The sequence below is a fragment of the Pelecanus crispus genome, chromosome 9 (genome assembly GCF_030463565.1).
Source record: "Pelecanus crispus isolate bPelCri1 chromosome 9, bPelCri1.pri, whole genome shotgun sequence".
Taxonomy (NCBI): Eukaryota; Metazoa; Chordata; class Aves; order Pelecaniformes; family Pelecanidae; genus Pelecanus; species Pelecanus crispus.
Genome location: NC_134651.1, coordinates 40087092 through 40156934, shown reverse-complemented (window position 1 = coordinate 40156934; position 69843 = coordinate 40087092). Strand labels below are relative to the sequence as shown.

General features: G+C 47.3%; 3 protein-coding genes across 7 annotated transcripts in view; 1 reads left to right on the top strand and 2 right to left on the bottom strand.

Annotated features, from left to right (window-relative positions):
- WDR5 (WD repeat domain 5) overlaps nt 1–7017 on the bottom strand; it is a 12638-nt gene extending 5621 nt beyond the window's left edge. Inside the window, exons 1-7 of one of the 4 annotated variants that reach the window (XM_009481796.2) lie at nt 6911–7017; nt 5940–6048; nt 4504–4577; nt 3354–3443; nt 2577–2666; nt 1262–1345; nt 140–195 (exon numbers count right to left, since the gene is read on the bottom strand). In XM_009481796.2, coding sequence (XP_009480071.1) covers nt 140–195; nt 1262–1345; nt 2577–2666; nt 3354–3443; nt 4504–4577; nt 5940–6048; nt 6911–6991 — 584 coding nt within the window. In that variant the 5' untranslated portion in view covers nt 6992–7017. The remainder of the gene's footprint in view (nt 1–139; nt 196–1261; nt 1346–2576; nt 2667–3353; nt 3444–4503; nt 4578–5939; nt 6049–6910) is intronic. The other 3 variants (XM_075716431.1, XM_075716432.1, XM_075716434.1) reach the window with 3 other exon arrangements.
- A 10691-nt stretch (nt 7018–17708) lies between these two features.
- On the top strand, nt 17709–59562 carry BRD3 (bromodomain containing 3). Of its 2 annotated transcripts, none has more exons than XM_075717066.1 (12): nt 17709–17759; nt 35422–35738; nt 37882–38019; nt 39004–39151; nt 40673–40887; nt 42602–42973; nt 49383–49511; nt 49931–50122; nt 50971–51206; nt 51749–52041; nt 53970–54098; nt 58655–59562. In XM_075717066.1, the coding sequence occupies exons 2-12, from the start codon at nt 35538–35540 to the stop codon at nt 58669–58671; spliced, it is 2070 nt and encodes a 689-aa protein (XP_075573181.1). In that variant the 5' UTR covers nt 17709–17759; nt 35422–35537; the 3' UTR covers nt 58672–59562. The 2 variants fall into 2 exon arrangements, with proteins under 2 accessions (XP_075573181.1, XP_075573180.1); XM_075717065.1 differs by lacking the exon at nt 58655–59562 and adding an exon at nt 54848–55189.
- Nucleotides 59563–64097: 4535 nt separating this feature from the next.
- BRD3OS (BRD3 opposite strand) lies at nt 64098–64367 on the bottom strand. The gene has a single exon (XM_075717134.1). It carries the CDS (start codon nt 64365–64367, stop codon nt 64098–64100), a length of 270 nt encoding a protein of 89 aa, XP_075573249.1.
- Nucleotides 64368–69843: the final 5476 nt, after the last annotated feature.

Below are 69843 nucleotides of genomic sequence, written 5' to 3'. Positions count from 1 at the left end.
AAACAAGAATCATTACTATTGGTTTTGAAGTCTTTGTTCTGATTTTAACATTACAAATACAAGCTTTTTTTAAAAAAAGTCTTTTTTTTTTTAAATGCAAAAGGTTTGAACAGTGCCACAGACAAGAAAAAAAACTTACCAGAGTCCATCATAGCTACTTGACACTATCAGGGATCCATCACGATTAAAATGCACCTGTAATATTATAGAAGGGGAAAAATAACTTTACTGATGTTCACAAAGATCAAATTTTTAAGCCCCACTGAAAGCACTTATCTTCCATTACTGACACTGCAATTCATGTGGATAGAAGCAGAAAGTCAACATGACACACAAAAAATAGGCACAAGTTTAGATGGGCAACATGATTAAAACCAAGATTCTTTCCCCCGCAGTTTGTCTGGCATAATTCTAAAGAGGAATGGACGTTAACTACAGCTGTTTATTTAAACATCGGGGACTGGAATACATGTTTCTTCAGAAGCTTAGAACACACAGCTCAAATAATAGTAGTACCAAACCTGGGGATATTACCTTATAATTTTAAGGGCATCAAATTTAATCTCATAGGTAGCCACATCTATGTTTTAAGGTCAATTTATTGCCTCAAACCACACCTCAAAATACTGCTATTTTAAAGAATAATTACTACTAACATACATTTGTAAGTGTGAAATATCTTCTACATAAGGCAGAACAATCATGTTACAACAGCCATGGTTTAGCACATCTGAGGCTCAAATTTTTTTCAGTTTCCTTAATTTCAAAAATATTAAGAGTTGAACACCTTCTGGTTTTCCTTCATTTGAATGGATGCTGCTCCAAGCTCCTTTTACCTATTAAATGAATGAGATTTGAAATGGAGCATATTATGGAACTACCCTGCTCTCTACTTCAGTAACAGCTTGAAACAACACAAAAGCAACAGGCGTAGAGGCTGTTCTCTGACCCTCAAGTGACCACAAATCTGTGCCCCAGCATCAGGCTGCTAGATTCAGACGTGACTGGCACACCACTATTCACTGCTCCCCACATTAACACCCAAGACCAAAATCCATACTGATCTCACAGAAAACACTGTTCATTTCATTCTCTTTGAGCAACGACCACCAGCAAACCCACCACAGCCCATCCACTACACTGTGTAAGGGCTTCATAATAAGTTAGAGCGCAAACCCACTCCCCTACAAACAGCAGCAGGAGAGGAGCTCTGCTAAACAAAATAAGCATGTTAGTGTGTTCACTTATTGCAGGGACTTACAGCTGAAACTGGGTCAGAATGAGCAGGCAACGTCTTGAGGCACTTCCCTGTTTTCACGTCCCATATCCTCACGCTTTCGTCAAACTGAAGATTGAAGAAATGCACAAGGTGGTTTAATGATGCACCTATTCGAGGCATGCAAGGTGTTACAGCTTGACTAGATGCACGTGCCTTCCTCCAGCTGCACTGCAGCTGCATCAGAAAGCCTAGGACACAAGCACCACACAGGGCAAAAATAACAGACTGGGAACACAGCTCCCTCAACTCTTCCTCCCCATGCAGGAACCCTGCACGCTGGGGATGGGTTAAGGGTTTGACTGCGTCCCCAGGCAAGGACAGCAGTGGCACTGCACACTTCATCTGACTACAAGCTGGGTTTGTGGAGGAAGACAGAGAATGGAAGTGGTAAGGGGTTGTGACTGGGGCCCCCCATTCCCAACCCTTGGTAACGTGGCTAGCATAACTAACGCCATTTTGTAAGGCAAGCAGCCACTCTCTGTGACTGAGAGGGTCACATATTCGTTCCCTTTCCCTCATTATCAGGCTCTGAAGGTCCTGTGAACCAAGCAGACAAACCAAACAGATTTCTTCTTCCCCTCCCCACTGCCCTCAAGATTCCTGGGTGCCAGGCTGATTACTCCCTTCCTCGCCAGCCTTGAAGGTCCCAGGCACCCCGTCAAACCAGCGCTGGGGATCACCCTGTCCCAGAACACGGAAGCATAACAGCACACAGAGCACTGTCTACAAAATCAAGCAGTTACAAGTCCTAAGCAGGGAACCTGGACCAGAACTGCTGGTGGACAACGAGACCGTGACCCCCCCAGTAGCCAGGGACGAACCCCACCATCGTCTGCTTCCTCCAAGGATTTAATAAGCCACTCATATTCTTTTATTTTATATGATTTTCGAGTCTAGATTATGATTGTTATATTGATACAGCAAACCATGTATTAAGATCTGACCCGACCTGCAGAGGGTCTAGGTGATTAGAAATCACACTTTGAGTTAAGTTAGAATGTAGGCGATTAGAAATTATAAGTTAAGTTGTGTTATAAATTCCATATTATGCCACCTACAAATTGTACTACATTGATTCTCGCTGTAGAAATCCTGTGCCATTCTAATCATAAATTCTGTGCTATGCTAATCATAATATCCTGTTAAGAAAATAAAGCTTTAATCATAGCTACAATTTAGTGCCATCATCATTCTGCCAAGGACCCCTAAAAGAACCTGTCTGTCCCCTTAGTGTCAGGTGACAAGGGTGTGCAACACTTGCTTCGCACAAAGAAGGAAAAAAAAAAAAATCACTTACTGATCCAGACACAATGAGGTTTGACTGAGGGTTGAAGTTGCAGCAGAAAACGTAGTTACTGTGCCCTTTCAATGTCTTCAAGCACTTACCCTGAAATAAGATTTAGCAGAGTTAAATATACAGCATCCTCCACAGCCATAAATGCATTCAGATAAGCTGCGTTAAGGTTAAGCACTGTGCAGCACACAAAGAAACCACCTCTAACAGATTTAGATGGGCAGAGGGCCAGCTACAGCAAAACAACGGGAAAGAAAAAAAAAAAAAAAAAAAGACATTTTTCATGACTGCAGCCAAGTTGCAAACCCTTTGGGCAACTCAGGAGAACCCAGCAGTTTAACATACCTAATCAAAATTCAACCAAATTATCCGGTTTTCCTGTAATCGCAGAAAAGGTGGGGGGGGGGGGAGGCAAAGACAAGCGAAGCTATGATAAGAAGTTACAAAAAAGTTTCACCTGAGAGGCTGCTTTCAGAAATGAAACCTGTGGTTGCATTGCCACCATAAGGCTTAAGCACTCTCAGAAGATAACCAGACTCCTCGTGGTACCCATAAGCATCCCCCTCTTTCCAGGAGCAGACAATGTAACTCACTCATCTTCACAGCCCATTCATTCCTGCTCATTCTGAGCAGGAAAGAGTGAGTATTACCCAAAGAGGATCCAGTGCTTAAAACCCTACCTTCTCTCATCATAGCACATCAAGGCTGTCTCTCAGAAGAACATGAGTTAAGATGCCAATGCTGGGGAGAAGGAAGGGAAATAATAGTTTCTGCCCTTACCGAGCTTACATCCCATATTTTGAGAGTTTTATCATCGGAGGCAGAGACAAGAAGGTTGGAATCTGACGACCAAGCAACATCAGAGATTCCCTAAAACAAAGGAAAACAATTCTCTTCTCAGCTCTGTTTGTTCACTGACACAGGAAAATGGAAAACACAGACTGTATATTATATGTATAGCTGAAGCCTGAAAGAAAATTCAGCATTAAGAGTTGGGAATTCATTGATTTGACTGGGTTAAGAGCTCCTTTGACACTTGGTCATTTTAAGCTGAGCCATACATGTAGATACAGTGCTTAGGGACATGATTTAGTGGTGGACTTTGCAGTGCTAGGTTAACAGTTGGACTTGATGATCTCAAAGGTCTTTTCCAACCTAAACGATTCTATGATTCTATATACTCCAAAAATATCAATGGCTTGTTCATAGCTCTTACTGTGGCCACCAACACCCTTTCTTGAAATTCCTAAACGGTATACTATATAAACTAGTCTGAATAAGTGGCTTCTCTTCATGACAAATGGCTTGCTCTTTATCATCTGAGTCCCTAAAGGCTGGAGAAGAACAAGATTCCACTGTTTTTAATTTTAGTGAGTCTTCATTTTTGCTTATGAAACTTCAGCACGTAAGAAACTCTCAAAAACAAAACCAGAGGGTTTGGGAGCTGGTGTTTTCTTTAGAACTTTGCAGAATGAGTAAGTGTTGTGTTTATGTAGGCAAACCCACATGAAAAATTCAATCTCCTTAAAAGGCAAGCCATTCTGCTCCATATACAAAGGAAAGATGGAACAGGACACAGTGTTACAGTTTACAGGATTTTCACCCAAGAATGCACTGCCCTGTGTCTGAGGTTGGCATTTCTGAAAGGGAGGGACTCAAGAAAACAGGTAGGTAGTGTGCATGCAGGTACTCCATTATCAGCCTGCACTTCACCCATATTTCCAGCCTGACCTGGTGTTACTTCAGCAATTCCAGTCCCCGGCTGTTGCACAGGACTGTATAAACAAAGAAGCACAAAAACAGACTGAAGAACAAGCCTTCTACACAAGTCAGCCTAACCAAGAATGGAAATTTCTGGATGAGGAAAAGAAAGCAAAATTCTTTACACGTAAATTCGTATTCAAGTGCACAGGAATCTCCTCATACTTACCAGTTTATGACCAGATATTGTTTTTTCAAACTTGCCATCATATGCTCCCCAAATTTTAATGAGTTTGTCAGCAGCTGGAAAAGAATGTGCCAGTTAAGAGATTAGCAGCACTAACAGATATAGCTGTCCCTTCCAGGTGGAAAGAAATACGTTAACTACATCTCTGCAAACACTGGGTAGTTCTCCCTCCCCAGGCAGAACTAAGTGTATAAGGTAATATGTACTTGGTAAAGAACAGTTTCATACACGCCAAGCTGCAGCAGCTGAGATTACATAAACTGCCTGGAATGCACCGAGTCTCCAGCCACTTTAGTTTCTCTGATGACAACTTGGGTTTCTACTTTTGTTTTAGATTGCCAGTGGTAAAAGTAGTACTGTTCCATAGGAATGCTGAAACGCTTTTGCCCAAAAAGAATAAAAATTACACTATAAGCTGGACTGAATTAATGCCTGCAAAAACCCAAACATATTATCTATGTTAACTTGCAAAACACGCCAGAAAAAAAGGCTGGTATTTGCCAGAAGCAGAGGTTGGAAAACCTGGGCAGAGGAGCAGGGGCGGACTTTCATGAGGACACTCAAACATAAAAATGATTTATATATGCTACACTGCACTGGTCTTATTAAGGCTATTTGCAGTTAAGGCAAAGACCTAAGTCATTCCCATGTCTGGAAGATGTTCGAGTGGCCCTCAAAATCATATTCAACAACGTTCTTTTCAATTGACCTCTTCTTATATATGGATCCACTCTGGATCATCGAGGGTCACATCAACACATTTTCAAAGGAAAGCTACCAAGCAATGTTGACTACCAAAAAAAATTTAGGAAATAGCAAAGCTGAGAGGAAGAGGACCTGATCTACCACTGAAGAGAGCAAGTAGTGAAACACTGTTTTTAATAACCTTCTGCACATTTCACTGGGGTAATCAAAGGCTCTGACTTATTAAACACCACAGGCACACAGGACAGAAGCACATGGCCAGTCCGCCACACCACACTCTACAGTCCAGTCTAGTAGCGCAAAGCTACCCGCCTTACTTCCCAGAGCTAAGCTTCTGCCTGCAGATACTGTACACAAAGGTTAATTTAAAAGCTTAAGCTCGGTCTTTAGTGATACAGAAAAGCACAAGGGTTCCCTTTGCACAGGGAAAGAATCCTGTGTCTGCTCTTGCCCATTTGCTCAGTAAAGAAAGCTGAACAGGCGAGGACTCTCCAACTTGGCAATGCACAGAAGATCCAGTGTTCAAAGTAACAGAACTTAAAAAGCTTAAAGCAGATTATCTTGTAGACTGACAGCTTTGGTATTGCTCCTTTTAAGAAAAACCATGACACTACACGCCTCCTCTATCTGAAGAAGGTGACACTAAAGACAGGCGCTTCTCCAAGACCCACATTTGCATGTTTTAGGTGAGATAAAAAGCAAGCAATACTTACAGGAGCTGGCTAGCCACTCTCCATTAGGACTAAACTTTACTGATGAGACTGCCTTTGTATGTCCTGCTAATGTGAACTTTAGAGCATAGTTTGGTTTTACGGGTGCAGGCTGTAAGAAAAATATATACGAATGAGTTGAATAAATTCCAAATTTAGCATCTCAGTGACAAGCTCTGTATCAGACTGGGTCAGTACACAGCAATGGACTGCATGAATGTTCACCATAATAGAAATTCCAGCCTTTACATTTTTCCCCCCTCTCCAAATTCAAAAAACAACAAAACACCCTTGCTGTCTGGGGCCAGCAGTGCCTTGCTGTTGCAGACACACCACCAACTCATCCCTGGTATGAATTTAATCCAAGCCAGTAACAAACAGGTGAGACTAATCCAACCATAAAGTGCTTGGCAGATCAAGATAATGCTCTTGGTACTGATCTGCGTAGTGCTTTTAAGTGTTTGCAGTTTTCATCCTTATTGTGAATTAAATCACAGGCCAATTCCTCCATACCCCTAAAATACCTACCCCCCTCCCCCTTTTCACCCTTTGTGAAGGCATGGTTAGACAGCAGCATCTCCTCTGAGCATCTGCAGGCTTCAAAGAATCTGAATAACAACCGCCTCCCCACTTTGCAACTACGATCATAGATTCACCAATTCTCCAGTCACCTCTCGGCACTCCAAGGACACAACCAACCTGCCTCTCTAATGCTCAAAGCGACAAGAAGTATTTCGTTAGCAAGAACTTCCGCTAAACCCAAAAAAACCCAGCACGACAAAAGGCTGTACTCCATGCCCTTTGTCCATAAAATCCTCAGCATGTTTTCAGCTCGAGACAACATCAGAAGCAGAAATCTGGAGAAGTTCTTAATCTATATTAGAATTCAATTCTCTAATTCTGGTTTGCCTGTTGAATATGCAGGTAGTTGCCATGTGTATTTACACGGATATTGTTCGGAGCCCCACACACACCTTGCTCTGATTGGTTGAGGAGGAAGGAGTAGATTGTGTTTTGGTGGATTCTGCATCTGGCTTCTTTTCTTCTGTTGCCATGGTTCTGAAGCTGGCAAATGAGACTTATGGTGCTTGAAGGGGAGAATGAATGTGCTGCTTCAAAAGGCAGCCCTTGCCACAGAGAGGAGAGCCGCACTGAAATGAAAACCTGGAAGAAAAACAAAATATTCTCATTAGCTGTCAAAAAGATTCTCAGTGGCTAGAAGAATGAGATTAGCCTAACTGCAGGTCACCAGAAACCAGTATGAAAAAACATATTCTGTATCTGTTTAGCAACACAGCAGCATTTTAGGCCTTCAGACCTACTAATGTGCAAGAGCAGGAACCCAAGCCATGGCCTTTTATCACTTCTCGGAAAGCTTTTTTCCATTCTGCTCCATTCCAAATAGAAATAAAGCTGAATAGCTGTTAGGTGTGGCAGGGTTTTCATATCATATTGCCCAAATACACTTCTAACAAGTACTTAGTAAATACAGTGGTCCGTACAAAAGGTGGAAGGAAGGGTCCAAGGCTCTTTTTTTCAGATTTATTAAGGTACAGAATACCAGATCGTAATGAACACAAAAAATACCTGGCATTTCCACAGCTTAAGACCCTGCTAGAGTCCTTCCAGCTCGGAATGGAAGTATTTCACTCTCATATTTCCCTCCTAAATGGTCTGAGCATCACATCATACCCTTCTCCGCCTGAGGCTTTCACCTGACTGAAAGCCAGCCTTGTATTAGCCTCACCAGGCTTGCTTTTTGTAACAAAACCCGATAAAGCGCCGTGCCGGTATTCGGTAATCGGGGCTGATGCTGCAGAGGGAACAACCTCCACTGCAGCTCAGCCACGTTTCAGCTTCCTAACAGAAGAACCTCCAGCTCACGCTGTAAGGATTTGTCTTCAAAGTGCCCTCGCAATATCTCACCGTTCTTTTGGCAGGTGGCAGCAGATTTGGGAGCAATAGCGTTTGCTCTTCCAGTGACTACTGGCGTTTTAAGCATCTCCTTCTGGGAAGGGGAAGGGAAGGGGCAGAGCAAAGCGCTACCAGTTGCCCGTCTGCTGTCGTGAGCCCTCTCCACAGCGTGGATAAATCACCGGCCGCCACCGATAAGAAATTAAAAGTTTTCTAATGCAGATGAGATTCCTTTCATCTGGAACTAATCTGGGAAGTTCGGCGAGCACGCATCCTGCTGCCGGCGCTCAGCTCCGCCCGCACCGCAGCCTCCTCCCGCAGGAACCCCAGCGCCAGCTCCTCGCCGGCCCCCACCGCGCCCGCGGGGCTCGCCGGGGGACGCGGGGTTCCCTTCCAAACCCCCGCCACCGGCACGGCCCCCGCCGCCGGCCACGCCGTGCCCGGCACAGCCGCCGGCTGCGAACGCCCCCTCCCCGCCCGCCCTCGCCTCGCCACGCTCGGGGGGGGAAGGGGAAAGGGGGGGGGGGGGGAGGGAAGCTGCCCGCGGGGAGCCCAAACTTTTGGGGTCCCGCCCGCCGCAGCCCCGCCCGCATGGGGTCCCCGCGCGGCGGGAGTTGGCGGGGGGGGGGGGGGAAGGCGGGAGGGTGGCGGCGCGAGGCAGGGCCGGGCCCGGCGCGCGCGCCCCCCGCGAGGAAGGAGGCGGGAGAGGGGGGAGGTGTGGGGGGGGGGGAGTGGGCTCCGCGCGCTGCCTGAGGGGAGGCGGCGGCGCCGCGCGCGGGGAACGGCGGAGCGGGAGCGCGGCGGTGAGGAGCCGGGAGGGGAGGCGGCCCCGCCCCCGCGGCTCTCGGTGACTTACCGGGGGAAGGGGGAGGGAAGGGGGGGGACGGCGGCGGCGCCGCCTCCTCCGCGGCGAAGGAGGAGCAGCGGCCGCGGGAGGGGAGGGGGGGAACGCGGCGGCGGCAGCTCCGGGGCCGCCAGGCGGGGGAATGCGGGAGGGCGCATGCGCGGTCCGGGCCAAAGGCTGCACAATGCCGCTCTCTCCCGGGAGCGCTACGGCAAGGCCCGAGAGCCAAAAAGCAGCGCTCGCGCGCGCGGGCGGCGCCTTAAAGGGGCAGGCGCCGCCCCTTCGCCTTCGGCTTTTTCTCCCGCCCTCCCCTCCTTCGCCTTCCCGGGCTGAGTGGCAGCGGTCGGCGGGGCGGAGGCTCAGAGTTCCCCGTCGTGCCGTCCCTCCGCCGCGGGTAAGGCCCCTGAGCTGCTGCCCGGGCTCTGGGTGGCTCTGTGGGGAGCGGGCATCGAGGGCGGCGGCCCGGCCCGGCCCGGCCTGCGGTGTGGAGCGGGGCTCGTCAGGGCCCCATCCAGCCCTGCGTGGCTTCCCCGCGCAGCACGGATCCCGCTGGGCGCTGGCCGGCGGGTACACGGGCACCGAGCCCAGGGGCACGGCTCTGCCCCTCTGCATCGCCGTCCTTCGAAAGCCTTTGCGCCTGGCTGCAGCGGGGTGAGGTGTCGTGGGGTCGTGATAAGCGGGCCGAAGCATATGGAAGCATATGCCAGGACCGCAGGTAAAAGCCGTTATGAAAAGACCAAGCTAAATCACAAGCCAGTAACGTATGTAACGCATGAGGCTGATGTATGAGCCGTTTAACACCGCAATATTTGCCTGGGTGAGAGTGTATCTGAGGCGGTTCTCAGTGTACCAGCATACAAGGGCCCTGACTCAGAAAAGCGTTTAACTTTGATATATTAAGGCCAAACAGCCAACTTAAAGCATGTGTTCAAGCGCTTTTCTGGAGAGCAGTGTTTTTTTCTGAACCGCAACCCAACGCCGCACAGAACACGTTACAGTCTGCTTTCAGTTAAGAGGGAAGAAAAGGAGACACGTGTCATTTACTGGCCCTTTAACACAGGAAGATCTTTGGGCTCCAAAAATTCTAGTGGCAGTCAAGACAGGAAAAAAAAAAAAAAAAAAAAACAAGAAAAAAAAATCTGCGGTATGGTGAAGCCAAGGCTCTTCTCCTCCAGCCTGGAAACCCACAGCAGAAGTCTGGAGAATTAACCCTGCCGTCTAAACTCAGGGAGGTAAAACACAGACAGCTGTAAGAGCTGCACAGTCCCCAGAACAGTATTAGGAAAAAAGTTAAGTTCCTGTTCCATTCTTCCAGATGGTTTTGGCTTAAAGTTTTCATTCTTTTAAAAAAAAATGTGAAATAAAAAGAGAGCGCACAAATCAAATCAGCAGTGTAATGCTATGTATTTGTATAACTCTCCTGGGATAGGGATAGGGTGTTTTTGTTTCTTTCATGCTGGAGTTAAAAGTTTGTATTTTGCCTCTCTTCTCAGTGTCTGCTTTGGAAGTTTTTGCCTGATATTTTTGTATATATGTATAAAATACATATATACGTATGTATAAAGATCCTTATCTGTATTGATTAATACCTCTCTGGAACTTGAAAACTGTAGCCTCGAGTACAAATCAGTTGTAATCCTAAACAACCCCTTAGTCTTTAAGTGTCCTGGATTTTTTTTTTTAAACAAGTTTAAAGTATGATAAAACCTATTTGGCAAAGTACTTGGTCACATGCTAGGTTGGGTTTTTGACAGCATGGCGCTTGCAGAAAAAGGCAGCTCAGCGAGCAAATGCGGTCCTTTGGGGCTGCATAACGTGAGTACCTGGGTATTTGCACGGACGGCCCGTTGTCTTTGGATGAAATTTAACTTGTTGGTTATGAGTCATCTGTGAGGGTCTTTCTTGCTCCCCGGGCCATGCTGCCACAGCTGGGATCAGCAGGATGTGGTATCTGTCCAAATTCCCTCTCTGGAAAAGAGTGGGGCTTGGCAGGCTTCTCCCTCACAAAATCTTTCATTCCATTTGGTTCAAAATAGCCTGAACTTGGTGACCTGCCAAGTACACTGGAAGAGACACCTGTCTGAGTTTTTCTGGGGGGGGAGAGCAGCTTCCTGTAATGATAAAAGGGAAAGAAAAGTCTGTGAGTGGCTCAGATGATATGGAAGTGACTGCTCTCAGTGCTGCGGGGACCCCTTTGGATGGCTTTAAGGGTGTCAGGAACAGAGCTCAGGCCGTGGGTCCTGCTATGACTAATGTATACCATTTTGTCACAGGTTCCACCGAGACCAGAACTAATCTGGTCCCGCAGATTTGATCCAAAGGACGTTAACGCTTGTGGAAAAGCTCCCGCTAACTTCAGTACATGCTGGATCTGCTCTTCAGACCTGACTTCTGCAAACAAGCTCGTGCTTACGTTTGCAATGGTGAGTAATAAGGCGCTAAGCTTACAAGCTGTGTAAGCCCATGTTTATGTTTTGGCACAATTAGCCATCTCGGCTAGGACTTTTATTTGCTTGGGCCTCTCAGCAGACAGAGGAAGCGTGGAACAGACTTGCTGTGTGTTACACACTGCTCAAGAAACAGAGGGAGGAAGAACTCGTGAGAGACCTGCTGTATCTTTTACGCTTTTAAAGAGCAGCTGATCTCTGACATATAGCTGTTTCTGTGTGGTTGCTAATATGCTGCTCCATTTTTTTTCTAAATCCCAGATACATCACATTCATATGTTTCTTCTGGGATTTGAAAACAAACACTGAACCTTTTCCAGGCTGGTATTTCTACCTCCCCCACTGCAGTATGAACCTTGCTTGCATCACTGCCAGCATTTGTTCATTTAAAACTAGGAAATCTTACCCCAGCGGAGAGCAGGTAGGATTTGATTCATTCTGCCCTGGGAGGGATGTGTACAAACACTTAGCCTGGGCACAGGGGGCCTGTGGAAGTTGAAAAACTTCTTTCAAAGTAAGATCATTGCACACTGCATGTATCGAGCTCCATGTTAGTAAAGACCTGTGAAGAAACAGTCCATGTTTTTGAAGAGAAGGCAGGACTTCACGCGGGATTGGAGTCCAGCAATGTGCTGTAGGGTATCATTCAAAGCAGATTCCCCCCCCAGTGCAAGTCACAGCCAAGTTAATGCATAAAGGCTGCTGATTTGAGAGCCCCAGACTGGATCACACACGGTCTGACTGCCAGACGTGATGACAGGCTGCCTCTCCCAGCCACTTCAACTGGAGCAGCAGGTTCTCGGCACTTCTGTGAATCAGGAGCTTCGTTCCTGGCCGGTGCAAATGGTTGCAACTCCAATGAACAGACAGTTCAATACGAGTAACTCATACCCCTGAGATAGTTTTAGTGAAATCTGAATGTATTTATTACTTACTGAAATTTAGAAATCAAGATGTTTGTTACTATTTGGTTAGAGCATCTCTTTACCATTCTCTCCAGTCTTTGTAAGAGGGCAGGAGGAAAAGTAAGAAAACACAGGAATCCATTAGGGCTTTAGCCAGCTGAAATCTAGCATGTTCTAGTATCTGCTAGTTTAAACTGCCAACTCAGTAGCACACACTATTCCCAAGCTTGCTTACCTGTGCAAACCACTGTGTTAACAGCAGGTGCTAGGTCTCTACATCACACTGCATGTGTAACAAAACCATTTAGATGCAGGTAATTTCCAAAGAAACACATTTACTGTGGCCACAGATACGTAGCCATATTGGCTGGGCAGTTTCTCTTCACTTCCCAAATTCTGTGGTCATTTCCCTTTCTTCCCTCCTACAGCAGTTTAGGCCTTGGCTCTGCTTCTTTCCATACATACAAATCTTAGCCCACTGTATCCCAGCCTCCAGTTCCTCCAAATAATGCTTCTTGCTACATCCTGATAAAAGACACCAAGGTCAGACAGAATATTTTGTGGGCTCTTCATTCCCTTCCTTTCCATTGCAGGGGAAGTCATTCACCTCTGTTTCTCTGGTTTGAGAACTGCCAATCTGGAAGGACATTATTTAAATCCACTCTGGACCCTCCATTGGATATTAGCTGTCTCCAGACCAGCATTTAGATCGTAATCAAAACTTGTATTTGCAGATGAACACTTACAAGATCCTTTGGGTCTCGGATAGCTCAATTCTTTCCTGCCTTCCCATCAGTTACCACAGTGCTGTGCCTCGTGGGGCTTGTAGACATCCTGGCTCCGGCTTGTAGACATCCTGGCCCCTGTGTTCCCTGTTTGGGGGCTCTACTCACCCTTTTCCAGGCGAAGAGCGAACACTGAAGAGACAAAGCTCCTGTAGGCACTGAGTAGCTGGGGTGGCCTCACCAACTGGTGTGTCCACGCTCTCAGAACTACAAAGTATGAGTCAGAAGAGCTGAGTCCCAGTTCTGGCTCTGCCCACGATTTCTCTGCATCATCATATTCCCTCTCAGCTTCCTCAGCTGAAAAACAGGGCTCATAATATTTCCTTACCTACAAAAGCTGTTAGGAGGATTATTGCATTGGTGTGAATTCCACAGATGAAAGGTACTACAGAAGAACAAACAGCAATTATTGTTTCAAACCTCTGCCCTAGTCCTGTCATCCTTACCTTACTGAATAACGCTTACTCAGTCGAGGAAATCCTGCCACTACAGTGAAGAAAATCACTGGTAAAGATGACTCTCTGTTGCAGTAAGAGCATTTATCCCCCTTGTGTTCAACACCCTTCTCTCTGGGATGATCGGAGTCATATAATCCCAGACATTTACTACTCGCTCTTGAGCAATCTTCTATTTGGGCACCATTATTTCTTTATCCCAAACATGACTGTTATTGAATAAATTATCTTTTTGTAATGGATAACAACATCCACTCTAGAGATAGCAGCTGCTGGTAACAGGATCTGCTGTGAGTTCGCCGATACGTGAGGTCTCTTGTAGCCCATGGTGGCTGATGGCTGACAAAATGGTCAGAACAGCCAAATTTGCCCTCCTTGAGGTGTGTGGGGCTTGCATCAGCCTTTCATGTGCTTGTAAACGTACAGCATGCCTAGGATGTGCCCCGAGATGGAGGTCAGAATGCACTGCCGATGCAGTGTTCGTACCCCTTCAGCAGCCTTCTCCACTTTTGGTAATTCCCAAGTACAAATACTAACACAGAGCTCCCTTGCAGCGGGGAACTATGGTTTTGATCGTGACACAGACAGTGAATGGTGAGGTAAAGAATCGGAAGCTTACAGTTAGTACCTATAGCAAAGGTCAGAAAAACCGGTGCTCTGCATTAGTGTTCCCAGCAGTCCCTGATTACTGTTAAATACTGTTGAGTGCAGTCATGCCAGGTACAGAGTTCTCACAAAACTCATTGGTCCCGCAGAGGCAAGTATCTCCCTTTTCTGCTTCCATCCACCCTTGTTCTCAAAAGACTCAAGTCCTACCCTGGACACCAAGGGTAGAGAAGCAAAAAGTGTCAGTGTTTAGCAGCCCTGCAAACCGCTCTGGTTTTGCACAAAGAAGTTTTTTTCTCATCAAAGCCTATGCACAAAGCTTCCTAGAGGGATATGTACATACCACTGTGCATTAAGGGTTAAAAGTAGTGCAATGTCAAGGAATAAATACACTGCTGGTGTTAGTTAACAAGGTACTAATTGGGTAATTGGAGGTGCAACATAAAGGACTACAGAGGCTAATCAAGAGGCTTTTGTGAATCTAGGATGCTCCTCTGAGCTTGGGGAGGAGGAGGAAGTGAAAAGCTACTGCCGTAGTCTGATATTTTATGGAAAAGCTGGAGTTAAGGTCTCACAGAACAGGCAGATTGTTAGATCTTGCGTGTAAAACTACTATGACAAAATCAATTCAGATATTAATTTAAAGATTGCATCTATCTTTTCCTCAGTCTAAGTGCTTTTACTTTGGGCAAGGTACCTTGTGCTTGAATCATTCCGATTTGATTTCACTGTACCTCCTGTGGGGCTTGTTTGAACTGAGTCAGCCTGTGCCTGTTTGGCTAAACCATTATCTAAACTCACTGCCTTGCATAAAGAAGGCTTTAAGGATCCCTAAAATATATTTGCTTTCCTATTTCCTTGGAGGATGCAGCTGGGTTCTTCCAGCGCAAGTTTGCAGACCTACAGGTAGGTAGGTGTGTGAGTGACGTGTATGTTCCAGGTTGAAAGCTGATAGTGGTGAAATCTCTGGGGACAGTTTCCCATGTGAGTTGTTTTGCCTGCTCAGCCTGATGCATAAAGAAAATAACAATTTGGGATGATAACTGTTTTACACCCACCCTGGGTGAGATAAGGAAGTATAAGGTGTAGTTGGAGATGGCTTTTGGGTTGCAGTTGTAGAATCATAGAATCGTTTAGGTTGGAAAAGACCTTTAAGATCATCCAGTCCAACCATTTTGTTGCACCCTCCATCACCAAGCTGCTCTTGGAAGTGGATTTGCAGTGAGGATCAAACTCTGGTTTTTAACGCATGCATATTTACTGTGAGGTGACTCTGCCCTACCAGCTTGAAGGGTTTCATGCTCTCGCAGGGACCCTCCTGGCTTCTCTTGTCTCTCTGCCCTTTTGCCTGCACTCACCCATTTTGCTCAGCCCTCCTGTTGCACTCTCTGCACGTTGCCGAGGTTGCTGAACGCTTTGCATTATGAGACTCCCTGTTCGGTTGCTTGTAACTGCCAAGTCTTAGTTTCAGTCAACACACTTTTTTTGTTGCAGGAGTTAGTCTCAAACTAAAATATAAATACATTTAAAAATCAAACTTTCAGATTATGGTTCGGCTGAAAATGGGTCGTTAGAGTGAAAGGTGTACGTTTTCCCAAGTGTTCATAATGAATACTCAGCTGATTGCTCCCTGTCCCCTCCCTTGGAAAGCTTCAGCCTGCCAACTTTTCCCAGCCCTCGTGCCTAAAGTGGCAGCAGTTTTCATTTAGGGGCTCTTTGGTCATGCTCGTGATTTGGTGTCCGTGTACGTTACGGCATTCATAAACTTACACCCTTCTTATCCGTGTGGATCAGGCATGTACTGAGCAGCACAGCGCATTCAAAGGAACTGACCTGGTACTCTTCAGCTCTCAAAGACCTTAGATACACATGTACGCTTTTAGAATTGCCTTGAAAATGGGAATACAGCGGAATGATGGTAAAAAGTGCCCTGTGCTTAAAATCTAGTTCTTCCCTGTACCCCCAATATCCAGTACCCAGGACACTTTTAGGCAGGGCAGAGTTCAGGTGGTGTTTCACAGGGATTTCCTCGCTCGCTCTGACCAGACGTGGGGTGGGTTTAGTGAACACCAGCTTGTGAAGTGTGACTCTTCCCCTTAAGAAGACCCAGAAAGTACCTTTTTCTTACTGCTTGCATGCTCCGTGTTCCCGCAGAGGCCATGTGCTCTGGGTGCAGAGCCACTGAAGTGGCTTTCAGGTACCTGATGGTCAAGTCAAAAAGGTCAACTTGCAGGAGGGAAGCCCAGGTCACGCACAGACCAAGTGTGGGGTTTGGCTGTTGATGCAGATGCAACTTCAATTCTGTCTTACAAAGTAGGTACATCCAAGAGCTGTACAGCTGGGAGCAAGTTTCTAGTTCCTGTATTCACACAAGCCTTGAAGTTGAGTGCAAAAAAGCACTTTTTCTTGGGTTCGGTTAAGGCATGTGCACAACTTTGGTTTCATCCTGAGGCAGCTACAAGCCTGGCTAAGTGGAATTTTCCTAAGCATCTGTCTTCTTGCCTGTACAAAGCCCAGTCTTGCCGATTATATCGGACCTCCTGAGAAATTTCGGTCCTGTTGGTCACGTTTTTCAAAAGCTAATCTTCTGGAAATAAGGTCTTCCAGTGAAACTGCCTTCACCTTATGGTTACAATAAACTGCATTATTAATTGGCATCACCGCGTGGCTGGCTGTAACAGGCAGCGTGGCAGCCTCTGCTGGCATATGTGTCCACAGAGAAATCCTGTAACTACTTCTTATTTTATGTTGGCACTGAAATATTTCCCCTGGACTCGTTTATTTTCCAACAGTTCTATTTTTTTTTTCTTTTTGTGCTGCAGCAATTGAATCATATTTGGGGTTATAACAGTATTTATTTTTTTTTTAACTTCTGTTTGCATTTGTAGATTTGCTTCAGGATATAGGCTGCGTTGGTCTGTTATTTGGAAGCGTTTGTAACGGGGCTCGTGTTTGTTGACGCTCTTACGGCGGGTGCGTTTGTAAAATTCCTATTCCGGTTTTATTGTAGAAGTTAAGATTATTTTTCTTGTCGTTCCCAGCAGTTGATGGTATTATGAAATGTGCTAACCAGTGCAAACTAACTACATCAGGTTGTGGGTTTTCTTAATGGATTTTTTTTTTTTTTTGCCACTTACTACTTGCATTGGCAGCATTCTATTTTTATTGCGGCTCGTACTAGTTGTTGCGTAATAAATGTGAGAGAGCATTACCCAATGCAAACTGCGATTTTCTTTTTTAAAAAAAAAGGGGGGGGGGGGGGGGGGGAGCAAGCCAGCTCCCGCAGTTGTGATTTAAAACTCGGTCCCCCGCAGCACGCCTGACCCTGCGTGGGCTTCAGCCGCGGAGCCCGAGGGGACCCGCACGTTCCCAGCCGCACTTTTAAGGGCTCTCCTCGTCCCTTCAGAGCCCGGGCGGCGAGGGGAAGCCGGGATTTTCCCCGGCAACGTCTGCCCGGGGGGGACCCTCCCGCCGCCGCCTCCCTGCGGGTTTTTATCGCGGTCGTGTGTGTCCCCCCCCCGCCCCACTCCCGAAACCACGGCGGGCGTTCTCCCCGCCGGGGGGGGAGCGTTTGCCCGCCCCCGCTGCCCGGGCCATCACCCCCGCTGCGGCTCTCCCCTGCCCGCCGGTCCGGGGAGGGAGCGGGCGGCCGGGGGGGACCGGCCGCTTTCTGGGACTTGTAGTCCGGGGGCCAGCGGCCGCCTCTCGCCCGGCCCGGCCCGGGACTACCGTGCCCACATGGCCTTGCGCCCCGGCGCATGAGCTCTCGGGCGCCTTAGCGCATCTATTATACTGCCTTGCCGAGGATAAAAAGAAGAGCAACTGGAGGGACTATAAGGCAAACGTTGCTGGAGCTGCCGGGGCAAAGTAATCTATTTAATCTTTCCCTTTATTTGTTAGATGCTTGGGTGTGCGTTGCTAGCACTGGGACATGGTTTCTGGAGGGAGGGGGGGCCGGGGAAGAAGGGGGAGGAAAGCAAAACCCACTTGGGAAAGGCCAATGCTGATTTTTTTTTTTTTTTTTCCCTTCTCCCCCCCCCTTCTTCTGCTCCTTCTTGCGAGAGCCCCGCGTCGCTCCCCGCGGCCCCGCAGCCTTTGTGCGCCGCGACAATGCAACAAAGCGCGGCGGGGCTGGCTGCAGCCTGGCCATTGATTTCCTCCCGGCCCCGCCGCTCCTGCCCACCCTTTTCTTCTTCTTCTTCTTCTGCCGCTTCTTCTCCATCTTCTGCTCCCCCCTCCCCTTCTCGCCGAGCGCCCGAAGCCGCCCCGGCCGGGCGCAGCCCCGGCCCCGCGGAGCCCCGCTCCCCCACGCAGGAGCGGTTTTCTGGCTTCTTTCCTTTTTTTTTTTTTTTTTTGTTTTTCTTCTTCTTCCCCCTCTCTCGCTCGCTTTCCCTCGCTCGCTCTCTCTGCCCGCCATCTTTTGAAGGGGGAAATTAGGGGCGAGGAAGAGGAGGGCTGCAGGCGCCCTTAAAAACAAGGGGGGGAAAAAAAAAAAGAAAGAAAAAAAGAGGGGGGGAAGCGAAAAAAAAAAAGGGGGGGGGGCACATACACAGAACCAGGCGGCAGCAGCAGCAAACCCCCGCTCCCGGCGGTGCGCGGTTCCCCGGCTCCGGCGGCAGCGAGCGGCCGGGCTCGGGGCTCGGGGCTCGGCGGTGGCCCCGCGCCCTGGGCGAGCGCCGGGCTGCTCCCGGCCATTTCCCTCTGCCCCCGCCGCCGCCCGGGTCGCTGGCTTGGGAGCTGGGAAGAAAAAAAAAAAAAAAAAAAAAAAAAAAGGTCTGAGCAGGCTGCGTACGATGCGCTGAAAAGTGCGCCTTTCCTGTGTTGTCCGTGTGCGTATGCCTGCGTTTGTGCCTGTGTGTATATACTCCTGCTTTGCTCGTGTAAGTAATCCGGTGTTTACCGAACTTTCGCAAATAAATGGAAACCGAGGGTTCGTTGCCTGAACTTAATACGCTTTATCGGTGTAAAAAGAAACGCAGATCACAGATTTATATATAGAAGTGTCACGCTATAAATAATGCTACCGACAATAAAATGTAAAACTTCAAAACTCAGTCGTACTTTTCCTCCGTTTATACTACTTGTTTGCTTTTTGCACCTCCCAGGGCGCTGGGGATAGAGCATTATTTGTAGCCTGCTTGGTTTCACTTTCAAACAAAGCTGCAGTGTTCAGGTCGCAGATCTGTGCGCGTCTTTAAGCTACGTGGTTCAGTCTTGCAGGGTGTTAGTAGGGAATGTGTTTCCTACAGAAGTGACTTTTGACAACGCGGAGCATGCATTCTGTAAGGTTCACGCTAAATGTTCTGTGACAGTTCTGTCGTGTGGATATACCTTTCTGTTGATGTCTTCAGGAATCAAAAGTTACTAAAATAAACTTTCTTGGATAAGCAAATACAATGGCTTCACTAATACTTTGAATGTTTTTTTATATATATATATTTTTCTTTTTTACGTCTGAAGTTCCCTGACACTACTAAAGAGTAGGTTGGGGCGTAACACAATTAGCAAAGCACACCTGCTGTTCCTTGCTGGGAATGGAGAAGTGGTTTTTTTAATATGCTTATTAGTATTTTTAATGTGTTCAGTATATGTGAGAGTGCTGAGGGGGTGTCTCTAAATTAAACTGGAAATTTAGGTTTAAAGCTGAAACTCTGGTCCTTAATTCACACGGTGATAAGTCAAGGTATTAGAGGACTTGGTGACTACTGTATGTGCTGCAATATATGGGTGAGAAGTGCAGAATAAATATGCATCAGTCAAACCAGAAGTCCCAAAAACAGTCTGGTTGCTTTACAAGCAAAAAAAAAAACCCCGATCTGTATTGCTTACAACTACCCAGCCACTTGAGTGTACTGTAAATGCAAAGTCCTGCCTCCTAGTCTGCAGATCGCAGCACTACCAGGCTGCTCTGGGTCTTATTTTGTTAGCACAGAAGTTCAGGGAGTTTTTAATAATACGCTGGGAGGCTTCTGCTGAAACAGAGTAACTCCTGACCTCAAAGCCTGCCTTTTTGGAAGGAATAAATGCTAGGATTGTATATTTTTTTCTGTTTAGTCCACACTAGTTAAAAATACTCACTCATGCATGTATTTAGTGCTTTGAGACAATGCTTAATAAAAGGGCTGGGCAGAGGGTAACTGTCTTATTCAATGTTCAGCATAAGCTTGATTGCAATATTGTCTTCTATGCTTGCTGCCTATATAGCGCTCAGTGCTGAGACAGTAGATATTCCAATGAAAGGCTTTTTAGTTTTAGTGACCTATACATGCAGAGTTTAAATTAAAAAAAGAATGCATATGCAATGCGAAGTGTCTGAGGCTTGTTCTCAAAACTGGCTTTGGAGTGTTAGTTCCATTAACTTCAAATAAAACGTAGGCTCCGCCGCTTCTGGCAATAAAAATTGTGTCATTTAAGCACTGAGGTGCTTTCAAAAACTTCGGTTCTTGTCATTTAAAAAATACTTAGAGGAGAAGCGTATTGAAGAAGGCTGGCGTTGTAGCTCAGCATGCTAGGCAGCAGTGCTCTTTTACTGTCTGTCTCTAAAGGCGGCTGATTTCGTTGGGGTCTGCAAATGCAAGTATTTCAGTAGGCTTCGTACCTAGTGTTTCTTTGCACTGTTGTAACTGCACTCAGTACAATGACTTAGGTCGTAGTTTTTAATAATCTTGCAAAATGCCTCTTTCCTGAGTTAAGAACCCTGCGCTTAAAACTTTATCCTTCAGTCGTCTCCTGAAATGGTGGGGAGTCTTGACGGAGGCTCTTGGTGTCCACAAACCCTGTGTGCAGGCCAGGGATCCAGCCGGCCTGGCCTGAGGGTCTCTTCCCCCGCTGAGGCTCAGTGAGCTGAAGGCAGTGCACACGGATAAACCAGTGTGCCCTGGTGAAGGCTGGGGCTTCCCGTACTCTTTACAGATGCATCTTTTAATTGGTACAAGTTCTGAAAGGTGCTGATTAATATTTACCTCTTAACTTTGGGGGGAGGGCACTTGTGCAGTGGGTTGTTGGTCTCCAGCCAAGCCCTGCCGCGCTCCTAGAATCTCGCTCCTTCTCCCTGGAGTAATCTGGGAGCTCGATCGCTCTCGTTGACAGCACAAACAACTCGGGAGTCAAATCCCTCTCCTCGGCAGCAGCTGAGTGATGTAGTGAGGTCTCGTGTTTCAAAGGCTTAATTACTTTTACAAAATATATTACTCTCTGTCTACTTTGGTAAGCTATCAGGTGCTTTCAGTGCAGACAGAATGACACTTTGCTAAATAAATGAACAAAGAGTGTTTTGCATCTCTGTGGTTGATTGTTTCTCTTTAATCCTGGTTGCTCCTTCTTTGCTAATTTGCAAAATTCATTAATCCACAGTGGGTTTCCTAATCATTACTGTGAACAGTATGTTTTGTTTTGTTGTGTGTGTTGTTTTTGTTTTGTTGGGTTGTTGGTTTTTTTGTTTTGGGTTTGGGTTTTTTTTTTTTTAAATTGCCACATTATTCTCCAGTAATACCCCAGAACATCATCGTAAGCAATAGAGTTCTGGGAATTAGGAAGGAGCCATTGTTTGCTGTGCTGCTCAGTGAGCTGTCAGGACATTTTGGAAGGATGTGTGTATCTCGAGCTTTTCATTCCACAGTATCTTACTGCGACATTAGTGTGTTTTTGTCAATCATTAGCGCTTGTTGGAGGTGAACAACTTTCTTCGGGGCACACTAACTCTTTAACCCACTTGTTGCTAAAGCCAGCATTGGAAGGATTTAAATTCTTCTGGAGAGCAGTGTGGAAATTCACCATAATGTTCCTCTTTTACTACTAGTCCTTACTCCTTCTCCCAGTCTTACTGATAAGATACCGACTGAAGAAACACTCGCCTCTATTTTGGATTCCTTTCACGCCTTTCCAGGCCTCGGTCTCCTTCCAGCTTGAGTCTGATAAGAAGATCCCATCACGTCAGATGTATTTCAGCAACATGGATAGCCTGGGCAGAGGAGATTTACTGGAGTGTCTCACTCCTTTGCTGGGACCAGGGCTCGACATTCTCCTCTCCACCAGCAATGCAACAGGTGTAGCAAAGACAATCTTGAGGTGAAATTTCTGTGCATGGGGGACCACTCTGGAACAAAATGCTCTGGCTGAACTGATTCCATTTAGCTTCAAACTTCGAGATTTAGACTCAGTTCTGACTGACGCCGGTCTGCTTTGGGAAGGTGCTGTTTGCTCTTCTCTTCCCTTTAAAAAGGGAGAGGCAGAGAAGGATTGCAGTTTTCCTTCCTGTCCTTGAGAGCTGTTCCACTTCTGAAGTTCACGCTTGGAGTACTTTACTGATACAGCCGCACTGATACCCTTGCAGGGGACTTCATGCACTGACGTAAATATACAAGCAGAGATGCACTTTGTGTGACTGACTCGCCTGTCGTAACCAAATCCAACCTGTATTGAAGGAAAAGCACGTTTTTCCTTGTGTAACTTTATCTTTTCAACAGCTCGGGATATCTTGTGTAACATTATGGAGGGTGCCTGGTTGGGGATCACGCTTTCTCGCAACCCACCAATATGGCCATGCTGAGATAAATCTGTTTTCTGAAACTGCGCTGGTCACTAGGTTTGGCTATAAGCAAGTGCAAAGTTTGCAGTACTGTGCTGTTTTGCTGGGAGGGGATGTGGGATGTAGCCTTTTTGCTTACCAAGGCTGGTTTAGGAACTGTGCTGTACTGTAGGCTATAGTGAAACTGATAACGCCGAGCACATGTGTGTTCTGTGCTGTATATGCAAGAATTGTGTGTGGGTATAATGGAGAATGCTGTGCTTTATTGGAAGGCATTGCCTTTTTGCAGCTTCTCTGTTGGTGCTACAGTTCGGTTTATGGTCTGTGAAATAGCACTAAAGTGCAGCTCCTCAAAATGCCACGTGAAATAGGGTATGCTCCCCTAATTTTTTGCTTTAGTGAGTGCTTCTCTGAGCGCAGGTACTGTGGATCGGTCGGTGTGCCGAAAATGTGTTCCTTTCCTCCTGGGCAGGAAAAAGCCACATGGGAATACATTAGGATACTGGTGTCCACAGCGTCATGGTCGTACTTCCTTGAACTTCATCCATATGCAGGAGCGTTAAGAGAGGCTTAGGGCTTGTCTGTTCTCACTGCACAGGAAGGTGAGCCGTGGGTGCTCTCCGCAGGAGGTGTGCGTGGGGAAACTTAGCTCCTCCTGTTAGGAGCCTGTCTGTCTGCCCCGAGCAGTTCGTGGAGAGCAGCGTTCCTCTGGGTGTGCGGAGGGAGCCCACCTTCCTCCCTTGGGTGTGTTAGGCAGTGGGGAGCACCTTCCCCTCTTCCCCTGAATTAGCAGCTTCTGCTCCCTGCATAGGGAGGGGTAATAGACTCTAAGATCCAAATTTTTCCCTTTCTCCCATACTGTTTGGGAGTTTAAATCAGATGCATAAACTCAGGCAGTGGAAACTGCTTTGATGCCTTCTCAGGGAGCGACAGCAGCTTAGCTATCACAGTTTATTCACACCTTAGCTGACCTGCAACTTCCTTGCATAGCTGAGCAAATTTATGGATCTATTCAACCTTAGCAAAATCAGTGAGGCACTTTTCATCTGAAATACTAGACCACATACAGCCTTTTGCACTTGTTTGGCTAGGTTTGCTTTAAGTTAACGCATTGAGTTATTCTGGAACAACATGCTTGTTCAAAGACAAACCACTTAAGTTGGTTTGGAAACAGATAAAGCTAAGTCAGTGCAACCTGTTTAGGGGAACATGCATAGGGGATGAGCGATGGGCATAAATGGGAGGGCTACTGCAGACTAACGAGTTACTGCTCCTCTGTCAGCTAAGCTGTGATAATTAACTTTGTGGGTGGGTGTACTTACTCTGCCCCATTACCAAGTATAATGTTACTGTGGCTCAGCTAACAAGTAGTATATTTATGTCATGGTAGTTCAATCGCTTTCATTTTGTTGTTCATCCCCTTAAACTGACTTGATTGTCACATATTGATTTAGGTAGACTTTGCATGGGAAAGTTGCAGTGCTGTAGCTGTAAACCCAGAGCATGATTTAAACCAGTGGCAGCTCAGGGGTTCTTACTACACTTGTAACGCTTTTTGTCCTAAACCAATCTGTTCTTTTTCAAAATACGAACTTTAATCATTTTAATAGATAAAAATTAACTTAAAAATTGAGTAGGAGAAAGCGTTGGAGCACAAGAAGTGCGCAAGGGAGGTCTGTTGATGAAGGGAGGTATTTTCTCTAATGAATCACTTTGATGGTTCTGCTATGTACTGTGAAATGGCTCTAACAAGTTAACATACGGATCTGTGTCTGTTTTAGACATCTGTCTTCTCTGTCGATGTTTGCATGGAGCTGCCCCTAAGGATAACATCTGTAGCACTTGTAAATGGTATTAATAATGTTGATATATGGCCATGCAGTACTGGTGGTGTAAGGGAGAATTGCAGTATAGATTATTAGGTACACAGAGCAGAAAATGGTCCTTTAAATAGGTGATACATAGGAATAGAATGCTATTTGCAAGGGCTCTGTATTTTACTTTGCTCAGAATTCTTTTTGTACTTGGTTTCATTAAGAGGAGGTAATCTTCCTGTTACATGTAGCCTCTTAAATTCAGTTGGAAGTGGAGTTTGGCTGTATCTAAACCCCCTCCCCTAACAGGTGTCACAAAGGACCTCTTGGGTGTTGTGGTTTATCTTTTAGAAACGTGTTTAAAGAGAGCTGCAGTATGGGGAAAGGGATGATAAAGCAGATGGCAGTTTTAGCTTTGCAGTTTCTTCAAATGGCAATTAGCGTTGTACTTGCTAAAGAACAGTTAAGTGTTTCCAGAGACCGAAGTTATGGTATTTGAACACTTTGGAAGTATAGGTTCCTCTGTATGTTTGTTTTTTTCCTTAAAATTTGCTATACCCCTAACACTGAGAAGGAATTAATGTATAAATGCATGGGAAAAGACTAATGACTTTAATTGTAGATGGTAGCGGAAATATCCGTATCCCCATTTTACAAGTGGGGAACTGACAAGCCTACAACATGGGGTGTCAAGAGCTTAGCTGGGGTGTCAGCATACTGTTTTGTAGCTGTCTTTTTTTGTAATTCTTTGCAGGTATAGCAGAAGCTTGGAGATCCTCTGCCCAGCAGGGAAGTATTCGAGCTCTTGTTTTTTTCTTTTTGGTTTTCGCCTTTTCTTCCAAATGCTTTGTGTCCAATAATCTCTCTTTTTGGAAATCAAAGTGCAGAAAAAGAAACAATCATGACAAAACCTGTTGTGGAAAGACTGTGTGTAGTTTATTCACTGTATGCTGTATCAAACTTGAGTGAGTTTGAGGTTTTGTTCTTATACTTTAAAAGTACACAGAACACCATATGCTGATTAAAAAGGGGAAGGGCAGACTCTCTTTTCCAGAACACAAATGTTTAACTGTGCAGATCACATCCTTTAAAAAGCAGAAAAAGAGAACCCTGTGAGGGTGTAGACGTACAGCAATGCCATTAGGAGTTCTGAAGCCTGTGCGGGTGTTGCCACGTTATGCTCTAATGGGTGTACCTAAATGCTTCTGTTATGCACGTATCATCTGAAACTTGGGTCAGTGCCAGAGTATGTGGTTTGGGTTTTTTTATTATTATTATTTTGGGGTTTTTGTTTGTTTGTTTTAAATGATTTAACTGAAATAGGATTTGCTGACCTAAAATTGGCAAAACTGATTTCTGGAGTCACAGGATGAATCAGCAGTAGTATCATGTGTTGGATAAGTCATGCTTTGGAGAAGGTAGGCTGTAAAGTAATAGATGAGCAGAGGGGAATTAGGAGACAGCCTTGAAGGAGGTAGGTTGTGGTACTGACCTGCGCTGTGATTTTTTTTTTTTTCTTTAGTTTTTCTTTTTAAGACCATTACATCTTGCCGATTTGTGCCTGTTTCCTGGCCTGTCTAGACTGCTCACTCCTTAGGGCAGAGATGCTGTGCACGCTGCACAGTGCTTGGTCCTAGCCAGGGCAGTGGAGCCTCTTGGTCATAGTGCAGTTGGTGTCTTAGGCACATCCTGATGAAACATGGTTAAGTTGAGGTGTTTAACCTGTCAATTCATTGCCCTAGCAGTCAGTCGGGCTCCACCTTTTATTCCATCTCCCCATCCCACTTGCAACGTCTGGTCATGAGCAGAGGCTGGAGTCTCCTACAATGTGTAATGTCCTTGTACAGTGTCTGGTGCATAGTTGTCCTTTCTACGTGTTGCTGCATGGCGGCAATAATGGTGACCAAGCCTGGATGAACCATGCCAGGACTTCTCTCCCCCTGCTCTAGTCTGTGGTTCAGAAAAGTAGAGTGGATGTGTGTGATGAACATTTTTAACAGCAGCCTGTGGTCAATCACATTTTCAAACGGCATGAAATGGGAAGCTTCAACTTCCGATCTCCTCACTCTATTAATTCCTCCTTTGTTTTCCTGATGTTCTTTATGTTTTGCTTTCTCCCACAGGGTGTAGGTTAGCTGCCTGCTTCCTCTTCCAGTTTATCTGCTCAGTAGTATTTGTATCTGTTTCTTTCCACCAGTTTTGCTTCCTGAAGGGAAAGTAAGCAAAAGGAACCCTAGGTTGACTTCTGCTGAAGCCAATGAGTATCAGGTTAAGACTGTTCAGCACCATCATCCAGTATTGAAATGATTAACAGCTTTGGCCTGCTTGCTTGTCACTTTGGTGGTGTGCCTGGGACGGACCTGTTGCTCCTGGACTTTTAGATGTATGTTTTCTTCTTAGCAGCTCTCAGCAAGTGAGATTTTCCTCCTTTGCTCCTTGTGCGCTGTGGCAGTATTGCCTGATGGCTAGGCAAGCAGGAATCCAAAGATCCCCCGCCACTGAGCCTGTTACAACACCAGGCTGTCACACAGTTTCGGTCTCCCGCTTACAGAGCAGTTGGGAATGCTGACATGAACGATGCTAGTAAAGGGTGACTGCTGTTTAAACCCAAGTGAGCAAATGGATTTCTAGTTCTGACTGGTCTTGAAGTATGGATTTGAATGCACAAGGAAGGGTGAGTAGACATGGAACTGTAGATCCTGTCCATCTGTGGAGTTTAAAGTGATAGTAATACCAGAAACATTGAGAGGTGGAATAATAAAGGTGGCATCCAGTAGACAGCATTTATTCCAGTTCTGAATTTGCGGAATTGACCAGTCTGAAGAAACTGTGGCTGAGTCTGTAGAGTCTTTTGCTATGCCCGTCAGCAAGGTTTGAATTTGGGATCATCAGACTTTTTTCCCCCCTCCTTGGCCAACTTCCATGTAAACATGGAGATTCCTCTTGACTAGGCTGCAATTTATTTTTGTGGTGCTTTAGGAAACATGATGAAAGAGAACAACATCTCTGTGTTCTTGCACACCTTACGCTCCTACAATGGGACTTCTCTAGCTGGGATCACGTTCTGCAGCAATCCTGCAGTGAGAGGATGTATCTTGAGGGCCAGGCGGGGTAGCATTGACTAGATAGCTATTGTAGCTATTGTAACTGCAACAATGGCAGCATCCACAAGTCTGGTCAGTCTGAATAGACACTCCAGCCCCAGATATCTAGCACGTAATCTCCTTTGTCATTTTATCACTTCCCAATGGACAGCTAAGAAGGGGTTGACCCAGGTAGAGAGGCCAGAAAGTGTGGAGAGCTTGAGTTCCTTTCTGTCTTCGCCTGAACCCTCCTTAGAAAGAGATTTATCTTGATTGACCAATTAGTTTTATCTTGTAGGTGGTAAGTCTGCAAAACCCTCTGTGGAGAGGCGCTAAGCCACAGAAACTCTGCAACCTGTTGAGAGGGGAAAGTTGCTTAGCACTTTGCAGGATGGGACTTGAAGTGGTTACCGAATCACAGAGGAGAACTGAGTTTGCTGCCTGTGTTGTGGTTTATACCATACTTCCAACGTGCCTTCAGCCATGTTCCTGGGTCCTCTGCCCCCCCCATCCTGCTCCTGACATGTTGGGAGCTCGTATGGTATGTGGCCACGTGCCAGCATCTTCCCAGCACTTCCTTTTTGCCTAATGTCCAAGGCTGCAGGGCTTCTGCTGCACATGGGCTTTTGGGGGACTGCAGTAACCCCTCCAAGTGCTAGAAATTGCCAAATCAGCATTCGGTGTGTTGCAGTGCACTGGATAAGAGAGAGTATATGCTCAGAAGCAGGTTCGTCTTCTCTCCTTTCTTTGTTAACCTTGACTGCCTGCTGTCTGGCTTCTCTCTGGCTTTTCCCCTGATTATGAGATGTTGTGGGTTCAACCCTGTGGGTCACACAGGGTAATTTCATTGCTTCTCCACCTTTCCCCTCTAGGAAGAAATGGCACGAGCAGACTCTGCCCAGGCTTGTGATTCTCCCAAACACTTTTCTGTCTGTGCCAAATCTCTGTTATGAAAATGAAGGCTGAAAACAGCCCAACACTTTTTTTTTCCCCCCATTGCCATAAAGGTGTAATTGGTGTATCTTCTTGTGAGAGGAACAACCACTAGCGTTTTCCTGTGAAGCACCTACCCATTGCCATCCTGTTGATTTGACTCTCTCTTCCCAGAGTGGTGATGCACAAGCCACCAGCTGCTTTACGTACTCTGAAACCTGTCCGTAGATGCTTATTTCCACGGCTACAGCTAAGCGTTTGTTAACGTTTTCATTACAGGTCACCCAGTTAATTTGCTGAAGTACTTCCTGGAAGATTTTTTCTTTTTGCAAGTGCAGTTCACTTTATTTCAGAAACCTGAGTCCAATCCTTCCTGCAGAGTCAGGTCTCAAAGCTGACTGAACTCCTCCAGTCAGGAATCCAACACAGACTAAGCTCTTTAAGCACTCACACTTTTCCTTCCTCCTGTAGCCTTGTTAACAAAACTGTGTGTAACTCAAGAGCTTGCACAAAACCCAACATATGTCCGAGTTAAAATTTGCTTCCATGTTTTCAGAGGACCACAAAAAGCAGGGCTGCACAAAATGTCCAGAGGTCATTCTGTCCTTCTCCCCACTCCAAAACAAGATCAACCATATCTAATCCATTACTGAGGCCACTTACTTAGACTGTTCTCAAAAGCAAATTCAAAGCTATGAAAATGAACTTGTTATAGTGTGAAACATCACTCCCTGCACTTGAGACTGCAGCCTTTAGAAAGCAGTTGAGCCCCATATGATTTGTGTGTTGCAGGAGGTATGTGACATGCATCTAAATTCTTGCTCAGACTTGATCAGAACATGTTTCCTGTGGCGTTAGCAACTTGATGGAGAGAGATACTCTGGCCTGTAATTATCAGAAAGACCATCGTTTTATTTGAGGTGCCTAGAATAGTGCTTATAAAAGTACCCAGTGCTTTTATAGTCAAGATAAAGTGACTTTCGGGTACCCCTGACTTTTGAAGGCATGATGTGAGACATCTTAAAGCAGCCTAATTTGCAGGGAGCACTGAGTATGTATCAGAACTGAAGGCCCTTGAAATTACCAGTTACTTCTGGCTGAGTCTTATGTACTGGTTAGGAAGCCACAGGCTCCTTAGTGAGGAAACACCTGCTCTTATAATAGCCAAGGAGAGACGAAGGGTGGGAAATCCATCTGCATAATCTGATGAGCATTAAACTAACCAAGTCAAAAGCCAAGGAACTGACTTAATCTTCTGTGATCTTTTTCCCTCCCTCATGCAGAGGTAAGTTAAGGACACAGTTGCATCTCCCAGTCTCAGGATGTTATTGGGGCTGTACTCAAAATAATATGCATGAACAACAAATCTCTGATGTGTGGAATTAATGATGTGGGAGACAATGAGGACAGCTGAATGGACTTTCAGAGTGCAAAGCTGCAGTGTGCCATAGGGGCACTCATAAGCCAAATTCCCATTTCCTGCAGTGAAGCCAAATGCAAATGCTTCATCCCCAGGTCTCAAGGGGGTGGCATATTGGGTATAGCGTGCGTGTGTCTGCCAAGGCAACGCTGGCTGATAAAGCAACTCGTCTGTCCTCAAGTCTTGGTCTGAAATCACAGATCCCTTGAGTTTGAAGAGAACGTCCCCGCTGACGTGGAGTTAGTGGGTAGTGAAAGCTGTCTGAAGATCAGTTCCTATATGAGGCTGTGAAGGGAAAGGAATGCAGAGCAGGAGGAAAAGGAGGACATCCGCCAGCTTTGTTTCCTCCTGAGGAGCCTGGAGGAGTGGTGGTGTAGCCCACTGTAGAATGAAATGGGTACAACTACCCTCAATTCGTAATCTTATCTGACGTTAAGGTAGTGTCGAGGGGTAGTAGTAGTGTGCTAAACCTCTCCTGCAGTTGTAAGAAAGGGGGCAAGATGATCATGGGCCTGCTGCTTCTCTGAGATGGGGAGTAGCATATGGTGGCAAATCTGACCAGGCTTCCAGCTATTGCTGCTGTCAGGAGAAAGGGACTGAGCGCCTGCTTTGGTGGCTGCAAGGAGCCTGTGCGGGGGAGTAATGCTTGGAGCAGCAGCGTGAGGATGCCTGCTCCAGCTGCTCTGCTGTCTCAGTGTGGTTCTGGCTGCTGGCTCCATCCTGCCTTCAGAAAGGCTCCGTCGCTGCCGTTCACGCCTGCGTGAGCAGTGCTGTTTCTCTGGCGGACTAACAAAACCAGGGCTAGGCACTGGCCGGGGTTCAGGGCTCTGCTCTCGGTTCCGCCGCAGGCTCGCTGCGCGGCCCCGGGCAGGTCACTTCACCGTGTGAAGCATGAGTTGGGAGCGCCGGCTCTTCGAGGTAAGAAGAGGGTCTTACCGTGTGTCTGCAGAGTGCCAAGTGCTGAGGTACCTTGGTCTCTGCACAGCTTCCATGTGCTACTGTAATATAAATAATAATGTGGAGATAAAGATAAGGTCAAGGAACATCTCTTCAACTTGATAATTTTCCCTGATGGGAAGATTTATATTGCTGTTTCTGGCTGGGCTGGAATTGTGCCAGTTCTTGATCAGTGTCCAAGTAACCATGCAGAAATACTGTATCAAAGGAGGGAAAAAAAAAAAAAAAGAGTTGCTGGGCTCACATGCTAACATAAAGCTTGCTACCTTCTAATTTTGCAATCAAAACAAATACTATCCTGTACTGCACGAACGGCAGCAAGGGAGTGAGCCATCCGTTAAATGTTCGGCGCTGCCAGAGGAAGTGGCAGAACCGTTAGCTGAAGCAGCAGGCTTACTGGCACAGCGCACATTTCATGGGGCTTTATAGCTTCTTTTAAAATAGTCTCCACCACTGCAGACAGTCTGTGGGCTGCATCAGCTGAGTAGAATGTTATCCTGCTAGTACAGGGAATTATTAACATGTTTTCTCTGTGCCAACTATCTCTCCACCGACTGACCCATCCAAGTGACTCAATGAAAGAAAAGTTTAAAAAAAAAATTCCTTCCAACCTAGCTGGGTTTTTTGATGACTGGTTTGGCTGAGGGATAAGCCAAACCCCATAGCTTTGCTGGATGCCACACGGAGGTTGTAACTTAGCACAAAAGGACAGACTTAAACTCCAGAGAAGCAAGATTTATTTGAAAGTTGGGGTTTGGGTTTTGCTTTTAGTTATTGTCTCAGACTGGGATGAGTAAGAAGGAGGAGAAATGCAGTCTGGGAAGCAGTGTACGCTCTTCATGTATGACAGCAAAAGGGTGTACTTTAAATTTGTAATATCAAAAGTGTACATGTGCAGCCAGAAAAATCAAGAACAGCTTCTGTTACTTGAACGTTACAGGTCTGAGGAACAGAATAAGTAGTCATTTAAAAATCTAAATTACTCCAGGGCTAAAAGAAGTTCGACCTTAGACCCACACTGGAAGATGCACATGATGCCAAGGCTGGTTTTGGCAGTCTTTGTTCCAGGCTTCTATAGTACCTTGTACAGTGATGTTCTCGTTCACAGCTGGGCTCCCTAATAGTTTATATAATTATTGGTACAAATGCAATTTCAGTAGATGCTGAAGTGTTTAGAATAGAGCTGTGTATTTTGATTCTACTTGTAGTTATGGGACGATTTGTGAAAGCTTGCTTGGCTTTTGTGTGTGAGTCTACTTAACTGTCACGTTGGATGATTTGTGTGGTAAGTTGGGATGTCAGATGGTCATGCCTCTCACTTTCCTCACTTGATAAATGAGGTCTGACAACTAGTAGATTTCTCAGGCAGGGCCATGGCCTCTCTGAATTCAATGTCATACGCTTTTGGACATTTCCGTAGCATTTGCACCCTCAGCTTCCAGATTCCCCATAATTCTGCTTTTTATATTCTTTAAAAGAGTATTATTTTGGAACTTTAGAAGTAAAGGAATGGATGTAGAAACAAATTTTTAGTTTTAAAAATTAAGGAATAATCGGATAGCAAAGCAGCTTCCCCAGCAAATGATGAGGAAGCTGATGGACCAAGGGTTAAAAGGGTGCAGTGAGGCACATGCTCATTAAAGCTGTGTTTATGCCAGGAACAGAAATTTCCAGTGCTGCTGAGCTAGCCCAGGTAGCTATTCCTGTCTTTCAGTTGCAGGGTCCAGCATTTAAATGACAGTGCTGCTAAGAGTTTTGGGGTTTGTAGCCACTTTTGGTTGTAATAACCAATGAGTTGGAGCATGCAAGTTAAAGAGAATCAGCTGTCAGAGGACTGGCTGAGTTTGCTGCCATGATTCTGCCCCTCCTACATTTGGTAGTGTTCTTAATTAAAATCCTTTCTGAGTTGTGTCACTGATGACTGTTACATGCTTCTCTTATGTGGACTGTACAAGCCTTGTTTAAGCTTGATGATCAAAACGTGCACGTGAAGAGGCAGTGTGTGTCCCAGAGAGTTTGAGGCTGGCTGGGTGGAGCAGGTGAAGACCAAAAGAACCTATCGCTATCTCCATGGCACAGATGAGGAGCTGCAGTGTGAAGATACTGAACGCCTTGGCTAAGGTCAGAGAGGGAGTTTGGGAGAGGCAGGAGCTCGATCAATGTTTTTGAATTACATTTCTGGGATTTAATAAAAATTAATTTTAAAAAATCCCTATCAAATGGGGTTCGAGAGGTAGGAGGACATCAGGAAATTCAAATGAAAAGAGAATAGTTGTATTTAACCTGAGGTTATTTAAAGGGAAGGCTTAAGTTACACTGCATGGTTTCAAACTTGTGACTGATATGCTCTATAGCAGTAGGAATTGCTCTCTGTGGGTGTTTTATTTCCCATCAATCCTTGCACTGGATTCGGTTTGTTAATCAAGAAGACAGCAAACAAAATGCTTCAATGGTGGTCACCAGGGGCCTGCAGTCAGCGTTGCACACACTCAGATGGTGGCCTTGGGGTCTGAAGTCCATGCAGAGAGCTGCCCAGAAGGAGTCCGAGTAAAACTTCCCAATTATCTTTTTTTCTTCTTTTTAATTCTTTAATAATTTCCCCCCCTTGGTCTGAAGACTGTATTTTGCAATATTTCTGCTGCTGCGTTGAGTTGATGGAACATCAGGAGAAAAATGTTTCCCTAGTTTCTTCCAAATCTGAAATCCCAAGTAACATCCTACTTTTGAAATTCCTTGCCCAGAGGATGCCAGCATCCCTCTTGGCTGCTTGGTGGTCACCCTGCCTGCCAACAGCAACACAACCAGCATGATCAGATGAGAGGGCTGGGCAGCAGAAACGGGTCTTTTTTGAACAACTAAGCTGGGCTCTTGAATTATCAAAGCGTAGGGACCAGAGGCCCAATTCTGCATCTGTGCTTGTGCCATCTACATGGTACAAAGTCCTACTGTGTCATCTCTGCTTTTTCTCCATCCTTGGAATATAAATGGTGTTGTAAATGGATGCTAGCAGAGTCATAACTGGTCTTGTCTGTTCCCTGCACACGTAAGCACGCACACTCACACATGGATTTGTTTTAGGTTTTTAACAATTTCATTTTCTATAGAAGCATTATAAAAAATTAACTATACAATTAACTCAAAAAAAAAAAAAAAAAACCCAAACCAAGAAAACCCAAAACAGCAACAGATCTGGTTTCTGGAGCCAGGGACACCTGTGAACCAAGCCAAACTGGTCCATGGCAAGGTGCGCCCAGCAGCTGCGGCACCCGGAGCACTCTGGTGTCCCCGATGGCTGCGGCACCCGGAGCACCAGCCCCTTTATGGCCTGGTTCCCTGTGCCACAAGGTTACTGGGGTGCTGGAGTGTTCTCCTAGTTATGGAGCTGCTGGGGCAGCAGCTGGCCTGGGGAATGCAAATGCGTCCGCTACCTGGACAAGCCTGAGAAGACCTGTATTTAAACATCCCTCTCTGCTGCAAATCTGTTTATGTTTGTACACATCTATTTTTGTAAAATTCCCCCAAATTAGGTATGTGTTTACTTTTTGCTATCATCTAATCAGCAGCTCAAAGTGTAAGTTGATGTTCTATATTTAGTCCAGATATTCAGTAGAGATGATTAGGGATATATCAAAGAGGAGGTTTTTGGTTTTTTTCCTCCTGGGATGTCTTACTGCTCTCTCCTCCTCCTTGTATTACTGCTGCTTCTGTCTCTGCTCATGTTTCTCTGTGCAACCAGGAAGCATATGTCAGAGTATTTGTGTGGCTTTCTGAACATATTTGAAATAATTTGCCTCTAGAAAGTGGTTGTGGTCTGTTTGCCATGAGAAGAGTAGCTGCAGTCCTGATGTGAATTGAAATATCGAATGTTTATGGAAGATGACATAGCAAAGCTGTTTACCATATGGTATACAAGACACAGTGATACTAGACCATGTTTTTCCCCCTGCAGTATGCTAGGGAAAAAATAGAATACAGTAATGCAGTTTGTGTGTTCTTCTGTATTTCATATGTACCTTTAAGAGAGAGCATGACAGTGCTCTCTTAGCCAGGTCATGGGATATAAGTATAATATTAATTATTATTTATATTGAGCATGTATCTTGAGACTTCCATATGAAACTGAGGGCCCAGTCAGGTACATGTAGTAAGGGACATAGTAAGACATTTATGAGATTTCAGCGTGCAGATCTCTTCAAGTTAGGATGTTTCTGGTGACACCTTTTATTCACAACTGTTCACAGCACCTCCCTCTGCCCCTTCTTTTATTTCTCTGGATCGAGGTCCTCTGGCAGTGTTGTCTGCTCTTGATTATAGGATCTTAGACTAACCATTGCACCCATGTAGACACTTGAAAGCTGACTTAGTGCCAGCCAGCGTGGGTCTAGAGGCAATGTAGTTAAGTTTACATGGAGCTGCAAGCTACAGATTTACCAGCTTGGATCAGTGCATTCATGGGAGTATCTCCATTACATCCTAACTGTATTCCCTAACCGTATTCTTATGCTACCCCATGTGTTTTCTTTGCACGAAGATACTCTCTGAGCCAGATAAAGCAAGAACTAGTCCTGTGAAGCTTAGTGGCTCTCTGCAGGCTTTGCTTTTGGGAATTGCTGTTCCACTGTCTCTTGGTACGTGAACTGTGCCCATCATCAAGGTAAAGTGTGTTACAGGGAACGAAGCAGATGGGGTAAAGAGCCTGAGTTCAAATGCTATCAACAGCAGAAGTGTCTTAACATGCCTATTTCAAGTAAGTATCTGTATTTACATATTGTCGTCTTCCTCTCATTTGATCCAGGTTGTATGGTTGGACCCTGGAAATGGGATGTCAGTCCCGTTCAGGGAGCATAAAGGAAGAAAGAAAATCTCCCTGTTGCTGCTGCTGTGACAGCGAGTGAGAGCAAGAGCAGGAAAATGTCGACAGTCACATCAGCAATTCAGGCTCCTCAGGGCCCTGTGAATCCGCCGCCTCCGGAGGTCACTAATCCTAATAAGCCTGGCCGGAAGACTAACCAATTGCAATATATGCAAAATGTTGTGGTAAAGACCTTGTGGAAGCATCAGTTTGCTTGGCCTTTCTACCAGCCTGTTGATGCAATTAAATTGAATTTGCCGGTATGTATCTATCATGTTCTGCTCTGTATTCTGTTCTTAAAAGCTTTGTGTTGGTGACATCTGTTTTCTGATCACTGGATCAGAATGGTTAGGTTGCTCTTGGGGATTTCCTTGAATGCTCTTAGACTTGCTGAATTAGAAGATGATGTCTTTCAGAGCTGGAGAGGTGCAGGTCTCTGAAGGAGAAAACCTACTTCTCAATTAGTGAGGGAAGAGAAGAGCACACGGGCAAGCTGTCTTAGAACATCTGAAGCATGGTGCTTTGTAGCTTACCTCTGGTTACTTTTATGTGTCTTCACCCCTTATCCCACCTCTGTCCAATTTGAGTGAGAGCCTTGAAGCCCACGCTCTTCTGAGCATTTGGCATTGGGCTCAATGTAACTTGTGTTTCCGATAGGTTTTCCTGGATTTGCCACTGACTTCAGTGTTGAGGAAGACAGGAGAAGCTAATTACCAAGGATACTTTGGAGCTAGATATTTTCAAATCCTGTACTGGAAGTAGAAATAACAGAACAGTTGCATTTACCCATCTGCCTCCTGTGCCTGATGATACCATGTCTCTGTCAGACCGGATAGTGCAAGATACAGCCCGGTTATTCATAAATGACCAAAATTTACTAAGCTGCTTTCTTCCAGGGAACAGAGCCACACGCTCTTCACCTCTTCAAAGGGGTCCCGTAGGGTGTAAAAACTCAGCAGTGGAGGCATACCCCTACCCACCTGCTTCACTTGAATACGGACACCACCACTCCCCTCCCCACCCTGCTGTCGGCTCAGCCGGGCAGCCCATTGTAAATTAACTCTGGCTGCTTTGAGCAAGAGGGTTGCGTGTAGGATTTGAGGGAGCATGGTTCTGGGATGTAAGGTCAGGAGAGCTCCAGTTACCCCAGGTTATAACCCAGTTTTATGGCCTGGATCAGGAGTCTTTTGAACTCGGTAATGTTGTTGATGGGTACTGTTTAAAGTGCTAGCCAAAAGGGTAAAACGCTTAACAGCTGTATAATATTTCTCTAGGTCTGTGCTCCTTTGTGTCTTCTTTTTGTGGATTTAGTTTCTCAGTGAGGCATTTTGAGGTGGTTTTAGGGTAGGTTGCCAGAAAATGTAAAGGAGCAGTCATTTGGAAGAATAGGTGTTTTTCATGTGTGGCCTAAATCTGCACAAGCCCAGTAGCCAGCAGGATTGCCTTTTCTGCCCTAGCGTGCCTCGCCTGGGAATATTGGTGTCTTGGGTCGTGCTTGAGGGTTTTGGGCTCAGAGAGTGGCCAGTGGCTGCCCATGGCTTCATGTGCACCTGCGGCCAGAGGGCTTGCTGCTCTTCTCCAGAATGAGAAAATTACAGCGTATAACCTTGCGTGCCTAGAGCGTCTCCAGGCTAATCACAGATGCTTGAGACCAGCCCAGAGAGAAACTGGGTTAACATGTGGAAGCCTTTTAAGGGCTGAAACACCCTTAAAAGGGAGACTGAAGCTTTTTGCACGGTCTTAGCCAGTGCTGGCACTGATAAACTCCTGTAAGTTAGAGGCAGCCTTTTAAAAAGAGAGACAGAAATGCTGTTTCCCAAATTGCAGCCAGTCCACCGTTAAACTGAGCACCCTGCCAAAGCTCGTGCTGACCCCACTGCCCCAACTTCTGGTCCCACATGAGCATGAAGCGCATCGCTGCAGTGTCAGTCTGGCTGTCAAGCGTGGCTTGTGCCACTCTGCGGCACAATCCAAAATGGCACCTACAGCCTCGTAAGGGGCATCAAGACTGCAAACAGCTTCCAGCGAGAGCTGCTTGGAAAGCATGTTTTCCTCCACACGTTACTCTTAGTGCCTTCTCAGTCCAGCTGTATAAAAAGCTGGTAATGTCCAAGTAGCCATTTGTGTGTGTGTGTTTGAGCATGTATTGAGGGGGAGTTGTGGAAGGTTGGTGGTTGTGGAAGGAGTTCTTGTGCTTTGTAGTCAAGTTCATAATAATGATAGACTAAAAGGCTACAAATCAGAAAATAAATGAAAACGGAGATGATATTTGCGATTTCCACAAAAATTTTAGGATGTGTTTTCTTGGGAAGGGGAATGAGGAGAAAGCTGGGACTAGAGAGGGATGTGAACAACGCTCTCTGCGTATCAGGAGATGTAACGTCTTTCCTGTTTCTCCAACAGGATTATCACAAAATAATAAAAAACCCAATGGACATGGGGACGATCAAGAAGCGCCTGGAACATAACTATTACTGGAGTGCCAGTGAATGTATGCAGGATTTCAACACCATGTTTACAAATTGTTACATTTATAACAAGGTAAAGAGCCCAGACAAGCCTTTAGCTGGGGCACTGCTTGGAAAAGACCCACTTACAACTGTTACAGTGCAGGTTTTGAGCAGGGCCAGCTCTGCTGTGCTCTGGGCCCTCCTTGCAAGGATTTGAAATGCCACTAATTGCAACCACATTACTTGAAATGCACAAGGCTGTCTTTATGCTGTGTCTTTCTTCCCCCAGACTAGTTCAAATGGCAAATGTGCCTTTTAATTACAGGTAGATTTTTGCTTTGGAGTTATGTAGCAAATTTTTACTCATTTTATTTCCAGTTGGGAATTCTTTAAGGTGAGCTAAAGTTTGTGCAGTGCTTTGCAGGTGTTATGTGGGGTATTATTGCTGTGTGTTACACTGGCTGTCTAGCAGTAAATAGTATCTCTTGGCAGCAGAGAGCAGTTCAGGAAGTATAACTCTGTTCTCTGCCTATGTCTTGTCCATACTTGCACACCTTTAGATCGCTTATTATTATTTTGGGTTTGGCTTGTTTGCTGTTTTGTTAGGTTGTTAAAAGCCTGTATTCTTTGTGTTATGTTTTCTACAATGGTTTGTCATCATTGACCCATACTGGAGAACAATAATAAACAAATTAATTAGTTTGAGCCACACAGTATGTGTTTACACTCTTCTCTTGGACCTGCTGGCAGGCAGAGGAGAACAGCTCATCTGTTCCAGTCTGCTGCTTCCACGCTCATGCACAGGATGCTAGTTATCAGGCTCCTACTGGAAGTCCTTATAACTCTCTGAATGCGGTGTACTTAGAGGCTGTAATTATTGCATGCTAGACCAGAATAGAAGAGCCGGAGGGTAACATGCAAGGAGGGAGAAGAGCCATTCTATTTATTGTTGGAGCTTGGATACTATTATTTATTTCAAGGGCAGTGTCACTGGGGATTTCAAAACCTGGTCTTGAACCGCTCTGCTTCTAATATGTGGATGGTACAGCATGGGCTTGTATTCTTCTTTCTGCAGCCCACAGATGACATCGTCCTCATGGCCCAAGCCCTGGAGAAGATATTTCTGCAGAAGGTGGCCCAGATGCCTCAGGAGGAAGTCGAATTATTACCCCCAGTTCCTAAAGGCAAAGGTCGCAAGCCGTCAGCGGGCACACAGAGTGCAGGTATTAACCCCATCCAGTGACAGTAAATGTTACAAGCTTGTCGCTGAGGCCTGACCCACCTTTCAAGCCTCCTGGCTTTGCAAATGGTGAAGAGGCTAGAAAGGGAGTGTGTAGTCTGATGGTTAAAGCAGTGGGGGCAAGTGCAAGATGGGCCTGTAGGGCTTGTCTGTCTTAAGGCCGCTCTGCATTTGTCATACAAACATTGTACCATCTGTGACTTACCCATCCAGGCAGCACTTCTGTGAGGGAAGGCAATGCTGTTGCTTCCTGTATGCAAAGAAGAAACCAAGGCAAGAAGAGGCCAAGGTAGTTAGACGTGCCAGTCTGCTGCAGGTGACAGACCGTGGCGTGGAATGCCTTTATCCACCTAGGTTTATACAGCTCACCTGAGGTCCTGGCAGGAGTCTGACACAGCAGAGGCTTGGACGTAAATCTTGCCAGTCTCCTAAGCCCCATGTAGCATTTTTCTTTTGCACACACGGTTGCGATATCATAGAATAAAGTTTGATCAGCAGAAAGGATTTATTAAGCCGTTGCAGAAAGCTGTGTGGACCATTGCATATCAGTAGAAACTAAGTTTAGTTCAGCTGGCCTAGAGTTGATTTTAAATGGATTTAGGACTAGAATGTCTGTAAGCACAGTAAAACGGTTCATAAAGGAGCTTGCGTGGGCTGAATTAAACTGTTGCAATTTTTTTTTTCTGTAAACAAGGTCTAATTGTTGCTCTGGGAAAGTCAATTGTTCCTCTTTGTTTTCTTGCCTCTTAGGTGCTAAATGGAGCTACAACTTCATCCAAGTTCAGAGAAATTTGTGATGATGTCTTTTCAGCATCCTTTGATAAAAGTTGCTATACAAACATAGAGGGATATTGCTACTTTGGTTATTAGTTACTAGATTTGTCCCCCTTAACTTTACACTAGTAGGCTGTTCTTTAACAGCGCAGTTGTAGCATAAGAGACACTCGCCTACTTAAGCTCTACTCCCAGCTCTGTTTCTTTCATTGTATAACTTGTGGCAAATCTGAAGTGCTTTGGACTCCTGGGCATTTAGCTGGCAACAGGGGAGTGGTTGTTACCATTTGTCATGCATATTAAAAACACTCCCAGGCTGAGGTCTGTGCAGGACAGCAGCGGTCCAAAAGAGCCATCTCTCTCCTTTCCCCCTCCTTGAGCTCCTGCTCTTTTGCTGAGCGCAGGGTTGTGCTGAGAGCACGAGAGGGGTGAAGACTGTCCCAGAGCAACACAGCCCATGTGTAAAGCTCAAAGTATTTTGCTTGCATGTGGCTGGCCTAAAGCTCATGGTACGAGGACTTAGGTCAGTGATTTCTCGTTTTTTGTTGACCCCTGGGTAACAGCACCAAGTAAATCACACTGTGTCCTTTGTGCTCTTCCTGTGGCCCTGGACTGGGAGCTTTTTGCCAAGACCATGATCGCACAGACCAGTGTCACTTTGTTCCCAATGTCTTGTCGGCACTTGTAACCGTCAGTACATTTCAGTGTGTTTTCACTTTGTCGTTGAAAGGAGCGCAGCAAGCAGTGGCCGTGTCTTCCGTCTCCCCGACGGCCCCGTTCCAGAACGTCCCTCCAGCCGTGTCTCAGACGCCCGTCATTGCTGCCACCCCTGTGCCAACCATCACTGCTAATGTCCCACCTGTCACTGCCCCTCCTGCCGCTGCTCCCCCTCTGCCTGCTGCTCCGATAATGCCTGTGGTGCCTCCTACGCCACCGGTAGTCAAGGTAAATGGAGAACTCGACCCCTTCCTCTTCAGAAGGCAATATTGCTAAGCAGTGCTTTATTTTCATCCCCTCACTGCTGGTTACGTACATTCCTTCTCTTCATGTTTGACTCCTTGCCTCTCTGACCATCGTTGTCCCTTTGGGGTGTGCTCAGACAAGTGCTTGCTGTCGAGTTTGAGAGGGTTGAGAAGAGTTTTGCCATTTTTACCACACCCCAGCTAAGGTGATGTCAACTGTAATTGCTCCAACTTGGTTCCAAGCTCTCATCTGACCATAGCCCTTAGCCAGTGCTGGTGCTCCATGAACCAGAAGGCTGTTGGAGGTTTCCCCCATTTTGCACCATATAGCCCAAAGCATCTCTTCCCTCTGTAACTGACCCCCTCATTTCACTGGGACTATTCCTTTAAGGTTTGCAGACTCCAGCACTAGGAATGTTCCTCTTTGCCATAAACAAGTTCAAGACAAGCCTGTCACTCCAGTTGGAGGAGACTGATGTTGCCTGCAGGTTTTGGGTGCATTAGTTCTGTCTTCCTCACTGAGGAATTTTCTGGGAGTTGCCATTGGTATTTCGCTATTTACTGTGTTAATTTATGGGTATATGAAAATGTTGCTTTAAGTAATCAGAATTTTCCTAGCAAGCTGTGTATTGCTTTAAAAATAATGAAAGCATGGCTCAGAGAAAGTCCCCCTTACTCCCTTCCTCCCCAAAACTGGGAAATTAACTGCAACAGTATGGGTGTTCTCTGATGTGAGGTTGCATGGGCCAGCAGAGCCGCAGAATTGTTTTGCTTATTTAACCCTGTAGTTTGGGAATTACTAGAAATTGTAAGTCAGATCTTGTTGCAGCTAAGCTGTCCTCCTCAGAAGCCTGTCTCATACTTCAGTTTCTGTCCAAATAACTTGCTTCTGAGAATCAGTTTAATTTTATAACTCAAGGATGAGGCCAGAAGTGAGTTTGCTAAATACACACTGCAAAAGTAATTCTGCTTGGGATTTACTTAAGATTTCTCTTAGATTTCCCTAAGGAACTTTTTTTTTGCCCTTTTCTCTCTCTCTCCAGAGAAATAAATCCTTCATAGGACCATAAGAAAGCGCTGACTGGACAGTCACAGCTTGAATTTATGTGAGAGAGGTTTTATTTGCTTAAGGCAAAAACATTAAATTCTTGCTCTTGTCCATAATAAGCAAGCTACCTTAGCACACCCACTAAATACAAGGGAGTGAGGGCTCATGGGTCTTTGGTGATTAATATGCTTTGGTTCAGAACTTATAGCCTGATCCTGCCACTGGGGACTCAGACATGTGGTTAAGTTACTGACACTTACTAAGTCACGATGCATCAGCTGAGCTGCAGTAATCGACTGGGCGCACTCCTTTCCCTTGGCAAACATGAGGTAAGAGTCCTTAGTTTAAATCTCAGTGAAATACATAGAGCTAACACATTTTGCATCATGTTTGGGGTTGGGTTGGAGACGTGCAAATGGCTGGTTACTGTGGCTCAGATGATGTGTAGTAAGTAATACATCGTGTTGTAGTCACTGAATTGTGTGTTGAAGCCTCTAGTCACAAGTCCCATTTGTCCCGGTGAAGTAATTGTATTTTCTGTCGGGGGACAGGCAGATGTCAAAAGCAGGGATGAATTGTGCTAGGTTTCTGCTAGCGTAGCACGAAAGCTGGGCACATACTCATGAGGCCTGTCCCTCTGCTGTTTCAGAAAAAAGGAGTGAAGCGGAAAGCAGACACGACAACCCCCACCACCTCCGCGATCACTGCCAGCCGAAGCGAGTCGCCCACGCCCCTCTCGGACCCCAAGCAGGCCAAAATCATCGCTCGACGGGAGAGCGGCGGCCGGCCCATCAAACCACCAAAGAAAGACCTTGAAGACGGAGAGGTCCCCCAGCATGCAGGGAAGAAGGGCAAACTCTCTGAGCACCTCAAGTACTGTGACAGCATTCTCAAGGAGATGCTCTCGAAGAAGCATGCAGCCTATGCATGGCCCTTTTACAAGCCTGTTGATGCAGAGGCCTTGGAATTACATGACTATCATGATATTATCAAACACCCCATGGATCTCAGTACTGTTAAAGTACGTCCACATTTACCACCTCTTTTGCAGGGTGTCACAGCCCTCTGGTTGCAGAGGACTGGCTCCTTCTGGGGGAGGGGGAAGGGACAAGGGTGGAAAACTGAACCTGTTTGGATATCGTCTGGATATTTTTATATTTTGTTTCCTTCCCCTCTCCTTTTTTTCCCTGTAACCTGGGACATCTTTTTTTCTGCCCTGCAAAGCAGACTGTACAATGGCATCCTCTCCTCTTTGTGGATAGTCCAGCTATTTAAACTTATGTCTTGGGATTGTGTTGCACTGAGAAGAAGAGGTGCTGTATTTCATAGGATTCGATTGATAGTATCCCATTTCCAGAAACTGCTGCCTGCCTACTTGTTGGCGTGATGTGTGGTCCAGATAGGCTTACGCTGAGCAATTCCAACCGGAACGTGATGATCACCTGGTACTCAGGGAGGGGAGGAAATACTGTGATGCTTGTGCAGTTCATGCTTGGCTCTTCAAGAGCTTAGCTTAGTATGGTCCAATATTAAAGGTGTTTTTTCCCAGTAGACTGGGAGGTTTCTCTGAATCCCTCCTAAATATCCATGGAGCAAAGCTGTGTTTTTTTCTAGTTTTCATCTTCTGCTTGTCAGCCGGCCATTGGAATCAGTGTTGGTGGAGGTGAGACTTTCTTCCACGTGCAGGAAGTTAAGGTATTTCTGCTGGGTTCCGTTAGCGTGCCAGAAGTGCTTTGCTGTCACCCGAGCCAATGCTTGGGGTTGTCTGAATGCCCAGGTGACAAAAGGGCAGCTGTGTTTGTGATACCTTCCATGTTCCTTGGCAAATCCTCCGTAGTACCTGGAAGCAGTGTGTCACGCTCTGATGTGCCATGCCATTCAGCCATGATGCTGCAAGGGTTATTCCTACAGCTCCAATATTTTTACGAGTATTTTAGTTGCATTATTTAGTGGTGAGAGAATAGTTGTCACGGTCTGTGCATTGAGGATTAGACCAGGAGTTACCAGTGTCTGAGTTCTAATTGCTGTTTTGATCCTATGGTCCTGGGCAAGTTTCCCTGCAGCTCTGTGCCATAGTTTTCCCAGTCATAAAATGGAGATAATAATACTTAACCTACCTCACAGGGCTGTTGTGAGGACAGATATCTGGAAGGCACTATCTACGTACTAATTATTATTATTATTGATTTGGTTTGTACAGAAAAGAACGTCTCTGAGTTCACAAAAGCATTGGACGCAGGCTCTGGTGGAGCTAGGCTTGGAGACCATTCTTCTCCTGAGCTTGCAGTGCGCTTGCTTTGTTTACAAAAGCCAGTGCGACGTGCAGTAATTTTGACTTGCAATTAAGCTGAGCTGTGTTAAACACCTACAGCAATTTCCTGGGAGGAGAAGAGGGCGAGACAAAGGGTGAGTTGAGCTGCCGGCAAGAAGAGGGAGCCTGAAATGCAGTGGTAAAAGCAGGAGAAAGGGCTAGATTGAACATGGTAGTCTGCAAAGCTGTCTGTCTGACTAATGTTCTGCTGATAAGAGGAAGGTCCCAGTGTTTTCCTGTGTAAGTTTCCATTTTCTCTTGCTCTTAAGTGTGGATGAGGAAGGAAGAAGCTCACCTCAGTTTTGGTACTGCAGTGCATTCGCCATGCTGCTGATTTTGCATGCCCAGTGCTAAAGGCCTACTTAATCCTTGTACGTTGTTTTAATTATATGACTTGCTGTTAAGGTCTGCTTGCTTCACTTTGCACTGGAGTTGCTCTTCTCCACCAGCTTGGCAGTCCATCCACATGGCTTGGATCATAGGCTGATGGATAATTCAGGTTGGTCAGGAGGCCTGCCTCCTGCTCAAAGCAGGGTCGCTTATGCGCTCTCATCTGCTCCCTTCCAGGGGTCACCACCTTCTCAGCTGAGTGGAGCTGACCTTGCCCCTCTGATGCCAGTGAGTGGGCTGGGAGCAGGAACAGGTTGCAAATGGGGTTTTTGGTGTTCTTCTCTAAGTCAGATCAGAGGCGCAGTGCTTAAGCAGCATCAGGAACCTTCATGTATGATGTTCGCCCATGCTTGTCATAGGCTACACATCAAAATCTGTTCTAGGAGTCTATAAACTGGCCAGTATCTTTGAAGGAATTTCAGAATACATCTGATTTGCAGAAATGACTAAGATGAGAAGCAGCATCTCTTCCTGAGTGCAGCTGTTCTTTTTGTTATCGCATTAGAATGATGAAGTGTTATCGATAGCCTTTTCTCTGCAAGTCCTGTGAACACAACTTGTTAGATGATCACGTCCTAGATGAACTCATTTAGTTACTGTACTGATTTTAATGAGACTGCTGGTAAGCCCATTCCTTTCAGACCGATTGTCAGCTCAGTCATGTTCCCTTGACTTTCTAGGGATGCTGTGCATCTCCAGAGATACCTGCAGCCTGGTGGATCAAGCCCTGGGTGAATGCAGTAAGATTAGAGGTGGAGAGTGTGAAATCCTGACTCTGTCAAAGCTGGTATTTCCATGTCTGGTTAGGTGGCTTCTTATTGCAAGGGATTCTGTGCTGTATTCTGCAAAATCTAGGTGCAAAACTGTGATTTCTTGGGTTGGTTACTTCTTCACACTTAAATCTCTTTATAGTCCTAACTTCATTCTTTTTAGAAAGTGTACACCTCTGCGCTTTCTCTGCAAGTGCAGGTGATACTCTCCCTCTGTGCCTTACTAGTGTAGGACAGAAAACTGGAGACTAGTGTAGGACAGAATACTGGTCTCCACTGGAGACCCAGTGGAGTCTTTTGCATGTAAAGACTCTGGATTTGTCTTTCCACGTGGTAGTATTTTTCTTAATAAACTTGTTTGAAGTGCTGCCTGGTACTGTTTTTTTATGGAGTGTTTTATTATCATTGCTCTTGGCCTGTAGATCATAGCGTGACTTCTCTGAGATGCAGCCTATAATACGTTAACTGCATGGAACGGAAACCTGCCATTTGCAGGGAGTATAATTCTCCAGTGTCAGGGGCTTTCTCTGTGGCTCTGAAAGGTTTTAGTTTTAATTCTGCACAAGTGACAATGGCTGTGGTAAAGCGGCGCAACTAATGGCCTTCAGACTAATCTTGAAGGAATTATGTGAGAAGGTAAAAGATAAGCGTTGCTGCAGCTATAATAGATTCCCCAATACCCGGTTGCTTGTCACTTTGGTTCTCTGGTTATATGAGGTTTGACTTTTCTTCAGAGAATATCCTTCATGTCCAGAAGTGGGTCTTTTTTTTCAGACTGTACACCCAGCAGAGGTGTGCTTCAAAAGGGTTTGGAGATTGTTTTCTCCGTGTGCGTGGTGGAGGAGGCAGGTTGGTGGCTGTGATTGTGCTGGTGGCAGGTGAGAGGTCGGGGGGCTGTAGCCGAGCTTGTCATCGCTGGGATTGGAGCGGTGGTACGCTGGAGTGCCGTGCTGGGGCAGGGACTGAGCGGGAAGAGCTGAAGGGACAGGATCGGTGAGCACATCTTCATCTCAGTTCTCTGATAGTCGTCACAGGGGAGGGGAGGAGCAGAACTGCTTGGAGGAGAGGGAGGCAGAGGCATGGGTTACACTTAAAAAATTAAGAGGCAGCAGCCCTAATTCCCCGTAGGAGGTGAAACGCTTGCTGTGAAGCTGTAGCAGCACTGTGCTTCCACTGCCTTCTTCCACGGGCAGACAGGGCCCGGTCGTGGTACATTCACGTTGCACTCTCTGACGCTGGGGAGCTTTGGCATGGGGAGGCAGGGTGCTGTGCCCGTGATGGAGCTGGGGGGAACCTGGAGCACCTCTTCTCCCACTCTGTCCCCTGGCTGCCAGGTCACAGCAGCAGTGATGTGGATGTCTCTGCCTTCAGTTTGCTCAGTGGCGAATAAGCAACGATCTTCTCCATGCGAGAGGATTTATACAAGGTGTTTGCTTTCACAATAAAGTGCTGCCTCCAGTGATCTAGCTGTGCTCGCTGGTTAATTTCCTTGCAGGGAATTGCTGTGGTTTCAGAGCAGCTGAGTTTAGGGTCTTGAATGTGAGGAGGCATTCTTTGGTGGAATTTTTAAAGATTTCTTTACTTGCACCTATTTTGGAGTACAAACACAGTTTCACAACTGCTCTTGCTGAGGTGGTTTCTGTAAGATGCAATTAGACCCCCAGAAATCAGGCTAAGTCCTCATTAGCTGGTAGAGATGGTGTTTTCTCTGCTAAAGTCGCTGGACCTGTGTGGCCCTGTCCCTTGTCAGCACCTGCCCTGATGCCGTGCCCAAGACATGTGCTTTGAGGACAGATTGATGTCCAGTTTAGTCTTGGAGAGGAGAAAATGGAAAGGGGACATGTTAGGCCTTCAAATGTAAAAGATTGCTGCAAGAAGGCAGGGAACAACATCATCTCTGCATCGTCTGTGAGCAGGTCAAGGCTTACCTTGGACCAAGAGACGCGTTAGACATTAGGAAACAAATTTCTGAACGTTAAAGAATATTAAACAATTGATTTGATTGCTGAGGGAAAAATGAGTCTGCTGTGCCAGATATTGCGTAGGGCAGAGAATGGACTAGCTGGCCTCCCAGCACCTCTGCCAGTCCTGCTTGTCTATGATTCCTGATTTGCAATTGTAAATGTAATAACTTTTTTTAAGCAGCTGGATATCTCAAAGTGAATTTGTAACTGAAGATATTCCAGCCCACCAATTTAAAGTCCTTTTTTTTTCTTTTGTTAAGTTATTCTTTACAAGAAAACAAAACAAAAATCCACAGATTAAAACTGTTGGGTTAGAAAACCGTTGGGTTTGGATGAAAGCGAAGCCTCAGACACTGAAATGTATTTCACAGGCAGTAATCAGCCATTGAGTGTGCCAAACAAATATAAGCGCATCAAAAAGGCCTTTCATGCAGTAAGACGTATTTTAAAATAAATGGGCCCTTTCGTTCAGACATATGTTTTGCTTTGGAATTGGCCTGAGATGCTCTTCAGACAAGGCCAGCTCTCCTTCAGACAGAAGCACAAACCTATTTCCCTCTCTGTCTTTGTGCTGTGGCTTGGAGGCTTTCTTCTAGGTTATTCACCAAGAGAATGAGGTCTTCTGACAAAAGTTTGACAGATGTCTGGCTGCAGCACAGCAGAGAGTAAGGCTGCAGGAATGTCACCACCTGGGTGCAGGTCCCTCTGAAGCTGCATCCCTGGAGGTGAAATTCTGCCCTATTCAGAACAAAACCAGTTTTAGGAGTCATTGCAGTGTTTCGAGATAGTTACAAGGTCTGCCGTGTAGCTGTGAAATATCACTGGCCTCCATTGAACAAACGGTAGTTTTGCTTCCGTTAAGGCTTGTAGCGTGGGTTGCAGACCCTAAGCAGCCCTGCTCTCCGCTCAGACGCGGGATGTGTCTTCCCCGATCACGTTTGCAGCCTGTCTGCCAGTCAGCCCCTTCCCTTCACAGGGGGATACAGGTGCACAAGACGTACAAAAGGGAGGCCTGCAAGCACTTGGCAGATAGAGAATTTCTTTAAACCCAGCTCTTTTAAATGCAAATGAAATCTAGTGTTAGCTTCTTTTTCCTTTTGTTAGGAGTAATTGGAGCTAAGGTTTTGTATATAGTAGTAATATATGCATAAAATCAACTAAGTTCTAGGAATGCTATAAACTGTTCTCTAAACCCAAGTTATTCAGTCCCAAACAGCAAGAGAAATGGATGAAAGTGAGAGCTGAAAAATAAAGAGAAAGGAACAAGGTGCAAATATTTAGCTCCTGAAACTTATCCTCACTACACTAGGAAATAACATTATAAACAGGTTCATAAAGGGTGAATTCTGTATCCATTCTCTATCAGTTGGACTTTTAAATCAAGAGTAGGTGGTGTAGTTTAACTGTAAATGCCTATCTTACTGTAGGAATTGCCAAGCAAAATTCATGCCCTGTGTTAGCAGGAAGTCAGAGTTAGATGGTCATGATCTTTGCCCTTTCAGATTTACAGGGCAAATATACCCAAGCAGCATGTAGGAATACACACTTAAGGTACTCCCGTAATTGTAACTTGGTTGTTGACTCTTGCCCTTCCCGTCCATGATTCTTGTTTACATTAGTTTCTGATCCAGCAAACCCTTTTTCTAAATCCCTCTATTTTCTAATGGAATGTGGACCCTAACAGATTTATATAGTACTACTTAGAAAAAGAATACAACCCAAATTTAGAATCTTAAAGTGTTTAAACTGTTACGGAGCAATATCAACTTCTTTGGTGATCTGGTGTTCGTTTGCTTCCTTGTTTTAAAAAGCAGAAACTCTGAATGTTACTTAGGAACCAATAAGCCAGATCGAACTACTGTTCTCTTAGAGAAATGTGACTTTTGAGGCTGTTCTGAGCTGTGTCCAAGATGCACGTGTCCTCCATGCAGTTGCTACAAATGCCTTTTGCTTATGGCTTTTTCTCCCCTTTCCCTTTGGCTTGTTTGTTTGCAGAAAAAAATGGACAGTCGGGAATACCAGGATGCACAAGGTTTTGCAGCAGATATTCGGTTAATGTTCTCTAATTGTTACAAGTACAATCCTCCAGACCACGAAGTGGTAGCCATGGCCAGGAAGCTCCAGGTAAAGGTGTTGGCAAATGCATCTTCCAGAGTACACGTAGTTCAGCTTCAAGGTGTCCATTCAGAGATCCAAGTGTGGATCTGCTCTTGGCACCGACGAGAGTTGGTGATTCCTCCAGCCCTTGGAAAGAGCCATGTTCTCTGCTGCAGAACTGTTACGCTCTTCACATGGCATGACCCAGCACCACATTCCGCTCCTAAAACGTTACATTCATTGCTGTATAAAGTAATGGGAGAATTGTCTTGGGCTTACAGAGTATGTATGCCCGTCTGTACGTTATTATTTACTTGTACAGCACCATGTGTAGTGCAGTAAGGCCCTGACCCGCAGTGGGGTGTCAGGTGTGTTTAAAAGGCCAAAACATGGTCTTGGTGGCTGAGGCTCCTTTCGTCACCAGTTTTTTTCCCCCCTTTTTGTAGGATGTCTTTGAGATGAGGTTCGCAAAGATGCCTGATGAGCCTGCGGAGGCCCCACCTCCACCTCCACCAACAGCACCAGTGGTGAGCAAAAGCACAGAGAGCAGTCACAGCAGTGAGGAGAGCTCTTCCGACTCGGATAGCTCAGACTCAGAAGAAGAGCGAGCGACTCGGCTGGCGGAGCTCCAGGAGCAGGTATTGCAACGGCCAAGCTGTGTGTCTGTGTCTGTGCAGTAGAAAGGACATAGCAGGAGGAAGGGTTTAATTTTGTTCTTAAAAATCCCATCTAGGCTGGTATGCAGCAAAGCAATCTCCCCTTCTGCCAGCTAAAGGGGAAAAATGCTCAGCTGTGAAGTAAGTGCACGTTCGATGTAATGTTAATTTTCTTTGAGATAGCCGGTCTCGGTGCTGATGCTCTGTGCTTCCTTCTGGGATCCCAGAGTATGAATGAAGGTGCAGACAATACTAGGGGTCTGGGAAGAACAGAGACCTCCATTTTGTGTGAGAGCTCAGGCATAACGAAATCTGTTGCAAGCTTCCTGTGGGATATTGCCCCCCTGTACCCATCTGTAGAAGTGAGCTGTTTTGACTGTTGTGGTTGCAAATGATTAAGCCATGGCCTTTCTTATTATGCAGATACACAATGCCAGATGCTACAGTGCTTACATGTGCTACCGTAATACAATGAAGTGTTAACAAAGTAGCTTATCTGGTGTCTCCAATCAAGCTAGTAAGAGAGCCAAGAAGTGAACCCAGGATTCCAGAGGCCAAGTTGTCAGCTCTCTAGATGGCGCTATTGAGCTTAATTTTTATTTGCCCCTATAAAACAACAATGATGTTTTCATTTGAGTCAACTTCTGCATATTCGCACTGCATTTTTTAAAGAATTTCAAATCAAGCAAAGTCTCCTGAGTTCAGTCACTAGACTGCTTGATCACTGACTTTGTGAAATACTTACACGTTGGGATGTAGAGGAAGGGTATGTGGCGGCATCAGTTATCTTGCCTTGAAGTCTGATTTGTTTTTCCACTGTTCTCCCCCAGCTAAAGGCCGTCCATGAGCAGCTAGCTGCATTGTCACAAGCGCCAGTGAACAAACCAAAGAAAAAAAAAGAGAAGAAGGAAAAAGAGAAGAAAAAGAAAGATAAAGAGAAGGAAAAAGAAAAGCACAAAGTAAAAGCTGAGGAGGAGAAGAAACCCAAGGTGGCTCAACCACCAAAACAAACCCAACAGAAGAAAGCCCCAGCTAAGAAAGCAAACAGCACGACCACAGCTAACAGGTGAGAGCCTGCCTTCTGCGAGTTGCCTTAAGGGGAATGCCAAGAGTTTCCAGCCCGTTTCTCTTGTCCCTCCTGTCTCCGTTGAACTCCTGGTGAAGCTTGGTTGTCAGAGCAGTTAATTTGCTGTTGAATAGTGTCCCCATTCCCAGACAGCTCCAGGGAGTCTTTAAGTTAGAGCTGGCAGTGGAACCATCATATTTCCACCATCCAACTCTCTCAGAATCCCTGCCTGATCCCTCTCAGATAAAAGTTTTGCTTTTTGCCTTTTGCGCAGCCAGCAAGAACGTGCCGTTTCATTGCTGCCCCCCTGCTGCTATGTGGGCTTGTTGTCATGCCTCACAGGGCTAAAATATAATAGAACAGCTGATCTCAGACTTCTGAACTTTTTCAGAAGTTGTGGTGCTGTTCAAGCCATCTGGCTAGAGGTTCAAAGCCAAGAGCATTGGGATGTTTGTTACAAGGGGGGGGGGGGGGGTGTTGGAAAAAAGAGTTCATTGCTTCTATATACCCATGAATGTTTCCATGCTTGCCAACCCCCCCAGGCAGCCCAAGAAAGGAGGCAAACAGGCATCTGCAACCTACGATTCGGACGAGGAGGAGGAAGGTCTGCCCATGACCTATGATGAGAAACGACAGCTCAGCTTGGACATCAACCGCCTTCCCGGGGAGAAGCTAGGCAGGGTGGTGCACATCATCCAGTCACGGGAACCTTCCCTCAGAGACTCCAATCCCGATGAGATAGAAATAGATTTTGAAACATTGAAGCCCACAACTTTACGAGAACTGGAGAGATACGTGAAATCTTGTTTACAGAAAAAACAAAGGAAACCATTTTGTAAGTTATCTCCTGGGGCATGTGTTCCCCCACCAGCTCTTGGGCTCAGCTTTGGAGTCAGGGTAGGGCATGTATGTTGGGATTCTCTTACCCAGCTGTTGGGTATGTGATGACAGGGGTTTTTAGAGATTCTTTTCTCCCAAGAATATGTACAGAAACTTTCTGGTTTTTCTTCCCACGATGTCATGCTGTGGAGGCTTGGAGGACTATTGTGTTCCTCTACAAGATCTGTGTGATACCTTTATCACTTACCTAGAATCTAGAAGGCACTATAAAGGTTTCGGTCTCATTGTGTTAGGTGTTATGTGCACACATTTGGAAGGATCAGTTTCTTATCCTGAATAGTTTAGCATCTAATTAGGAAGGAAACAAAAAGCGTGGCTGGGATCCAAAACACCAAGGGAATAAATGACTTGCACAAAGTTACCTGGGCAACCTGTGGGTTCTGCGTGTAAGTGTCTGAGTTGTATATTCACCCCAGAGCTGCTCTTCCTAGATGGCCTGATCACCATATTGCCCGCAGTCTCTATCAGATCAGAGGATTAATGTTAATGCACTGCCGAGTGTACGGTTCAGTATGGGACAGGTTTTTCTCTGTGCCTCACCCACAGAGTGTGAATTGTTGCGCTCCCTTGAGAGTTTAGTTCCAGCTGAATAGCGGTAGGATCACTTACCTGAAGTGGTCCGGGCTCTGTCCATCTGCTTGTCGCTTAAGAGGGAGCTGTCCTGTAAGAGTATAACACAATAGTTACTCGCAGCTCTTGCAGAGCACCTCCATTTCCTCACCACAGGACTTTCAGGTAGGCGTAAGCAAAGCTCAGACTTTGATCCTTCTTTTTTTTTTTTTTTTTTTTTTTTAATACATTGCTTTGACACACACACGCACACACACTCTCCCCCCGCATCCTTCACTGTTGGAATAGCTCAGGAAAAGATTTTCCAGAGTGGTTAGGAACAAGAAGCATCCTTTTGTTTTGGAACCAAAGCACAGAATAACGCAGATAACCTCAGATGTCTGTCTGCCCACTCCTCTGAGACTGGTACACCCTGGGCTAGCAGGCTGGCGTGCCTGACCCCAGCTGGCCTCTCCTGCTGTCTGCTCTCTATTGCAATGCTGAGTGTTCAGGGGTGCACCCTCTTAGGACCGTGCTTTCCGGATTTCTCCCTCTCTCTCTCTTTCTCTCTCTCTTTTTTTTTTTAAAAAAAAAATCATTGCTTTAAAACAGCACACAGAAATGTAGGTATTTCCTTGCTGGATCAGGCAAAACGTCTGGCCCCTGTCTTGTGCTTCTGATACTGGCCTGCACCTATGTTCAGTTACTCCTCCTTTGGAGGGATATTTCTTCTGCTCAGAAGGATGAGTATTGCTGGTACTTCTCACTATTTGCATCCTAACTGATGCGGTTACATTCTTGTCTGCCAGCATTCACCTCGGTTTTTAATTTGTCTGTTTTGTTTTGGTTTATATTTAAAGCAGCATAAAACACAGTAGATTCTTGCATGAGGTATCTTAAGTTATAATGGCAGATGCTTACTTCTGACAACCTTTAATGGGACACTTTATTTTACAGGGCAGAAAACCCATGTAACAATTCTGTAATTACAAATCTGTAACTATTGACCATATAACTGGCTGGTAAGTAACCTGTAACTACAAGGTTATTACATGGATATTTCTATCTTCTAAAATACTTTCCAGAAGGTCTCTCTTAAAAAGTGCATGTTACATGATGATGGTGATTGGATGATCTAGACAACTTCATGTGTTGTCCTCTATCTGGGATGTGTAGTTACCGTGTGGTCACGTGTTCTTAGCAGTGTCACTGCAGAGTGGCTGCACAGATTGACATGCCCTGTAAAATAGTGATGTCCGCTCTTTTTCGCCTGCAACCATGCAGTTTCAGAATTTGTGCGTTCCTCCTCTACAGCTGCAAGTGGAAAAAAGCAAGCAGCAAAGTCAAAAGAAGAGTTAGCTCAGGAAAAGAAGAAAGAACTAGAAAAACGGTTACAGGACGTCAGTGGGCAGCTAAACAACAACAAGAAACCTGCAAAGAAAGGTAATGGCTTTGGTTTTACTATGCTAACAGTGCCCTAAAAGCTGTGTATGTAGGTAGGCTTTCTCACTGAGGCAAAACTGCTGCCTTGTAGCTTTGGGTTTATCTCTGTGATGGTTACCCCAGTTGGTCACTAGTGTCAGGGCACAGCGAGTTACTGCTGGGTGCTGAGCTTCCCTGGGGGGGTTGCTTTGGTCCCTGTCCAGGTGGAAGCTCTCCTGGCTTGTAAATGTGAGGTGTCTTGGAGGAGATTCGTCCTTCAGAGGGAGGAGGATCATCTGTGTTAGCCTGTGCAGGACTGTGCGTGCAGACCAGTAGCGCAGAGCATCTAATGGATGTTTTTTCTCCATCATGGGATTAAAAAAGCCCAAGCCCCTCTGTAGTGCAGTAGTGTGAAAAATGGTACAAAAGGTTCTTCCAGCGTGAACTAAGCTTCTTCCAGCTTCGCGCAAGTCAAGCAGGGTTTTCTTGGGTTCAGAGGTTGCACTGAAGCATGCAAGGCTGTGGACACAGCTCCCCAGGTGCTCTGCTCTCCTGCACGGATCCCAAACTTTCATGGTCGCCTGCAGCCTGAGAAACCTTGGTGTCCACTGACGGGACAGGCCTCGTTGCAGCAAGCAAAGGCTGTGGGTAAATAAGCTGCCCAGGCAAAAGGAAGTTGTGAACAAAGCCGCAGAGGATGAAAGATGTGGGCCAACCTTCTCTAGTTCAGTTCCTTGCAAGTAACCACATCGCTGCCTTCTTCCCCGCAGAGAAATCTGGCTCAGCTCCCTCCGGAGGCCCTTCCCGGCTCAGCAGCAGCAGCTCCTCCGAGTCTGGGAGCAGCAGCTCCAGCGGCTCCAGCTCGGACAGCAGCGATTCGGAATGAGTTATGGACACTTACACACAAAACACAAAATGGACATCACCCTCACCGATGTTCTGCAGTGTTTCTTTCTCTCCTTAATATACTGCTCTTGTTCCACGGTGGTCAGGTTTTTTTCCCCTCTCTTTCTCTGACTTTTTTATTTTATTTTTTAATTCAGTGTTATAAAAGGTATCTTCCATTTTTTTGGGGGCCCTCTTTTCATAGGTCAAAGATCTTTGCGTGTGTGTGTGTGAGACTAGACTTTATGACAAATAGTTCCCTTTGCATAAAGTCTCTAAAATACATTTTAACTGAAGAAGATTGGTTGAAAATGGAAGAACTTTGAACTCTTAGCAGGAGATAAATAGAAAGTTCTGCAAGGTTTGTAGTACATTTCCCTCCCGCCCCTTCCCTCTCCCCAGAATGTTCTCTTTTAATAAGCCTGCCTGGCTCACACAAGGTAAAAAAAAAAAAAAAAAAAAAATCTTTTTTTAAAGAAATCTCTGTAAAATGGTACTGTATCTGAAAGATGTTAGCTTTTGAACTAGTTGGTGTATTTGTTATTAGCACTAGTATTCTTAATCTCGAAGTCTACAGTGTGATGAAAATGTCAGATGCTATCATCTTTTTACATAAAAACAAAAACACAAAAAAATTCTCATGTACTGTGGATTGCTAACATGCTTTTTTTTTTAATCTTGGTAGAGGCATAGGCACCTGTTCAGGAAAGTATTTAAGCATGAATTTAAGCACATGAGCAATACAAGTGATTGCATTTCTTGGTTTTCCACTCAAAATTTTCATTTTTCTTGGGGATATGTTGGGAAGAAGGGAGCAAGGGACACTCAAGTTTCTTGGGAATGTTATTTTTAACATCAAATAGATAATTTCCAGGAAATGGCCACTCTCTATGAAAGTTTTCATTTAATTGAAAACGGGTTTTGGCTGAAAGTTCTCAGCTGGACCTCAGAGTGATCCCTGCAGAGTGACCAAGGCAAGTCATGTGCTCGTTATTAGACACATGCTTAAGTACTTTCTCCTTGACAAGCACCTCAGTCTGGGCTTAAAATAAAGGAGCACTGAGCTCCAGCTGAGGCTGAGCTGGCAGGGGAATTGGAGAGGGATGTTGTGTGTGTTTGGGGGTTTGTTTGTTTTTTTTTTTCCCCCCTCCTTACCGTTTCAGTAGTGAGCTCCTACAAAGGGAATGCTACTTCTGTGTCATGCAGGGTGCAGGTTTCCAGACACTGAAATGCTTACCTCAATAAAAAGAAAAAAGAGGGGAGGGAGAAAAAAAGAAAAGAGACAATTTTTTAAGGCTTGCAGTTTTTTTTAGTCTAGCCTAATGTTTTGACCTGCATTGCTGCAATACACTGTTTTCACTGTCCCTAATTTCATGTATATACAAGTACTTTATTTATTAAACACCATTGGTCATTTAAAACTTACTAAAAAAAATAACAAAGCTGCATTATGCAGACCAGCAGAAATGCAGACTTTTAATGTGGTTTAAACCAGATTTAAAAAAAAAAAAAAAAAACAACAAAAAAAGCAAATAAAAATCTGACACTTTATTTAAATCCAATGGACTTTATACCTACAGGTGCTACAGTCCAGTCTATCATGCGTCTGGTGCTCTGTCATGTTTGTGTTCATTGTTGGTTTTGTTTTCTCTCTTCTTTATCTTTTCACCCCAGCCCCCTTTTTTCCTGTTTTGTACAGATTTTGGAGACATACAGGTAGATACAATTTCTTGATGCAGCACATTATTATTTTCGCTGTAATATTTGCAGAGGTCTTTTCCCCCCTCTCTCTCTTTTGGGTTTTTTTTGTTTGTTTGTTTGTTTGTTTTTTTGTTTTGTTTTTTTAGAACAGTGGGTTTTTTCTTTTATAATCCAATTTTAGGAAAACACTAGTTCTATAATTATATAAAATTTGTAATCTGAGGGGCAGAAATTTATTGTAAATTCTTAACTTTTTATTGTAAAGAAAAAAAATATACAGAGTTTAACAGAAAGTTATGCCTTTCCCTCTCCCAGCACCAGCCCCTAAGGCTGCCTGTACTGTGGGGTAGCCCTAAAATTCACCCTGCTGCCGTCTCTATTAGTGGTTTGCCAGAGGCCCCGTGGTGCAGATTGCATCAGCTTTTATTTTTCACATAGGTGAGTGGCCCTGGAGGACGACTCAGCCCCAGCACACGATTCTCATTGCACGCTCAGCCTCCAAGAGCCAGGACAGCAGACTGTGTGCTGGGATGCGTGGGGTGTGGGGGATGTCCCTTTGCTGGAAAGCCGGGGAAGCGCAGGGCCAGCCTGTTATTAGCACTCCATGGTTTGCACTTCAGACTGCATCCACGCTCAGCTGCCCGTCACTGCCCATTGACTGAGGTTTTATTAGCTAGACGCTTACGCATCTGTCTTTAAAAAATCCATCTTTCAAAGATCAGCATTTCAGAGCGTTCAGTTGTGCGTCTCGTGCAGCTGACGTGCCTCTGTCCATGTCGCATCTGTGTAGTGGCAGTAACACGCTCTCCACAGTTTGCTGTAGAAAAGAATTCCCTTTTTTTTTTTGCTGAGGGCTGAGAGCGCGATGCTGTGTTGCTGTGAGGCACTGAGTTCCTCCTATAAGTTGCTGGGCATCTTCAGCTCGTTTTGCAGTCACCGGGGTGCTTTGCCTGTTGGCAGGAGGCTCTTGAGTCTTTGCAGATAGTTTCCCATAGTATTTGAAAGTGGATGAACTAGGGTATTCCAATTCTTACTGAAATTAATGATTTTTCTTTTCCATTAACAATGGACTTATTTTTAGTTCCTCTATTTTTTTTAAATTCTGCCCTTAAAAAAAATCTTTCCCTAGACAGATCCTTAGTAATATATTTTCAGAATTTACTATGAGGAAATGTAATATACACCTAATTAAGAGCTTAGGTTTTTTTTAATGGGGTCAGGTTTCATCTGTGTTTCTCTTACTGTCTGAGACTTGCATTATCAAAACCAACTAGTATTTTAATTAAAATAATTACAGCCAATTCAGTACCATGACCACTTGGATAAACAAGCTCCCAGTTTTCCCTGCTTGAAAGCTTTTCCTGTGTGCATTAACCTGAGCTGTGTGACGTGGTGGTCGCTCCCGTGCGGAGAACAAACCACGGCCGGCGTTGGAGGCCGTAGCAGCCCACCCGGCAGCCGCTCTCGCCAGCATCGCTGCCGTGCAAAGCCCAGGGACCTGGCTCTGCAGCGTGCCGCCGTCTTCCCGACGTCAGGGACAACCCCGCTGAGCGCGGCCAGGGTACAGACGTCCCTCTAGGACGCGTAGGTCTGTCCCACCGAAATCAGTGGAAAGGTTAGAGCCAAAGGGTTGGGGACCGAGCGTGAAGTGATGGAAGGGGGCCTGGCCTGGGACTGTCTGCAGTGCTGGAGGAGGATCCCCGTTTTAGTTGGCAACCCTGTCCTAGCTTGGGCATTTGCAAGGAAAACGAGCAACCAAACCTGCCAAGGAATACGAAGAACCACCTGCATATCTTTGATAATCCCCAGCTGCGACTTGGGCTACCATTTAGTGGGAAGCTTTGTTTTCGTGGAAAGTAAGGTGTTCCCTGTGAAAGGGCAGTTCACAGGAGAAATCCATTTTGACATGACCTTCGCTTCAGGAAAGAAATTGGTGACTCTTCGTTTCCAAATGTTGTTCTTACGCTTTTTCATTTTCGCATTGTTTGTAGCGCTCGTTCTCTCCTGACATGTCAGTAGTGGTGCCTCTTGTATCTCCAGATCAGAGTGTCTCCAGGAAAGAAGAGATGTTTTCAGTCCATAGTAAGTAGCAGCAGCCCTTAAAGAGCTGGAAACTGAAACAACAGAGCATTTCTTTAACTGAGTTTGTATTGCATGACATGTCAGTACAGATGTCATGAAGTAACTTTAAAATGATCAAACGTATAACATTTGAAAGGACATTTTTAAACTTAAGAATAAAAAAAAGATTGACATTTTTATGGTAGAATTTTTCTTGAACGAACAAAGTTTAACTTTGTTTTCCAGGGGAAACTTCACTGAAATCAGTATGATTTCTTATGTATACATACACACGAATAGTTTTATTGAAACTGTTTTTTCTGACGAATTCCTGTTTGACAAAACAATATCTGACCAGACCTATTATCAATCAACCAGCATTACCGCACCTTTAAAAACTTTGTTAAATTTTACCTGATTGTAAGATCAGCCTGTTCCTTGGCAAACCATCAGATGTAGGCTCGGTGGGACCAGAGGGAGATCTGCATCCCATGGGCTCAGGCCCTGATCGTCTACTAAAGGAATCTGTTGCCTACAAGAGTTTTCTGCTAACCAAATGTTGTCTGTACAAAATCATTTCAGTTTTGTATTGATGTGATTTTAAACTTTCCTACCGACAGGGTTTGTAACTGTAGGACTGATATTTCAGGACTATGTAACTGTTGTTTGTGAGTGCGTGTGCGATAGATGCACGCACCCACCCACACACATACACAAGCACGTGTGTGCGTGTAAATATATACAAATTAGTTACCCAGTGAGGTCTCTTTCCATGTTCTCTATGTGGTAGAAGCAGACTGCAGTTACCTAATCTAGTTCTTTCTCTGTTTTGGGGACTCTTAGACCAGTTTTTAATTTTTTCCTTGTTTTGAAAGGAATGATGTTTTTTAAAGCTGGGGTTGGAGCTAGGGGGAAGGGATTGGGGCATGACAAAGAAAAAAAAAAAAAACACACAACCTTTTTAGTACTGGATTTTAAAAAGACGTATTGTCGAACATGAGCACTTACCACTAGGGCTAACTGTGGGCAGGCTCTGCGTTGTTGAAGATAAATTTAGGGCGAGGATTCATTACGCTGGCAGCATTATCTTGCTTGTAAAACAATGAGATGCATTTTTTTAAAGAAATGGTATTTGCATATCTTTTTAAATGTCATTTTTAAAAATAAATAAACCACCAGCTAGGATTTGACACAGGCCACTTAGAACTCACCCCTGATACTGGCATAACCAATCCAGAAAGATTTGTTGTTGTATTTTTGTTTTGTTTTCTGGGTTTTTTTAATATTTAAAAAAATGTTACTTTTCTGTATGATGTGCATGCAAATTTACCGTAACTCTTTTTCTTAAAACTTTTTAGTGCCATTTCTAGTATATTCCTGTAAATGTCAGTTACTGAAAAGAAATGAGTCAATGTAAGTAGTTTAGCTTGTTTATTGCAAATTGCTGGCCTCAAACACAAGAGAATTAAAAAAAAGAGTTAGAAAGTAATCTTTGATGTTACTGGTAATCATGGACCCTGGTCCTGGGGCATTTGTTTTGTTTTCATAATAAAAAGAAAAATTGTTTTGTGTGTGCAGTTTGATCCCATATTTTCCCCTCTCCTCTCCCTTTCCCTGCCCTCATCTCCTTTTTCAGGTGTTGACCTTGCTCCAGTTGAAAACCTTGTTGGCCTTTGACCAAGCAGTCAGTTGAGTAGCATTGCTAAGAGACAAACATAAATATACTAAGAGTCCTAGGGCCATGAGTATTGAAATAATTTGGAAGGAATTCTGGAAGTCCAGCTGTTGGCACCAATGGGGTGCCCCACTAATGGGGCACACTGCCTTCGGAGCAGGGGGCGAGTCTGGGGCTGCCGGCTTGCCCTGGGGTCTCCGAATCACGGTTCAGTACCTGGCGTAGACGTGCTCTAAATCCACCTTTCTGTTGGTGAGGGAAACCCTCGGGCTGCTTTAATGCACCGGGGCAGCCAAGGAAGGACTTTGCTCTTCCTAGAAGCCTACAATCTAAAGGGGTCTTAGTTTCTGTGAGAATTGCATCCGATTGAGGTAAGTTCAGCTGAAAAGAAGGAGGTGAAACTCTCACCCAGGTGTAATGCTGACTGCTTTCAAACCACCGAGACCTGACTGAACCAGAGGGGATTTCTCAGCAGCCTTGGCAGCGGCACCCGCTCCACCGGTGGGTGCCGGCCCCGCGGGCCCGGGGTGGCCAGGACGGGGCAGACGCAGTTGGGGAAGGGGGGCCCGGAGGGGCTGGTCACGTTCGCAGCAGAGTCTTGACATTACTGTATGGTGGCCAAGATCTATTTTGGTCACTGGAGAGGGTTCAGGTTGGTTTTGCTGTTAGGTTTCTCAGATGCATGCCTGATGGTTTATTTATAAGGTAAGGGTTACAACAGCCACGTTTCCCCAGGGTTAATCTTTCTTTAACCCTGTTCCTGCTCATTGGGTTTAAAAGCCGTGATCTCGCCAAGGTTTCAGCAAACGTGTTTTGCTTAGCTGGTGTGTCAGCGTAGCTGCGTGCTGTATCAGTGATACCCCCAAAGGAAATGTTTGTTCAACCTATCCTCTAAAAATCTCCTGTGAGGCGGTTGCCCCACAGGAGGATGTTTTCTTTAGCATTTACTAGTGAGTTACTTCTAGGTGCATCGAGCAGCGCTGCTTCTTACAGACTTGGAGGAGGTTGAGGACAGGCGGAACACAGTTGAGGTTCGTCTCACGCCGATGTCTGTAGAGGTTATCGCATGTGTGACAGCCGGAGGCTGTCCTCGTCGCCGAATGCACCCCTAGGACTTGACAAGGGCTGTTGGGCTGGGGAACCTGGAGGAGCCTCCTCCAGACGTGGCCAGTCTTAGCAGGTACAGCGGTGCGACTTTGGAGAGGGAGTTACCCACAGCCCCACCAGTAACCAAGGTAATTCCCAACTGGGAGAAGCTGCCTATCCCCCGCGTGTTCCCTCTTCTGCCCGGGTGGGGATTGGGAGTGGGAATAGCTGTAATCCTCACATGTGCCAAAGCGATTAACGTGCAGAAGAAAAACAGCTGCTCGCGATGATGCATTCGAATCATTTTAATGCACTTTATCAAAGAGGCTACAACAGCATTTTAAACAAGTGCATCAACGCTGCGCAACTGGCTTACAGAAATGCTCGCTCCTAGCAGCCACTCCACAAACCCGCTGTGACTAATAAGGACACAGGGATATGGAAAATAGTACAGTCACATTCACGGAGAGATGGAAGAACAAGTCACGCTCTTCCTGTACTGTCATGTCCAGCCTCAATCCTGGAAGAATTTATGCACATACTTGAGGTTTTTATTCTCACATAGTCCAGTTAACGCTCTTCAAATAGCTGAATTTTGGTTTACCAGCCACATAAACAAAAAATGACTGATTATACCCAAAATAATTAACTTTCTTACTGAAATTAAAAAAAAAAAAAAAGTTTTTTTTCTGTAAGAAAAGAAAATGAACAGCTGGTTTTGGGGATGTGCTGTTCCTTAAACTCCTGGAGTTTGCATGCTCTACCTTCAACAGCCCGCTCAGTGCAGGAGCACCGCTGCCGGCAGCTTTCTGAGTCTCGCTGGTTTTGTGAATCTTGCTGAATGCTTTCTCCCCCAGTTGAAAAACATTTCTTCACCAAAATATTTCTCAGAGCTAGCCCTGGCAAGACCAAGAGGACTGTTTGAGCGTGCAGAGCAACGTGCGGGTCTGCGAAGCACTGAGGTCCATCAGCAGGTTTAGTTGTATGAGCACACACGTAACGTACGAAACATCAACACATGCATAAATAGTACTTAAAAAAAAAAAGAGCTGCCTATGGTTTACAGTGCATACACGTGCTACGGATCGGGGCTGAGTACATCAAACCTCTACGATCTCACGTTAAAGCAGGTATGTTCTGCTCAGCACATTGAGTTCAGCAAACTTGAGTGTGTGTTGCAGGATTTAACCCACACGGGAGAGGTGGAAGAGATTCTTCTTCACTGTATTAAAAAAAAATATAAAGTGCTTGAAAAATGCAAAAGAGGTTTTAGGTAAATAGAAGTAATGGATATGCCTCATTTTAGGCAGGCAAATAATCAACACTGAATTTAATGTCAAATACTGATTTGCTTGAAATTAAGCCTATACCTAAGTGCTGCTGGATTAGGTGCATGGGGCTGCCCGAGGACGTCCTAGGCAGGACATAAAGGGAGTCTATGGCTTAAGCCCAACGTTAAACTTTAATGCTGAACCCTGGGCACGTAATTAGCACCCCTGGAAGTGGTACTGCTTTGTTTGTAATAAAGATTTAGGTGCTTGCTGGGTTGAGTTTCTCAGCTTGATCTTGCTTTGAGCAAGTGAGGGATTCACCTCTAACAGAAACAACCTGAAAGCAGTCCCTATTCCCAAGAAGTGCAACTGTAGTATTTTTCCTTCTGAAATCCTTCAGCTAGTTGAAACAAACACTCCCAGGCACAGCTTTGAAAATACATGCGCCACATCTACTCTCCAACCTGAATTAGAAGATAAACCCTTCCAAGCTACTGCATGCATTAAAACTTAAGCGCGAAGTAAACTTCAGTAAACTGTTCTCTTCGTTAAGTGATCTCGGGGCAGGTATGTACTGTGTAGGAGTTTCCTTATGTTCCTTGGCAGGAGATGGGTGCATTTACAGGAGCTTTCTTCCTGTTGTTCTCCTGGGCCTGCCCCTCACTTGGTGATCTGTTCCCGAAGCATGGGCTGGGAATCTACCTGCGTGAAGGGAGACGGCTCCCCCGACTCCAGAAGTCCCGTAGCATCTGAAAGGCCCTTTGCTTTGCACAGGATGAAACTGCAGCGTGCCGCAAGAAATCGCTTCCTTACCTGGTTCTAAGAGACTTCCAGGGCAGTAATTAAAGGGAGGCAGGGCAAGCAGAACAAGGAATGGCCGGGTAGTTACAGATCACCTTCCTAAAATCTTAGCCTTGATGGAAGCGGAGCTGCGCTCGCCTCTCTCCCACCAGCATTCGCAGAGTTTTAGCGGTGCGTAAGGACTAGCAAGTGGAAGTGCCCGCTGGGGATGGCTCCCGCACGACAGCGGGTGTTTCGCACGGTACACAAGCCACTCACAAGCAACACATGGTCCAGCACGGACCCTGCCAAGATGCTAGGCAGCAAACACAGGCTCGTGAGTTCCCCGACGAGACTGTTTTCGCTACACGCGCTCAGTGACATGCAAAATCTGATGCTACCAACGGCGAAAACAAGCACACGCTTCAGCCAGCCTTTCTGGCCTATCCCGTGCACGCCGCGTTCGCCGCGGGTCTGAGGATGGCGCAAACCCATCTCCCCCAGCTTGATGCAAGTCTGCTTTGTCTCCACGCGCGGATTTCTAATGCAAAGCCACCGGAATTACATAATAGCACAAAACTTAGATTGCCCCGTGTCCCTGGAGACATCCAGCTTGTTTTTGTCCCGCACCAGGATGGCTTCGTTGCCGTACTGCGAGTACCACATGCTCCGGCTCCGGCTCAGGTACGTGTTGGGGGGGGCCGACTCCAGTTTCTGCTGCTGCTGCTGCCAGATGAGCAGAGAGGTGTCCCGGTACCGCAGCCGGGCGTAGCCCTCGGACAAGGCTTTTTCTGGCAGGGGCACCCTCCCGTTCATTACTTTGTCAGTCATCGGCTCAGGGGTAGCTTCGAAGACGAGAGCTCCTTCCCCGCAGCTCTGAAATGCACCCCGCCGGCTCGCTCCCGGTCGACTGCTGCTGCTTTGAGCTCGAGGGAGAACATCCCCAGGGGCACGGCTCTCGTGTCGCTGGACGTCAGCGCCGCTCAGGAAAGGGAGAGGGGACACGCGCACCCAAAAATCACAACGGGCAGCCTGGCCTCGCTTAAATAACAAGCCGGGACTTCCGAAAGCTCATGCGGTGGTGATGCCGCGACGTGTCCCATCTCGCAAAGGGGACCGCGCGCAGGCGGGCTGCTTGGGAGTCCATGAGGTATCGCGGTGGGCACGGGCGCTGGCTCCGGGGCGGTGGGCTTGCTCCGCAGCCAGGGCCGAGCGGCTCCGGGTGAGTTTAGCTTCCCTGAAGAACGGACCCCGCAGCTGTAAGGCAGAGCCAAGAGGTCAGACCGAAGAGGTCACCGGCGCCCAGGCCCGTGCGTGAGTTCTTCACGCTGATGCCGGACGGACGGACGGAGCCCGGCGAGTCACGCACTCGGGGAGGCAGGGGACGACGCTGCCCCCCCGCCCCGTTACGGCCCCCGAGCTGGGGCACCCATCGCCCCCTGACAGCACCGCTGCGGGGCTTCGCCTGGGGGGCACGGCGAGGGTCACCCCGAGGCCTGGCAGCGGGGGTCCCTGCCCTGCCAGGGCCCCTTTCCCACCACCACCGTGCCCCCCGCCTCCCGCCCGACCCCCGACCCCCTTCCACCGGCACCGCGCCCCCCCCGCAACCCCCCCCCCGCTCCCGGGGGGGTTCCTGCACCCTCCTGCCCCTGCACGCACCCCGTGGGGCACCCCCACCCCTGCAGCCCCCCGAGGGCTCCCCGCACCCCCCGCCCGTGCCCCCCGCCCCACGCCGGTGCTGCCCGGCCCCCACCGTGCTGCGCTGCCCGGCCCGGCCCGGCCCGGCCCCGCCGCCGCTCGGCGCAGCAGCCGCGGAGCCGCCCCCGAGCGCATCATGGCGGGAGGAGCCAGCGCCGGAGCGGGGGGGCCGCGGGCCGGGCCGCAGCCCGGGGCACGGCAGTGGGGGTCCCCGAGTGGGGTGCGTGGGGCCGGGGCGCGGCAGTGGGGGTCCCCGAGTGGGATGCGTGGGGCCGGGACATGGCAAGGGGGCTCCCCGAGTGGGGTGCGTGGGGCTGGGGCGCGGCAGTGGGGCTCCCCGAGTGGGGTGCGTGGGGCCGGGGCGCGGCAGTGGGGGTCCCCGAGTGGGGTGCGTGGGGCCGGGACATGGCAAGGGGGCTCCCCGAGTGGGGTGCGTGGGGCCGGGGCGCGGCAGTGGGGGTCCCCGAGTGGGATGCGTGGGGCCGGGACATGGCAAGGGGGCTCCCCGAGCGGCGTGCGTGGGGCCGGGGCATGGCAGTGGGGGTCCCCGAGCGGCGTGCGTGGGGCCGGGGCGCGGCAGTGGGGGTCCCCGAGTGGGGTGCGTGGGGCAGGGACATGGCAAGGGGGGCTCCCCGAGTGGGGTGCGTGGGGCCGGGGCGCGGCAGTGGGGGTCCCCGAGCGGCGTGCATGGGGCCGGGGCACGGCAGTGGGGGTCCTGCGCCAGGTGAATGGGTCCGGAGTATGGCAATGGAGCATCCCTAGTGGGGTGTGTGGGTCCAGGGCACGGCAGTGGAGCATCCCTAGTGGGGTGTGTGGGTCCCAGGCACTGCAGTGGGGCTCCCCAAGTGGGGTGCGTGGGGCCAGGGCACGGCAGTGGGGCTCGCACGCCAGGTGCATCAGTCCAGGGTACGGCAATGGAGCATCCCTAGTGGGGTGTGTGGATCTGGGACATGGCAGTGGGGCTCCCCGAGTGGGGTGCGTGGGGCCGGGGCGCGGCAGTGGGGGTCCCCGAGTGGGGTGCGTGGGGCCGGGGACATGGCAATGGAGCATCCATAGTGGGGTGCGTGGGGCTGGGGCACGGCAGGTGGGGGTCCTGCGCCAGGTGAATGGGTCCGGAGTATGGCAATGGAGCATCCCTAGTGGGGTGTGTGGGTCCAGGGCACGGCAGTGGAGCATCCCTAGTGGGGTGTGTGGGTCCAGGGCACGGCAGTGGAGCATCCCTAGTGGGGTGTGTGGGTCCCAGGCACTGCAGTGGGGCTCCCCAAGTGGGGTGCGTGGGGCCAGGGCACGGCAGTGGGGGTCCTGCGCCAGGTGAATGGGTCCAGAGTATGGCAATGGAGCATCCCTAGTGGGGTGTGTGGGGTCCAGGACATGGCAAGGGGACTCCCCGAGTGGGGTGTGTGGGTCTGGGACACAGCAATGGGGCTCCTGCACCAGGTGCATGGGTCCAGAGTATGGCAATAGAGCATCCCTAGTTGGGTGTGTGGATCCAGGACGTGGCAATGGAGCATCCATAGTGGGGTGCGTGGGTCTGGGACATGGCAGTGGGGCTCCCCGAGTGGGGTGCGTGGGGCCGGGGCACGGCAATGGAGCATCCCTAGTGGGGTGCGTGGGGCTGGGGCACGGCAATGGAGCATCCCTAGTGGGGTGTGTGGGTCCCAGGCACTGCAGTGGGGCTCCCCAAGTGGGGTGTGTGGAGCCAGGGCACGGCAGTGGGGCTGCCCAAGCAGGGTGTGTGAGTCCAGGACACAGCAATGGAGCATCCCTAGTGGGGTGCATGGGTCTGGGACGTGGCAAGGGGGCACCCTGAATGGGGTACGTGGGTCCAGGACACGGCAGTGGGGGTCCTGCGCCAGGTGAATGGGTCTGGAGTATGGCAGTGGAGCATCCCTAGTGGGGTGTGTGGATCCGGGACGTGGGCAACGGAGCATCCCTAGTGGGGTGTGTGGATCCGGGACGTGGCAATGGAGCATCCCTAGTGGGGTGTGTGGGTCTGGGGCCCAGCAACGGAGCATCCCTAGTGGGGTCCATGGGTCCGGGACGTGGCAAGGGGGCTCCCCGAGTGGGGTGCGTGGGGCCGGGACACGGCAGTGGGGGTCCTGCGCCAGGTGAATGGGTCTGGAGTATGGCAATGGAGCATCCCTAGTGGGGTCCGTGGGTCCAGGACGTGGCAAGGGGACTCCCCGAGTGGGGTGCGTGGGTCTGGGGCACAGTAGTGGGGCTCCCCGAGTGGGGTGTGTGGGTCTGGGACACAGCAATGGGGCTCCTGCACCAGGTGCATGGGTCCGGAGTATGGCAATAGAGCATCCCTAGTTGGGTGTGTGGGTCCGGGGCACGGCAATGGAGCATCCCTAGTGGGGTGTGTGGATCCGGGACGTGGCAATGGAGCATCCCTAGTGGGGTGTGTGGGTCTGGGACATGGCAGTGGGGCTCCCCGAGTGGGGTGCGTGGGGCCGGGGCACGGCAATGGAGCATCCCTAGTGGGGTGTGTGGATCTGGGACTTGGCAAGGGAGCTCCCCGAGTGGGGTGTGTGGGTCCCAGACACTGCAGTGGGGCTCCCCAAGTGGGGTGCGTGGGGCCAGGGCACGGCAGTGGGGCTCGCACGCCAGGTGCATCAGTCCAGGGTACGGCAACGGAGCATCCCTAGTGGGGTGTGTGGATCCGGGATGTGGCAATGGAGCATCCCTAGTGGGGTGCATGGGTCTGGGACATGGCAGTGGGGCTCCCCGAGTGGGGTGCATCAGTCTGGGCCACGGCAGTGGGGCTGCCTAAGCAGGGTGTGTGAGTCCAGGGCACAGCAATGGAGCATCCCCAGTCGGGTGCATGGGTCCGGGATGTGGCAAGGGGGCTCCCTGAATGGGGTGCATGGGTCCAGGACGCGGCAATGGGGCTCCCGCGCCAGGTGCATGGGTCCCGGAGTATGGCAATGGAGCATCCCTAGTGGGGTGTGTGGATCCGGGACGTGGCAATGGAGCATCCATAGTGGGGTGCGTGGGTCTGGGACATGGCAGTGGGGCTCCCCGAGCGGGGTGCGTGGGCTGGGGCACGGCAATGGAGCATCCCTAGTGGGGTGTGTGGGTCTGGGACATGGCAAGGGGGCTCCCCGAGCCGGGTGTGTGGGTCCGGGGCACGGCAATGGAGCATCCCTAGTGGGCTGTGTGGACCTGGGATGTGGCAAGGGAGCTCCCCAAGTGGGGTGTGTAGGTCCCAGACACTGCAGTGGGGCTCCCTGAGTGGGGTGTGTGGGTCCAGAGCACGGCAATGGGGCTCCTGGCCAGGTACATCAGTCCAGAGTATGGCAATGGAGCATCCCTAGTGGGGTGTGTAGATCCGGGACGCGGCACTGGGGCTCCCTGAGTGGGGGTGCGTGGATCTGGGGCACGGCAATGGAGCATCCCTAGTGGGGTGCATGGGTCCGGGACATGGCAAGGGGGGCTCCCCGCGTGGGGTGTGTGGGTTTGGGACACGGCAATGGGGCTCCCGTGCCAGGTGCATGCATCCGGAATATGGCAATAGAGCATCCCTAGTGGGGTGTGTGGATCCGGGACGCGGCAGTGGGGGCTCCCTGCGTGGGGTGCGTGGGTCCAGGGCACAGCAGCGGGGCTCCCCACACGTGGGTCCCGCGGGTGTCAGCACCTTCTGGGTGCCCAGAGCATTTTAAAGGGACACCCAGCCCTGGGTGCGCTGAGCCCGTGGCATCGTTCATGGGAGCAGGGGGGCTGAACTGGGGCAGCCTGCTGCTGCCCGCCCCCGTCTGGCGCTGCCCTGGGGCGAGTGGCTCTCCTTGCTGCTGAAGGTGCCGGGGTGGGTCCCAGCCCCGGGATTTACAGCCCAGGCAGGGCGTGTTGCTGCCCAGCCTCCTTCCTGGTGGGTGGCCAGTGGAGCAGCCATTTGTGCGTGATACCCTTTACCCCGCCTCGATTTTCCTCAGGCTCCCCCGTGACTGCCCATCTGTAGGCTGAAGGCAGGCAGGGGACACCTACAAGCATCCTGGCTTGTATCAGGAATGCTGTGGCCAGCAGGAGCAGGGAGGTGATTGTCCCCCTGTACTCGGCGCTGGTGAGGCCGCACCTGGAATACTGTGTCCAGTTTTGGGCCCCTCAACACAAGAAAGACATTGAGGTGCTGGAGCGTGTTCAGAGAAGGGCAACAAAGCTGGTGAAGGGTCTGGAGAACAAGTCTTATGAGGAGCGGCTGAGGGAACTGGGGTTGTTTAGCCTGGAGAAGAGGAGGCTGAGGGGAGACCTTATCGCTCTCTACAACTACCTGAAAGGAGGTTGTAGTGAGGTGGGGGTTGGTCTCTTCTCCCAAGTAGCTAGCGATAGGACGAGAGGAAATGGGCTCAAGCTGTGCCAGGGGAGGTTTAGGCTGGAAATTAGGAAAAATTTCTTTACGGAAAGGGTGGTCAAGCATTGGAACAGGCTGCCCAGAGAGGTGGTGGAGTCCCCATCCCTGGAAGCGTTCAAAAAACAGGTAGATGTGGCACTTGGGGACATGGTTTAGTCTAGTCTACCCTTGATTGGTTTAGGTGGGCTTGGTAGTGTAGGTTAATGGTTGGACTGGATGATCTTAAAGGTCTTTTCCAACCTAGATGATTCTATGATTCTA

Coding starts and splice junctions, on each gene's coding strand:
- BRD3 (XM_075717065.1), top strand. CDS start 35,538: ATGTCGACAGTCACATCAGCAATTCAGGCTCCTCAGGGCCCTGTGAAT. Junction 40,888..42,601: donor CTACGCCACCGGTAGTCAAG/GTAAATGGAGAA, acceptor CTGCTGTTTCAG/AAAAAAGGAGTGAAGCGGAA. Junction 49,512..49,930: donor CCATGGCCAGGAAGCTCCAG/GTAAAGGTGTTG, acceptor CCCTTTTTGTAG/GATGTCTTTGAGATGAGGTT.
- BRD3OS (XM_075717134.1), bottom strand. CDS start 64,367: ATGACTGACAAAGTAATGAACGGGAGGGTGCCCCTGCCAGAAAAAGCC.